The sequence below is a fragment of the Poecilia reticulata genome, linkage group LG21 (assembly GCF_000633615.1).
Source record: "Poecilia reticulata strain Guanapo linkage group LG21, Guppy_female_1.0+MT, whole genome shotgun sequence".
Taxonomy (NCBI): Eukaryota; Metazoa; Chordata; class Actinopteri; order Cyprinodontiformes; family Poeciliidae; genus Poecilia; species Poecilia reticulata.
Genome location: NC_024351.1, coordinates 17,193,888 through 17,264,036, shown reverse-complemented (window position 1 = coordinate 17,264,036; position 70,149 = coordinate 17,193,888). Strand labels below are relative to the sequence as shown.

The 70,149-nt window shown below is 39.8% G+C and overlaps 5 protein-coding genes and 2 long non-coding RNA genes across 12 annotated transcripts in view; 3 read left to right on the top strand and 4 right to left on the bottom strand.

The window, feature by feature from the left end:
• Positions 1-7,265, bottom strand: part of LOC103457866 (solute carrier family 23 member 1-like) — a 7,710-nt gene extending 445 nt beyond the window's left edge. The window contains exons 1-15 of one of the 4 annotated variants that reach the window (XM_017302074.1): positions 7,095-7,265; positions 6,728-6,928; positions 6,552-6,604; positions 5,785-5,849; positions 5,006-5,140; positions 4,099-4,256; positions 3,549-3,708; positions 2,851-3,032; positions 2,555-2,675; positions 2,306-2,462; positions 1,942-2,195; positions 1,691-1,855; positions 1,470-1,578; positions 1,234-1,329; positions 1-131 (exon numbers count right to left, since the gene is read on the bottom strand). The exon at positions 1-131 is cut by the window's left edge and continues 445 nt beyond it. In XM_017302074.1, the coding sequence (XP_017157563.1) occupies positions 1-131; positions 1,234-1,329; positions 1,470-1,578; positions 1,691-1,855; positions 1,942-2,195; positions 2,306-2,462; positions 2,555-2,675; positions 2,851-3,032; positions 3,549-3,708; positions 4,099-4,256; positions 5,006-5,140; positions 5,785-5,832 (1,716 nt within the window). In that variant the 5' untranslated portion in view covers positions 5,833-5,849; positions 6,552-6,604; positions 6,728-6,928; positions 7,095-7,265. The other 3 variants (XM_008398311.2, XM_017302075.1, XM_008398312.1) reach the window with 3 other exon arrangements.
• Positions 24-4,767, top strand: LOC103457865 (uncharacterized). Its single transcript, XR_001776071.1, has 3 exons — positions 24-103; positions 4,453-4,543; positions 4,646-4,767. It is a non-coding gene; the product is annotated as an uncharacterized LOC103457865 (long non-coding RNA).
• Positions 4,976-8,327, top strand: LOC108165745 (uncharacterized). Its single transcript, XR_001776072.1, has 3 exons — positions 4,976-5,060; positions 7,942-8,129; positions 8,218-8,327. It is a non-coding gene; the product is annotated as an uncharacterized LOC108165745 (long non-coding RNA).
• Positions 8,328-16,834: 8,507 nt separating this feature from the next.
• chgb (chromogranin B) lies at positions 16,835-21,370 on the top strand. The gene is made up of 7 exons (XM_008398315.2): positions 16,835-16,997; positions 17,178-17,221; positions 17,318-17,408; positions 18,336-19,662; positions 19,811-19,910; positions 20,065-20,175; positions 21,103-21,370. The coding sequence occupies exons 1-7, from the start codon at positions 16,958-16,960 to the stop codon at positions 21,181-21,183; spliced, it is 1,794 nt and encodes a 597-aa protein (XP_008396537.1). The 5' UTR covers positions 16,835-16,957; the 3' UTR covers positions 21,184-21,370.
• A 133-nt stretch (positions 21,371-21,503) lies between these two features.
• trmt6 (tRNA methyltransferase 6 non-catalytic subunit) lies at positions 21,504-27,799 on the bottom strand. Its single transcript, XM_008398313.2, has 12 exons — positions 27,498-27,799; positions 27,216-27,346; positions 26,611-26,720; positions 25,975-26,066; positions 25,807-25,890; positions 25,592-25,716; positions 25,295-25,465; positions 24,469-24,629; positions 24,293-24,378; positions 23,517-23,619; positions 22,778-22,864; positions 21,504-22,107 (listed from the first exon to the last, which is right to left on the bottom strand). Exons 1-12 carry the CDS (start codon positions 27,602-27,604, stop codon positions 21,946-21,948), a joined length of 1,419 nt encoding a protein of 472 aa, XP_008396535.1. The 5' UTR covers positions 27,605-27,799; the 3' UTR covers positions 21,504-21,945.
• A 629-nt stretch (positions 27,800-28,428) lies between these two features.
• On the bottom strand, positions 28,429-37,762 carry fermt1 (FERM domain containing kindlin 1). Of its 3 annotated transcripts, none has more exons than XM_008398316.2 (16): positions 37,602-37,762; positions 36,088-36,241; positions 34,697-34,794; positions 34,123-34,258; positions 33,852-33,992; positions 32,892-33,075; positions 32,708-32,810; positions 32,454-32,561; positions 31,172-31,303; positions 30,944-30,993; positions 30,498-30,622; positions 29,927-30,033; positions 29,603-29,827; positions 29,386-29,510; positions 29,150-29,291; positions 28,429-29,039 (listed from the first exon to the last, which is right to left on the bottom strand). In XM_008398316.2, the coding sequence occupies exons 2-16, from the start codon at positions 36,236-36,238 to the stop codon at positions 28,866-28,868; spliced, it is 2,001 nt and encodes a 666-aa protein (XP_008396538.1). In that variant the 5' UTR covers positions 36,239-36,241; positions 37,602-37,762; the 3' UTR covers positions 28,429-28,865. The 3 variants fall into 3 exon arrangements, with proteins under 3 accessions (XP_008396538.1, XP_008396539.1, XP_008396540.1); XM_008398317.1 differs by lacking the exon at positions 37,602-37,762 and adding an exon at positions 37,476-37,576; XM_008398318.2 differs by lacking the exon at positions 37,602-37,762 and adding an exon at positions 36,443-36,573.
• Positions 37,763-63,403: 25,641 nt separating this feature from the next.
• Positions 63,404-70,149, bottom strand: part of bmp2b (bone morphogenetic protein 2b) — a 6,915-nt gene continuing 169 nt past the window's right edge. Inside the window, exons 1-3 of the mRNA XM_008398320.2 lie at positions 69,924-70,149; positions 68,789-69,156; positions 63,404-66,028 (exon numbers count right to left, since the gene is read on the bottom strand). The exon at positions 69,924-70,149 is cut by the window's right edge and continues 169 nt beyond it. Coding sequence (XP_008396542.1) covers positions 65,124-66,028; positions 68,789-69,143 — 1,260 coding nt within the window. The 5' untranslated portion in view covers positions 69,144-69,156; positions 69,924-70,149 and the 3' untranslated portion in view covers positions 63,404-65,123. The remainder of the gene's footprint in view (positions 66,029-68,788; positions 69,157-69,923) is intronic.

The window sequence follows — 70,149 nt, the reverse complement described above, 5'->3', positions numbered from 1 at the left end:
CCAGGACTGCTTTTGAAGGCACGCCGTTATCCCAAACGGGAGACTGTAAACCTCTTCTGACGCCAAGTCGTTACTGGAATCTTCCGGATGTCCTGCGTTCCAGGTGAGAATGCCACGTTCACGCTTGGTCCCTGAACGAGGTAAAAAAATATATATGTTGCAGAGTGTCTTACAGTTTTATGTTGATGATTTCGGTTCTGGCACTATACGCCAGATAAGTGTTTACGATGTGTGGTGGGAATGAATTCTGGTCAAGCCATCTTAAACAGAATATTGAAAAAAAAAAAAAAAAAAAAAAATTTATATATATATTCACACTCCCGAACTTCAAATCTCAGTGTATTTTATGTGAATGTGTGTGATACATTAACACAAAGCAGCATGCAGTTGTAAAGATGAAGAAAACTCATTTATGGGTTCAATTTCTTTCTTTTTTTTTTTTTTGCTAAAGAAAATCTGAAATGTGTGGCATGCCCCTAAACACCCCTAAATGAAATCCATCGCAAGTAAGTGCCTTCAGAAGGAACTGCATTAGTAAATATTGAGGAGTTGCACAAATAGAAAATCTATTTGGTGAAAAACAAACACTTCTCTTGTTATCCCCAAAGTAAAACAGGGTGGTAGCAGCAAAATGCTCTGGATGTTGTTTTTTTTTTATGGCAGAGGCTCAAAAGATTATCAGATATGATAATCAGATGGATGAAAGGGAGTGGTTCACCTATCAAATCCTGAGCTAATTAGTTAGATGAAAGCATATTTATGTTAGACTGACCAAGACAAAGGTCAAGATCATACTTGAATGTACTGATGCTCTCCATTCCTTTTTGAGCCGTTTTGGAAGAAACTGTGGTTCCCATGTATAGAAGTGATAGAGTCATATCCCAATAGACTTATTGCAAAAAAATAAAAATAAAAATAAAAATAAGGTGTCTGCTAAATATTTGCCAACAGGGACTGAATGCCACACTTTTCAGATTTTTGGGTTTGTAATAAAAATTGATTTCTTTCTCCTTTTTTCTTTCATTGTTTCACTTCTGTATTGTGCAGGACTTTGTTACATAAAATCCATAAAAATACAACAGACCATAAAAAAGAGGTTTGTAGTAATGTCAGAAATATGTGGGGAAAAAATTATACATTGTGATTGAATGTATCAGTGCCAAGAAAGAAAGAAAGAAACAAAGAAAGAAAGAAGTTATTGTAACTGAGCAACAGCTCTCCACTTCAGCTTACCAGGAATCGTGTTATCTAAGAAGCAGCCGAGGAACCCTCCTACAAACATATGGGTGGTGAACAACACATGCAGAACTTGGTCCACCTCTTTGACACCTGAGTCATACGCACAGAGGACACGACAGTGAAATAACAGCTTGCTTTTTGGGAAAACCTGCTCACCGTTTCCCCGCTGAAACCAGAAACGGCTAACCGCGTCGTAATTCAAGGTTAAAGTAGCAGCGCGTGAACCGTACCTGTCTCTAGGACGCCAGGATTCTTCATGATCCAGTTTGGGATGGCAAGTGCCGAAAAAATTGAGAACCCAAACACGAAGATGTTCCGAGAAGAATTCATGTCTGTAAACTGTCCAAAACAAAGGATTACCAAAAAAAAAAGAAAAAAGAAAAACCGCCATGATTTTAGAAATTTGTCTCTCAACAATAAAAAAAATATATATATAGACTTGTCTATTCACCTGCAAATTGGAAATCCCAGCAGCACATATGACACCGAACATGATCAGAAACATCCCTCCGATGACAGGAGTGGGAATGGTGGTGAAGATGGCCCCAATTTTGCCCACCACTCCCATCAGAATCATGAGAAATCCACTCAGGAGAATCACAGTCCGACTACCCACCTGCCATCAAAGTGTGCAAAAAGGGGATTATTTTAAAGCTACTTTGTAAAAGCATCCGATCAGCGTTTTTCCTTTTTTGCCCTTACCCTGGTGATACCGAGAGCCGCCACGTTCTCGCTGAAAGACGTGGTGCCATTGCCCGTCCCGAAGGCCCCCGCCAGCAAAGAGCCGACCCCTTCAACGCCGATGCCCCTGCTGATGGCGTGCCTCGGAGGAGGAGGCGCCCCCGACAACCTGGCGCAGGCGTGGTAGTCGCCCACAGACTCTGCCATGGAGCAGACTATTCCGGCCAAGATCCCAACCACAGCTGCCAGGTTCACAGTTGGAACCCCCCACCTGCCTGAACGACAAGTCAAACTGCTGATCGCTGAATTGGTCTTTTAAATCAATCGACCAATCAAACTGTGTTTTTTCTTGTTGTTGTTGGTTTTTTTTAGTAAACCTACGCACCGGGGTATGGCAGTGTGAACCAAGAGGCCTTGCTCACCACATTTCCCTTCACATCAGTGCGGGCCAGGTAACCGTAGCGAGTAGAATCAGACGGCAGGACATCAAATATGGTGAGGAGGTAACAGACTAACCACGAGATGGCGATGCCCAGCAGAATCTAATTGACATCTAAAATTAGTATGGATTAGAGCTCTGATGTCGACATTTTAGCCCCAAGCGACATGCGAATCAAAGCGAGCGATGTCATACAGGCATGGTTTGGAAGATGTAAAACTTTGCGGTTTTCCTTTTCTTGGTTTTGCAGCACAAGGGAACAGGGATCGGTATGAGACGGAGGTACTGAGAGAACACGATGATCAGCCCTGTCGTCCTGCGAGTACGACAAAAGGAACAGAATAACATTCAAACTGTAAACCAGTCTCGAGACAAGCAGATGCTGCTCTCTAAGTGGTAAAAAACGCATCTTGTAGAGAGACGTCATGTTCTGTCTTTTTGGAAATCCGAGCTATTGAATTAAAGAGTGTTCTTTCCGAGGAGCTACTTACAAAGCAGAAATGCCCCAGTTGCTGCCAGCTTTTACTCCCGCCGAGTCAAACAGAGCCAGGCCTATCAGAGACACGGTGGGGGCAATGGTTAAGGGCCCCATGAAGCGCATGAGGAACCCGATGAGGCCAGAGAAACCAACGAGAATCTGGAGGACAGAGGCCACCATGATAGAGCCCTGCAGCTGTGGACAGAAACACAAGAACCAGAAGCATGAGCACTAACACTCTTAATAATAACGGCCATGACTTGTTGTAGTTCCCCAGGACGGGAAACACATGCAGTGCCACGAAAAAGTACTCGTCTTTCTTGTTTTTTTTTCATATTTTGTCACAAAAGTGATCCTGTTTCATTTAGACCGTATGTGACAGACCGACACAAAGTAGCACCTCGTTATGAAGGTGGAGGAAAGGAATGATTTTCAGTTTTCCTGTGCAGTTCTGATAAGTGTGGTGTGCACATGCATTCAATCCCCTGCTAGTAAATAAAATTCATCCGCAATGGAGTCGGTTGTATCAGAATACGTTACCGAGAGAACCTGTGACTAGACTTGGAAATCTCCCCTCAGACACGCTCCATCCAATCCGACTTGACTTATTTTGCAAAGAACAATTGGTAATGGGTATTCTAAACGCCTTAGTTGCCAGCTTTGCAGATGCAGTATCTGCGTTAGAGAATGAAACTGTTGGTGTTGGCTCACTGTTCTCATGCGGCCCTGCCACTCTTCGATAAAAGCCGGGGAGGAGGTGTTGACCAAGCTGGCATTCTGCGTCCAAGCCGGGCACTGCCACTCTGGCATAGACAACACGGCCATGGCTGGAGTCACCAAGGCAAACGTGCCTCCCTGCAGGATAGGAAGTCTCCAAGTTTGACGAAGAAAACAAAACACAAATGAAAAGCAATGCAATCTGCAGCAAAAGTCAAGCAGGTCACAACGCTACAAAAGAACAAGGTGTTATTTCAAACTTAAATCTATGGATTTATTTGATTTTTTTAGGAAAATTTGCATTTAGTTTATTAAAAAAGAGGGTCAACACACTGTTGTTCTGGAACATTTCAGTCATTTTAGTGTGCACTTGTTCGAAATGCCAATGTTTAACATGGACGTTTAACTATCTTTAGCATTGACTCATTGTACTTACTTACTGGCTTACGCTATTTGGACAAAAACAGACGCAGTTGAGCTGCTATTTAACTACAAAACGTTCAAACACTTTGGACCTTTTCCCTCCCAAACCAGGAGTTCTCACCTGACACCAAAGGTGACCTGCAGAATGGTGCAGATGCCCGAAACAAAGAATATGGTGTTGATCAGAAGGCCCTGGGTCAGGGTGTCATGCTGCAGACACAGTCCCTCGGAGAGGATGAGGGGGATGGAAATGATCCCACCAAATGCCGTCAGGTAGTGCTGTGGAGGAGATAAAGATTAGCTTCACACACGTTTCCTTTTCCCGTCATGAGTTAATCTCGCCTAGCAACCGTGTAACGAACCTCCCTAGCCTAAATACCTCCTGGTTCATGAGAAATCACTCTGCCACTGTTTTTTGAGCCTCTGTCCGAGTAGCTTGTTGACATTTATGCTTCTTCTTTATTCAAATCTGGAGTTTTCGTGACTTTCCCGGCTTTGTCTGCGCAATTTGTTCCACCAAAGCCAGCAGACATCACCTGATCACATCTAGCCACTTTGGTTACCAGGTATTTCCTAAATTGCTGTTCCTCAAAAATAAAAGTACAGAAATGAATAGCATGCATGAGTGAAGAAGGCCTCTACCTCAATGTTTTTTTGTTTTTTTTTAGTTTAAATCCCTGAGTATGCAGTCTACAAGTACATACCAGAATTGATGAATAGCTGAACTGACCCGGAGCCTATCGCTGACTGAAAACGAGACTATTTTTCAGTAAATACTTCACTCCACAAGAAGGAAGTTAGTAGCTGATTTACCTTAATTCCCGTTAACCGCTTATGTAAACCGCCAACTAGTATTAGGGGTAAATTCCTTTAAATCTCTTTGCGAACTATTACACATCCCCTGTGTTTGTTGTAAAAATAATTAATTTCACTTATTTAACTTATAAATTATCAGATTTTTTATTTTTTTATTTTTTACATACAATGAGATTTGTTGTCTGCGGTGCTGCAGAATGCAGTACACCCACCTGAACAGCCAGGAAAATGCAAAGGTACCAAGGAGGGACATCAGTCACACAGTAGGTTGGTTTATTTCTGTCCTCCTCTGCCACACCGCTGCTCCAGCTCGGCTTCTCCTCCTGATCATGGATTTGCTCCTGCAACTGTAGTGCAACATTCAAAAAAAAAAAAAAAAAAAAAAAACTCAACAAAAAAACAAGCAAGCAAGCAGAATAAATTGTGAAGACTAAGAAATGACAAGGAATCACTTTTAACCAAGTCAAACGATTACTCACCTGTCGACTCTGCACTAAATCTACATTACTGTCAATTTAAAAAATTTTTTTTTACACAAACAAGCGTCAAAGCTTACTTGGAGACTCGTACACAGACACACGTTTACTGATATGTGCCCTAAATTTGTCACGACAGCAAGTTACTTTTCCATGACCTGACAAAAACGTGCAGATCCTAAAAGTGTACTTTGCCATTATTATACGGGACAGAATTCAGAGATGCCTCTTTCAATATGTCTAAAGGAGTGAAGAAGTTGTTTTTAAAGTAAAAAAAATGTTAAAAGTAGACTTTTTGAATCAATAAATCCTTGTAGATTCTGAACATAGAGCACAATATATTTAAGAAGCTTGTGCATCGCTAAAGTTTCCTTGAAGAGGTAAATAGAACATCTATGGAAGCACAAATCTTCATCTTTGTAAAGATATGCTCACAAGCATACATGGGAAAACTACAAATACATACATGTGAACAAAAACCTCTTGGTTTTACATGAAGTAGTGATTGCACTCACATCAAATGCCAGGTTGTCATGTCCTTTGCTTTTCTTCACTGAATCCATCGCAATCGAACCAAAAACTGTTGGAGGAAGTAGTCAATAAAGTGATTCTGTGAAAAGAGAGTCTCTTCTGTTCTCTCCCATTACCCAGGTGTTAATCGGCGTGCCAGGAAAAAAAAAACCCAAAACAAAACACGCTAACCACAGATTCTCAAAATCATTAACAGATCCACCTCAGCTACATGAACTCAGCAGGAAAAACCGGAGCGAGTCTCTTACCTTCCTTATCTCCCACCGACTCGCAGGGAGGGACAGCGTTCCCGTTTTAAACACAGCATGCAACACTTAGAAGGAAGTTTAAAAGTGGAACCATCTTAAAACAAATGTTAAATCTAAGCAATCGATTTCAAACTTCAAAACTGCAGGATTCGTTTTGCTTTTCTGCAAAGAGATAACGTAAAACACAAGAGATAACCTTTGATAGCGTGAGGTTTATAAGCCGGTGAGTCAACCGGGAAAGGGGAGGAATTTTGATCACACCAAGAGCTGTAAAGTTGTTTTTGTTTAACTGGAACTTATACTGGAACGATCCCAGGTTCTGTTTTTTTTATCTTGGAGCTAAACTGTTACTCATTTTTACAATCCTGTTGAATTTACGAGATAGATTCTTCTGTATGTTTTACGACCGCTGATAAGTCGTTGGAGGAAATGACGATCCTTCGGCACAGTTACAACAACACACATTACTTTTAATCAGATTCGTATCTGAGCCAAAACATCACCCTGAAGCCACCGTCCCCATGGTAACACACTGTGGTGGCAGCATCATGCTCTCCTGAAAAAAAAAACAATCAATAAGACAAACAGCTCAATTCCTTTTAGTTGTAATTTGTAAAAGGTGATTTTACAATATTTACACTCTGGCGAGGTGAACATAAATTCCTTTGAATAACCTTACATTGATCAGATTTGCTTCAGTGGATGCAACATAAAAATGTGAAAGCCTTCCAAAAAAGGGAGAAAAAAAGTGTTCTCTGCAACTTCCTGTGGGTACTTCGGTAAACTTCAGGTCACAAAATCCGACGCCTGGATGTTTTCTGAAGCATATTTCAGTACAGTCCACGGGGGGAGTCGTGCACACTCACCTTTTCTCGCTGATCTGGGTTAACAACAGCGGAAGACAGAACACCACGGGCTAAGAGCAGGTCAAAGTGACATGAATTATTCGGGCAGACATGCAGCAACACACGTGACACCTACACTACTGAGTGCCTTGCAGCACTCTCTGCTCACATTAGCCCACCTATAGTTGTGTTTTTACTTACAAAGTTCTTGTTGATCCTGCATGTTGAGAGTCATTAATATTCCAAGTGAAAGTCTTTGCAGCACACTAAGCTCTAATGCCTCTCGCTGCAGTGCAGCACATCATTAACACTGGGCAACATGTCTTTTTTTAGACAATATGGTTGTATCATTTCGCAGCCAAACGGCAGCTTAGTTTGTCACATTTAAGGTTTGTAGCAGTGTTCCAGTAAGAAGTGCTCTTTTTTTTTTAAAAGCAATCACGTTCATTAAAGCAAACTGCAGTGTGCCTCCTAATCTACTGTTTCCTGAACATTAAGAGCGGCAGTGTGTCTCCTGCTTGTGTAACAACAGAAAGTACTTTTCTAATAATGCGATTCTGCAGCATTTGGTGCTGCAGAGGTCTGTTAATCACCCACAGATTGAAGCCAGGTGTGTGGCAGAAGCTGAAACATGCGAGGCTATGGAGGCCTGAGGACCAGAATTGAGAAACTCTGCCTTTAACCTAAGCAAAACCCAGACATACCTTTCCTTAAAATACAGCTAATTTATAACTTTTCTTATGTACTAAAGCCAGAAATGGTCACAGAAAGTCACATAGACAAGTAAACACACAAAGGAGAGAAACAACAGCTTCTCTTTAAAAGTAGAGAAGGCGGGTGTAAACATGTAACTCTGGAAAGTATGCAAACCCTCATTACATATGTACAATTAACAGAAAAAATTAATCAATTTAGGCCGTTCTGTGAATGTACTCGCCCACCATCAAGTATACTGAAGGTTAATGTAATTGTCACAAGAAGAAAAGAAAATCATTCACTTTCAGCTATGAGTCATCAGTTATACACTGACATGTTTTTTGTTTTTTAGCAAAGGTCTGAACAGATACAGATGGAAGTGTTACTGTGTTGCTCCTTTCTGTTGGATCTCTCTGTTGGAAATTGTCAAAACTTGTTAATCCGGCGACTGAATGACGGACAGATTTTACTGGACATATCAAAAGCTGGAACGCACAACGAAACTGGAAACCGGACCGGAACAACATGCTCAAACATGAAGTAAAAGGAGAAAAGAAAAGACGACATACAGCACCAACTTATTTAGTAATGCTCATCATAATGTTTCTTAATTCCATTTGTCCTGCAGGGAATCATCTGATTTCATTATGCAATAAATTTCAGACTGATAATCAAGCATTATAAAGAGAACCCGAAGTAGACGACAACATCGAATAAGGGGATAATCTTCCAGAACCAAAAAATATAAAAATATTCATGAAGTGTTTCAATAAATGCTTTGATTTCAGTAAAAATGATTTAAGATTCTAGTGAGTTTTGTAATGGGAAGGGAGGGGGGGAATCACAACGAGCATAAATTAGAAGCTGAATAAATTGGAGCTGAAGAACATCGAGCCATCCCTGATGAATATTCACATATAAAATAATACAAACTGTGAAAATATTAACTTGAGAAAAATAAGCGAGTTTGTGTAACGATTTCTGTGCCTGCCGCACCAACACTTTTTGAGCACATAGCTTATTCTAGTTATCCTTCAACAAAGCCTGATTTGAAACTGCCCGGTTGTTTGTGTCTCTGTGTTGCCCTAAGGTTTGATTTGTGTCCTTTTCAGAGTGAAATCCTGCTTCTCTCTCGCAGACAAGGGTGCTAGCACCCTGATACATCCAACACGCCTGATAAATTGCTCATTACCAGATACCAAACTTGGCACGCTGAAGAGGTACTTCAATCATCAGACACAACTGTGGCGAAGCAGCCAAGTATCTAAAAGCAGAAAAGTATCTTATCTCGTCTAAAAATGACAAAGAAGCACTGCAAACAATGAGATCCGGCAAGCATAAAACTGGAGAAAACCCTGCAGAAGTCTCACCCGGCATATCAAACACGTCTTCCGTTCTGGGGGTGTTTTCAGATAGACTATAATCAGCTCACCTGCAGAAGTCCTGGGTCTAGAACAAAAGCAAAAATGAAGCAAGTACCTGGGGAAGCATCAACCCACGCACCCCAAGGCAGAACACCTGTGGGTGTCCTGCTGAGGTATTCTGCACCGCCAGCACTTCTACTGCTGGATGACTTCATTTATTATTATTATTATTATTATTATTATTATTATTATTATTATTATTATTATTATTATTATTATTATTATTATTATTATTATTGTGTTTAGTAGTCCACTAAAACGTCCTAACAAAATCCACATGGTCGTGGGCGATACTTTGTCACTGCACTTTGTTTACAGAGAGAGACACGGTATTGATGATGCTATTATACTGTAATTTTGCACCTGGGGTTACGTTTTTGAAGTGAGCAGAGCCCATGCTTGCTTGTTTTTATTGATTTTTTTTCTTCTTCTCAGAAACCAACAGTAATCTGTCCCAAGTCATACATCTCAAATTGTGCTGCTGTGCTGAGCTCTCGTCATAATTACGATTGCAGAATTATGACTGCGGTGGTGCGCTGCACAAATCGCCATGCGTCAGTTTTATTGCGCCGCTTATGAAGATGCAGCCAGGTGTGGGCGCAACTCAGAATGACTTGTGTTTTTTTCAGGCACGGTCAGAGTGGGGGGCTAGGGGTGCTTGAGCATCTGCCCCTTTTGCTCCTTGCCCCCAAGTGCCCTTTTGATCCATTTGAAAAAAAAAATTTTCAAATGGAAAATTTTTCATTGGTCCTAAGCCCTCTTCTGACACATAACATGTACTAAAATTATTTGTTTTTTTGTTGGGGTTTTTAGTACAACATAATAAGCCCTCCGGTCACCTTGTTACCTTTGACCTTTTGCCCGTGATGCATGACGCAGTTGAGGTAAGGCATCTAACTGGAGCTCAACGTAGCGAACGTTCCAGATTACATAACAGTTTTTGGTGAATTGAAAAAAAAACGTTTTTGGTGAATAAAGTGGAGTAAACTTGCTACTTGTCAAATGAGGGAAAACATTGAACATTGTATTGTTTCTGCTTCAGCATGGAGCAGCAGTTATGCAGAGAGGTAATGAAATACAACAGACACTGACAGGCCTCTGCGTTTGCCTTTCTCTGATGAACTACTGAGCGGGAGGAGACAGCCAGGTGAGGAAAACTGTTCTTATCTATCGATTCAGTATTTTTAATCATACAGACATTAGGCTGTTGTTGTTGTGCTATTAGCTAGCTGCTAGCTAACGACTTTGCTAGCAAAGCAAAATAACTAAAAAGCTTCTCCCCTGTATCTTTAATGATATCAGTCATTCTTCAGTATTGCTTATGCAATAGGAGCACATCACCCGTCCAAAACCGATCATCTCCATAATGGATATATGTCTTCTAATTTCCTTTGCTGCATAATGTACATTGCATTTATTCAGGCGTTAGGTAAATGTATCTTAAAGGAGAATAACACTTAAAAGTCCACCAAGGATATTCATTTAGAATTAAAAATAACTCACCCTGAACTATATAACAGATATAATGTATGTAATAAAAGTGTCATTAATGAAGGGGAAAAAAGTCAATCCAGACTTTAAGTAAGTTTAGGGTCTGGTTCACAGAGTATGAAGTTAATTTTTTCCCCCCAATTATTCAATGAAAAAAAAAAAAAAACCTCAGTTAAGTAAAATAAAATTGTAATCAAAACTTTTGGAATTGTAATGATTTTTTTTTTTAAACAAAAAGTTTTGTTTAAAAAACTTTTTTTTAAATTAAATAAATCACGCACCCCCAGGGGTGCGTGGGTTGATTCAACCTACATTCAACCTACCCCTACCTCGGGGTAGGTTGAATGTAGAGCACATTCAACCTACAATGCGGTTGAATGTGCCCTTTTTTTTGAGCACCTGCCCCTTTAGTGGTCTCTGCACAGCCCTGGTATTTTAAAAATATGAACCATCGGCAAAGATATTTATCGCTGCCTTTTGCGATGAATCCCATTGGTCCAAATTATTTGATCCTTCTCTTTCCTCTTCATTCAGGTAAGAATTCAAGTTAGTCACACGTTGATATGAAGGATCAAGCAGGGATGCAAAATCTACAGCTCATATTTTCTTGAAACTTGGAGCTCAGTTTTCCAAAAAGGTTCCAGGAACTTACCAGGTACATTCTTAATGTGTACCTAATGTGTATTTTCCTGAAGATGAGGAAGCAAGCTATGTTATGAGGGGAATTACTACTGGTGGTTTCCAGAAAAGCACCTGGTAAGTTCTAGGAAAATTCTCCTTCTACTTCTCTTTTGCGTTTTGGAAGCCCATCTCTATATTATTCAGGAACAGTCCCAACAATGTTCCATAAAAATACGGTAAGCTCTTTAAACTCAGTCAGTAAGTCCGATAGAAGTTTCGGGAAAGTAACCCTCTGAGTTTCATACATGTACTATAAAGTTTTAAGATAATATAGGTTTTTATCACAGCTGACACAAGGTTGTTTGGGGCCATAAGCAGAATTTGACTCGGTGCCCTTCTTCTTGTTAATAACATACGCACCACTAGCGTTTCAATACAGATCTGTTGAAATCTGGGAGAGCTGGGCAAGTTTCATTGACAAAGTTAAAACTGATAGTGAGTTATTATGTGTTGAGCTCAAACATAAAGAAAAGACACACAATCCAATATTCCTTAGCGTTAGAAGTCAATGCGGACAAACCCAGAGATCCACATTTAAAGTATCTAGAAACAACATCTTTCTATCAGTCCTACTCTGCTTAATTTGCTCCTTCACTGAGTTTCTCTTGCTGCCTCATTGTCCCTTGCTGCTGCTGCCGTCAGACAAAATCACTTAATATGTCGTAAAAAAAAAAAAAAAAAAACATTTGGGAAAAGAGCATACATCTGGAACTGAAAACAAGAGCACAAGACATCGAAGCTTCCTTCTTATAAACTAACCGTATTAACATGGCTATAATATGTTTTCATGCCTTTCAAAACATTAGGAGCGAGATCAATCTTCCAGTATAACAATGGAGCATCTGATTGAAACTCGCTATATTCTCAGGCAGCTTGTGCTTTCGGCTCTGCCCTGTGGGAGTTTATAGCTACAAATCAAAACCAACGCAGGCCGTAAAACGAGGTAAGGCCAGAACAGGGAGAGCAGATGAAGCGATGTCAAGCTGGGGAGGTTTGAGAGCTACAGGTGCCGGGGGCTAGCAGGGAGCTAGCTCTTTGTTTACTAGTGTAACTCTGACAGTTGCTGCAAGCAAGAGACATTTAACATGAACTTTCTTGTTTACAAAAAGTTGTCGACTTTTTCCACACTGTCACATTGCGACTGTAGTCAGCGATGTGTTTACGTAAGATTTAATGTGATGGAACAACACAGAGTAGCTCATTATTCAGGAGTGGACTGAGTCTGATAATTTCTCATGAGCCTATGATTTTGATTTTTTTTAGAAACATTTTTTGTTAAAATTAATATAAAATTAATATTCACAGTGTTTTTGGTGTATTTTCCTACTGAAACCCCCCAATTCTTTGTAAAATAGCTTGACCTCAGTTGGATTATGTGGAGAGTGTCAGTAATATTTGAGCTTGCTACAGATTTTCAGTGGAAGTCAGGTCTGGACTTTGACTGGGCCACCCTACCACAAAAAATGCTTTCTTTAAGCCTTTCCACTAGTACTCGTTGTTTTCCCAACCTCAAGTTTTTAGCAGCCTTTAAATTTATTTATTTACTTTTTCTTTTGTAGGATTGTCTCATATTTGGCTCCACCCATTAATAAATTCCGATCAGCTTCCCAGAATCAGAATGGTAAGGAAGTAAAAGTTGGATTAATAGGGGTTTTTTTCTCTTCACGTAAGCCCACAATTGTATATTAGGGTTGAATAAGCTTCTAATTTATATTAAAAAAATGCATGTATAAATATCTTTTTCATGTTGAAGAATACATTTTAAATGGTCAAGTCTTATACTGAGTCTCAATTTAACACTTTAGTAGAGTTTGACTAAGAAAGCAGGGATCATATGTACAGTGCAAGTTTTCAGAGTAATAAAATATGTCCATCATTTTCAGAAAGATGTTTGAAAACGATATCTCAAGGTCTCTCCTAGAAGGTCCACAGCATTAGTAAAGATGACTAATTTTGCCCTAAAGTGCCTTCACTTCTGTGACCTTCTTGTTCTCGGTTTAATTGACGCTGATGTTAAATGTTCCTCACAGGAGTGATAGCATTAAGTTGGCTGAAGTCAGCGTTCGCACAGCAGCGAGAGAGGAATTAAATTGTTTTGTCTGAGTTTGCCTTCGGGCTCAAAGGTTCAACTGTTGTCAATCGGTGTAAAGCTTCAGAGAGTCACGCTGACCTCAGCTCACTCCCTTAGGGGGACTTCTCTCTTACTTTTAGTGTGGCGTTCAATGACACCTTTGGGTTTGACGTAAACGTCAGGCCCTGGATTTCAGGAATTCCTTTTTTTTTTTTTTTTTACAAGTTTTCCAGAAACAAGATGGAATTTTTTATCGGATGTGCTGCAGTGGTGTTGAGCTTGACTGCGTTCAGCATGGAAATGGTGTCAAGAATGTAACACGCATTAAGGATTTTATATTTTACCATCATATTTTCCATGGCACATGTATGTGTTCAAAGTGAAGAATAAGCTCATATTCTTCACTTGGAATGAAGAATTTTACCTTAGGAAATTTAAAAATTCGCTAAGATTTTAAATTTGAAGACAATATAATGAATGTCCGCTTTCCATTATGTCTAAAAGCTGAATCCACGCTTTACCCATTCACATATGCATTTATTCACAGATATGCAGATAAGTAGGCAACTTGCCCAGGGTCACATTACTGTGTGCCAGAATTGAACCTACAACCTTCCGATCACGAGAAAACTACTCTCCCCACAGTGAAGACAAAAACGTCTCAGCAAAATGTTCGTCAAGTAGTTAAAAAAATGGCCTGGAATAAATAGGAAATACTATGCGTCTTTGACCAGAGAGGCTCGTCTGCTCTCTTTGGACTGTCATCAAAATTTTGCCGGGTTGTTAAAAGCCAAGCACAAAGCCCGTCCTGACCAAAGATCAAAGCTCACTCAAAGCTTTCATGCATCAGTAACATTGCGTTCATTGTCAGCAGCTTGTCTTTTGTTCGTGGATGAAAAATGAGCTGTGAGAAAAGCGACTGTGTTGCAAGTTAAGACAATGCAAACATATTGGGCTGCGCATCCCAAATCCCTTCTGCACCACCTTTACTCTGCTTTATGTCTTTGAGGCTCACTAAAATATTCATCAGGGCTGGAACAGAACAGCACAAAGGAACAGAGGACCACATGCCAAACGCGCACATTTAGAGAAACGCGCAGGACACGGCTGCGTGTGGAAAGTGTCCGATTCATCGGTTCAGTGGTTTTAACACCGAGTAGATGAATCATGCGAGCCGTGACGAGACCTTTTCAAGAGATTTTATCCGCAGCAGAACTTTACTCTGCTCCTGCTCACTGAACACAGCACGTAAAACTGAAGTGGCCCTCCTATAAATTACAGCAAAGACCGAGCCTATCGACAGCTGTAGATGAGCACGGATTGCTTGAATGCACAGTACGCCATCGAGCATTACACTTCCGTGCACGGATCAGTTATTATTTTACCACAGCGGAGGCCGTCTGCAGTAACAAATATCCGTAACCGGTCGTGTTACACATGAGAAGCGCACCCAGGCAGATTTATGGAGCACGGAGCTCCCGTTTTGCTTGCAGCCACTGCAGTTTCTGGGCTCCTGGTTTCCAAGACATGATTGAATTTGTATGTGCACATTCTGGCACAAAGGAAAGGTCAGTGGTCGCCGTGTAAAACATCTCATCGCCACACGCTTATCATCACACTTGAGGCTGAATTATTTTAACTTTTGTGAATGAAGGTGCGCGCAATGGGGGATAACAGGCGGCTGCAGGAGGGAGCAGGCAAACATGAAGTGGCCAAAAGAGACGCTGTCAGACGAAATTTTCGTTTGGGTTCAGTATGTTTGAGCTGCTCATTTCAGTTTGGTCCAGTCCAATCCCAAATTTATGATACAGTTTTACGTAAAAAAGCTGGTAAGAAAAGAAAACTTCTGACTTTAGATTGAAAATATGCCCTCAAACACATTCAATTTCTGGCAAAAAGAAATTGGGGCCTACTCGGCTCCTTAATGTGGCTCTTCGTTCTTCTCACTCTTCGTCATCCACTCTTAATTGAACTAAAAGCGCAGGCCTAATTCCAACTCAGTAGCTTACTAAAATCTCCTAACTGTATCATTTACAAATCAGCTATGGCTTCGTGTGGAAGGGCATTAATTTTGTCCAGGCTACGTTAAATTGCATTATTCATTTCAAACATGAATAAATCAGTATATTCTTGATTTTCTCAATGTTCAGTTCACAATATCCTAAAATGGATGTAGTAACGTTTGTTTTTGTTTTCTCTTTTCTTAGTCTTGACATGAGGTGGCACATCTTCTGCTTTTAAAAAGTTAGATTTTCTCCATCTGGCAATGGATGGAGAAAAATCTGGTGCTCAGATTTGTATGCATGATATTCAGCTGAGTGGACAGTTCAATAATTATTTTTTTTTTCCTAGAGCAATGCTCGCAGATGTAAGCATTATTATGTTTCCATGTAACGTCACACGAATATCAAAATCAAGCCATAGCAACGAAGCATGTTGCTGTGGCTTTATGAAAGAAAAATCATTTTCAATGCTTTCTCATCATCAGAACAAGCATAAAAAATCTAGATGCTGTGCTTCAACCTCCTGAGGTTTGAAGCACAGCATCTAGATTTTTTATGTTAAAATAAAGTCAGAAATCCATCCATTCATTCATTCACGGGGCAACTCAGTGACTCATGAGGTGAATAAAGGTTTAGTGCAATGCAATCTGACACATACGCATTAAAAGCAAATAAAGTTATTTCCTTCTCAGCAGAGTATTCATTTTGGATCTGAATCCTTTCTCTCTGCAAATTCTAACCCTCTCATAACCAGAATTATATGGACGTTTCTGATGTATTTTTGATGTTAAGGCTGTAGAATAATTTCAAAAAGTGCAGGGAGTGAGTGCACACGCTCTTTTTTCCCCCAAGTTAATTTAACTTTCAATGCCTCGTAGTAAGTCAGTTTTACTGTGTGTGTCTGATTACAGTAAGAAAGGGTGAACCGGGTGGCGTGTGCAATGGCACAGATTAAACAGTGGGTGGCAGTGTCATCGATGACCCGCATGTAGGGTTTATTGAAACAAACCAAATCGTGCATATACACGAGAATAGCTTCTTTTTTTTAAGTTCTGGGAAAGTATATTTGAGTGTCGGGGGTTGATTGGAATTATTAATTCCAATAATTAAATTAAAATTAGGAGTAATTGTAAAGCTTATTTCTACCAGTTACTGTTTCAACTATAATTTATTATCCCCTCGCCAAACTTCATTTTCAGCAGTTCCCCTGCTTATGAATCTTCCAACTATTCAGGTTATTCAGGGATTAGGCACCAAATTATATAAGTCTTCGTGATGTTTTTGTTGTTGTTCAACACCCCCCTGTCCCACCAGGCTTCTCATGATGAGCAAAACTCCAACTGCAACATCCCCCTAAATAAAAAATAAATAAATAAATAAAAACAAACATGCAAGCTATCACCTGGATGCATCGTGACACTGACTAGATTAAAGAAATTCACTCCCGAATAAATATCGACCTAGTTGTGAATCGACTTTCGTTCAGGTCACTTTTCCTTTGCGGGTCTAATGAGTCATGACATCATGTCTTCCTCCCACGCTCCCCCAGCCCACTCCCCTTGCTTTATTTGAAGGCTCTCCTCGCTCCACCTCCCCAGTCAGCGCTGCTCTCTCCTGCCGCTGCAGAGGGACGAGAGACGAGAGCCTGATGGTACAACTGGCTCACTTTTTCTCCCGTCGTACCCTCACTACGGCAAAATGAAGCCTGCGCTAATCGTGGTTTTTGCTCTCCTTGCAGGTAAGGGTGAATTATTATTTTTTTATTTCACAATTTTTTTTTTCTATTTTTATTCGTTTTGTTTTGCGTTTTTTGTTTTTGCATCCGTACAGACAGTTGATAAAGAGTTCAGCACCATGGACAGAGATGAGTCTCGCAGCTTCGCATTTGACTAAATCCTACTTTTTCATTTTTATGCAGAAACTGTCGCGCTCCCAGTTGGCAAAGAGGGGCAAAAAGATGTGGTATGCTTGAATTATTTTATTTTTTACATTTTCAACTCATAACATGATCACGTCAGTATCTTGAACAGAATAAGATGATTTCTTTGACTTCTGCAGGTTGCACGATGTCTGGTCGAAGTCTTGACCAAAGCGCTGTCCAAGCCGGACGTTCATTTGGATCAGGAATGCAAAGACATTCTCCAAACAGGTTTGTTGGAAAAACAATATAACTCAGGTGTTTATATACATATGGCTAAATGCAAAAGATGCTTTGTTTTTTTTGCTCTCAATCGGGTTTACACACTATACATGTGTTTATTTTTGTAATTTGTTTGTTAATTTAAGGTAACAATGACTTCTTTATGAGGTGGGGGAAAAAAAGAGTACTTTGCTTTTTTAATCATTTTTTTATAATGAAAAAATAAATAAAAAAGAGGCATAAGTATCCAATACCACTGTTTTGCCAAAATTTCATGTGCAAATCTTTTGGGGGTATTTCTGTAGGGGTTTTGCAAGTGACTCAGTTTTTGTTGTTTTTTTGTAGATTTTTCTAAAAAATAACTCATACTTAGTCGAACTGAATGAAAAGCATGAAAAGCATGTTTTAGGTCTTGCCACAGATTCCTAAATCAGCTGTATGTTTAAGGAGGCTAATTGTGCTGAAATCTCAACTTTTTCTCAGTTTTTTGCAGGTTTCTTAAAAGATTGTCCCTGCATTTAGCTACATTGACCTTTTCCTGAAAACTATGATCAGCTTCCTGGCTACTATGCTACAACAAAGCATCTCCACACCATTATACAGCCACCACCATGTTTCACAGTGGAGATGGACAGATTGTTGTGTCAGTTTTCCTCCATACTGAGCAACCCTCAGTTGGGTTTCATTTAACTAGAGCATCTTTTTTACTGCACCCCTTTGTGCCAAACTGCACAAAGGGACGTCTTAAAGCTTTCTTGTTCATAAAGCTCAGATTTAAGTAACTCCGCTTTCTTTCCACTCTACAGATATTGATCTATTCCCAGATGTTACGCCGTAGATTAAGTTTGCAAGACCCTCTTACATACTCTAAAGACTGAAATCAGCTAATCCAGTCAAAGTTCACAATCATTTTTTTTCTTTGTTTTTCCTTCATAGGTGTCAAATATGCCCCAGTGAACAAAAAGACTACAGAGGGGACTGCAACACAGGAGGAAATCTCTGACGCGGGAGCCCCTACGGCAAAGACGGCGGACGTCAACGACATTGAGGCACTGCTGAAATCTGTGGAGGAAAAGAGGGAAACCCCCGAAGAGGAGCGGAACCAGGAATCATGGAGTCTGATAGAGAAGCGGGATGGGGATCAGGAGGAAGAAATACGAGAGAAGCGGAGCAGCTGGAGGCCAGGGAGATTCCACCAGAGGAAGAGCAAACGAGGAGAGGAAGATTACGACCGCAGTCAGGAGAGTTGGGGAGGCCTTGAAAGGAGGTACAACGACAAAGAAGAAGAGGACGGAGAAAGTGAAGAACGAGAGAAGAGGAACTGGAGGCCCGGAAGGCACTACCAAAGAAAAAGTAAACGGGATGAGGAAGACGGGGAAGAGGCAGAGGAGGAACGCAGTCAAGAGTACTGGGATGCAGACAAGAGGCTGGAGAACGAGGAGGAGGGGGAGAGAGAGAAGCGCATATGGAAACCCACACATCGCTATCATCACAAGATAAAGCTCCACAGGCGCAGCGACGAACCATCCGAGGGTGAGGGATACGAAGACCGCAGCCAGGAATCATGGGATGTTGACAAGAGGAGCTGGAAGGCTGGCAGATTCCACCAGAGGAGACACAAGCGCGATGAGGAGCTATCGGAAGAAGCGAGGGAAGAGCCTGAGGAGGAGCGAAGCCAGGAACATTGGGACATAGACACTGGGAGAGAAAAGAGAGAGTGGAGAGCGGGAAGGTATCACCAAAGGAGGCAGAAGAGAGATGAGGAGCTTTCCGAGGAAGCAAAGGAAGAACCTGATGAAGAGCGAAACCAGGAATATTGGGATTTTGACACCGGAAGAGAAAAGAGGGACTGGAGGCCGGGCAGGCATTCCCAAAGGAGGCACAAACGTGACGAAGAGATTTCGGAAGAAGCCAGAGACGAGCCTGATGAAGAAAGGAGCCAGGAAGCCTGGGACTTTGACACAGAACGAGCTAAGCGGAACTGGAGGCCCGGCAGGCACCACCAGAGGAAACACAAGCGCGCCGAAGAGCTCGGAGAGGATGGCAGGGAAGAGCCGGAGGAAGAGCGCAGTCAGGAATACTGGGATTTTGACAAGAAAGATGACAAAGACGTAGAGATAGAAAAGCGGATCTGGAAGCCCACACACCGGTACCACCACAAGAGGAGACTTCACAAGCGAGGATCGTCAGAGGAAGAGATTGAGCCAATTGGCGACTCGGAAGAGAACGCAGAAGAGGAAAAGGACAGAGATGAAGCCCTGAGGTATTCTTACAAAATTCTTTTGTTCTTTCCCTTATACGCAGCGGATTGTAGATTTTCTATTTTGAGTTGTACGACACAAATGGACCAACATGAACCTGCTGGGATGAACTAACAGAATATTTGTGGCATGTAAACTGATCATTTTTAGGTACTTGGCTGAGAAACGCAATCCCTGGATTGACAGAGGCTATTACCACCCAGCCTGGTATAAGAGAGACTCAGACGAACATGCTGCATCATCCGCTAAGGTGAGCCTCTCGAATGATCATTTTAGTTTAACCTGTTTGCATTAAACTTTAATGAAGCTTTCGAAAGTTTTAGAACATGCCTTTGATGCCCGTAAGTACTGCCATGCCAGAGCTCATTGCTTAGATGTCTAATTGTTCCTTTTCATTGTTTCAGATGGATGAACTGACCCAGCTGCTTAGTTACAAGTTAAACCAGCTGGCTAACCAATCCACTAAAGAGGAGGATAAGAGGAGTTCGCAGCAGAGAGAGCTTACACCCCAGGAGGTTCAGTCATGCTGTTTTTTGACTAATTGTCCAAGTGTACAGCTTTCTTTATGTTTGAATATCTATGCAAAGACAACAACACAAGAACACATTTTGTTGAAGTGCACCATTTCAACTGTATGAAAGTCATTTGAGACCGGGATGCAGCCAAAACATGACGGGTTTATGCATATTTGCAAGGCTTGAGCAGAGCGCATTTATTTTACATGACGTCTCTGCAAACGACACAAACCGTATTTGGTTGACTCTGCCTCGGTCTCACTACGGCACGTCTTCTTGTTTACCCCGTTCGACTTCCCCGCGCCGGTATTTTATGACTGCTGCGGTAATCACACCGAGGAGCGAATGATTGGAGTCTCTGAGAGCAAATCAGCCCAAAGATACTCATAAAAGTGTGGAGGACTTCTGCCTGCAGAGGCTTATCTCATCTCATACATTAGAGCGGGGAAAAACAAATTACTGAGGCAGCGTCAAAGTGATTCATTCGTTCCACGACGCTGCATCTCGCAGGATAAGAAGGGAATATGTAACCCAGGCGAGTTATTAACCTATTAGAGGGGTCCTCCTGACATGGGGAGAGGTTTAAATGTAATGTCAGATTTCTTTAAAATATAACAATACATTTCATAAGTGTGCAAAGTAAATTGCTATTTTGATAGCAAAAAAAACAACAAAAAGCCAGTTTGGACAGTTGTGGGCAATTATATCTTCATAATTGCCAGCTTCCTGCGTCACGTTTAAGCCCAACAAATTAAACTGGGACCCTTCTTCCCAACTCAACCAAACTTTTATTGAAGAGCCGGTGAAGTCAAACTACGCTTAATATTCCATAAACAATGTTTGAATGGCATAAAGTAGTAATTATATAACATTTGTTGGTTCCAGGTCTTACAAATAAATCCTTTATTTCCCTCCACTCCCCAACAGGAGAAACAGCTGGAAAACCTGGCAGCGATGGACATGGAGCTGCAGAAAATCGCAGCCAAGTTGCATGACAAGACCGCATAAACCCGGAGCATTTCACTACAGCCTGTGACCCATGCCAAGTTACTGTGCATCTACCTATTTAATGGGCTTTGTGTGAAAAAAAAAAGAAAAAATAAAACAAAAAAAATTGCAAGAAAGCTCACATTCTACCTGCTTTACTCGATGTATTTGTGATGTTACGTCAAAATTAAAACAGCATGGGAACGGCTTGGATGTTTACATATGCTTTGTGACGATATGAAAATGTCAACGGAGACCAATTATTGAAATGTATTCAACGGCTCTCGTTCTGTTGGCGCTCAATAAAAAGAAAACAAAAAACAAAACGATTTATCCTGGGACCAAATTAAAGTTGAATTTATTTCCAGAATGAATGCGGTTCACAGTCCACAGTTTATTTTCCAGGCATTTTTATTGTGTGTAAATCCAGAAGTAGATAAAATAAACCTACATTAGTAACTTTACTTGTATAGCGAGTTACTAAATAAAATACAACAGCTTTAACAATAGCTGTCAAGGGATATAACACAAACTTGTCACTTAAAAGAAATGAATTCAGCCATCTCTTACATAAAGGAGCACATGGAGCTGAGATGACCTGATTTTTTTTACCTCTCAGCTGATCTGAGGACAAAGACAGGAGAAAGTGTTCTGATGAATACAAACCAGACACCCAGTCTCCTTTTCTGCAGCAGTGTCGCTTCAGTTCGACAGAGTCTGAAGTAAAATCCCTGCAGGTGACACCACCGTGCCTCGGAGAAGATCTGATCCTTCTGCGTGTGTTTACCCCTCGGAGTCTTTCACTTTTTGTCTCTTTGGAGCTGGCTCCTCAGCCGGCGGCGAGCCTGCCGGTTCAGAGTGGTCCGTGGCCACGGTCGTCCCTGAGAGGAGGTAGCCCCCGCCGCCGCTCATCAGGAGCAGAGGATGTGTCCTGTCAGGCAACACCTGGAGACAAAACGAGAGACGAGTCGCGAGGAATCAACTCTGGGAGAAACGAGTCCGCCTGTTGTCTGCTTTGCACCTCAAACTGGCGCAAAGGAAAGTTTCTTACGCTTGGAATGGAGCGCTTACACAAGTGTAAAAAGATTAACGAGGTGGCAGAAAATGAGAAGTAATGATTGAGCTTGATGTTTCATCAGTCAGTTTGCTAATTCTACCACTAAATGCAGAAATTATTAGGACACTTCATGATAGACTTACAAATATGACTAACTGCTCTGCAAACCAATGATGCCAATGTTGGTTTAAACATCAGAAATGCAAAATTATACAATTGGAGACTATTAACAAAAAACATATTTTTCCTACATATTTTTGATGCAGAATTCTACAATTTAGATGTACTCACACATTTCTCAGTACATTTTGAAATGGACATAAAAGTTCACCATGGCTTACAGTGGATACATGGATTATTAGATAGACAAATCTACACAGAATGGATAGATGTTCATTTTTCTAATAAGTTCACAAACTCTCTTCGATAAGTATTCAGATGAGGAAACCACCTAAAATAAATCCTCTGTTTTTTCCTGACCATGTAGGAACCCTGACAAGTAAAACACTGGATTTTACACCAAACAATACAGTAGTTATTCACGGTGGCGGCATTTACCTGGTAATGCCTGAGCCAGGTGTCGGTGAGCATGAGGTTGACAGTCCCACCTTGTTCCTTTAGTTTCGTGTAGCACTCAATAAGTGTCTGAAGACGTCGAGTCAGAAAAGGACAAAAACAAAGGATTTAAATAAGAAAATGCATTAATTGATATGTTCACAGGAAGACAACTGATATTCAGCCAGACTTCTGTAAAAACAGAAGTCTGTATCGTTTCCATCTGCAGCTCTTACTGGAAATTGTTCCCCTATAGTAAATTTTCCTCAAAAGATATAATTAGTCACATCTTGAACTTTAGAAATAGAAACCTCAATGTATTTTAATGTGACAGAGCAACATTAAATAGTGTGCGATTTTAACATAGAAAAAAATAAATAAGTATAAACCTCTGAAAAGTGTAACTAAAACCTCTGAAAAGTGTAACTTCAAGTTTTTTGGGGGGGTATATCTCCACTAGCTTCGCACATCTGAAGATGAAAAACTGATCTCCATCCTCCTCTGCATCCCTACAGCATGACGCTGCCACCACTATGTTCCACACAGATGATGGTGTGTTCAAGATGATGTGCAGTGTTCATTTTTTATTTATTCTTTTACAATTGCAAAGCGATTTTTCGGGACTTTTGTTCAAAAAGTCGAACTTCCATAAAGGCCGGTTTCTAGTCCAACAGATACGAATATCTTTGAAACATAAACATTTATTCTTAAGAAGTAGAAACTGAGACATGAATTCTCTTACCTCTTTGAACTGAGAGAAGACTACGAAAGGCCGGGAAGGGGAGAGGAATTTAATCAAGCCCAAGAGAACAGAACAAGGGTGAAAATGACTCGCTATCACCAACCTGCAAGCAAGGGAAAAAAACAAAACAAAACTGATGATCAAGCATACTTGTCTAACAAAAGAAAGCAAAGTCAACAGCACATTCTGTAATTGGAAATGTGCAACAAGGCAAGATGGTAATTCAGCTCATCAGTGCTTCAAGCAACATAATACCCACAAAACGTCTTACAGCTGCACGAGAAGCTGCCGAAAAGGTTGATTTAGGACAGAGAGGAAAACTGTCTGTGCTCCGTTTATTGTTTACAGCTTCCAGTAAAGCCGGTATGTTATAAAAAAGTCTATGAGCGAACAAGATCAATACTTGTACTTCTGGCAGAGATGTCAGCTTCTTATAGCTCAGCCATCAATCGTAAAAAAGCTATAAGGTCTTTTATTTAACGTGGGAGTTAACTACAAAGCAATCAATTTGTTCACCTTGGAAGAGCCCTGCACGGTAATCACTTTGAGCCCAGAGAAAGGCAAATAATTTTTTTACGACTATTATGGACGGAGTTAATGATTTAATCATTCATAATTTTTCCCTCTGTGAATGTGTCGTAATGGCTTCTGCTTGGTACACTGAGCCAGGCCAGGAGGAGAAAGAGGAGGAGGAGGAGGAGGAGGCTGCTGCTGACAGGAGCAGAGTGCTGCAGAGAAACGAATCTGAACGCAGAGGCGAAGAATCGGAGACCAACCCGTCAGCGTTACTGGCTTCCAGCAGGGCAGCTGCGGCCGCCAGCTTCCGGCGCTTCTCCTCCAGCTTCACTTTTCTTTCCTGAGCCTAAAAGTGGAAATGCATTCTGGTTACAAAAACGCAAAATCGCTTTAATTCGATAGATAATCAGCAGAATACGGCGTGGCGTTAAAATACTTTTGCTTCTTGGCGTTTCTCCCGCTCCAGTTTCTCCTGGTCTTGGCCGGCGTCGTCGCCGGTGTTTGTCCCCATCCTCTCGTCGGCTGGACTGCCTTCCTGCCGTTCCGCCTCAGGCTGGACTTGCTCCTGCTCTGCAGCCGCATTCAAGTCCTTTTCTTCTGCAATGTTCGAAGAGATAAAGCACAGCGACCACATACATAAATGGAGACAATTTGGGGCAACAGAGTGAGGATTCTGAACTGGGTTCTGAGAACAGAGCAATGAAAATAACTCACTTTTACCTACTAAAACCTAAACACATTAGATAGGGAATTTTTTAAAACACAGTGGCTGAGCATCTGCAGTTTGTTTTGACTGTAGCAGGTCCTATAGGTTTTATTGCATATCTGTGCAAAAATGGTAAGCAAACAACAGAAGGTAATTCAATCAGTTTGTGTTCTATTTTATGATTATGCACCATTTTGTATTTGTACACAAACATCCAATAACATACAGTGAAGTTTCAGTGGCCACCATACTGGCTCCAAAGCCAACCCAAATAAATATATACATTAATAACATTAAGAATAGAATAAAAAAGCGTTAACATAAATAAATTATATATACTTCTTTTAGCTAAGCCCCCCCTTGTGAAAGTTCTCTGGAGGAGCCACTGTGAAGTTTGTGGCTGTGATGTGAGAAAAACTTGAAAAGTTATAAACACTTTTTGTAGAGCTGCGCAAGTAAAAAAAAAAAGAATTAAGAAATATAAATCCTGGATGTCATTGGCAGTTCAGCTCTAATTTGTAGTAAATCTGTCAAAAATTATAAAAGAATGCCCAACCAGCAGTGGGGTCTTTGGCACCGGTGTCCAATGTGCCTGCCAGCAAAGCGTTGACGTGGCAGATGGGAAACTCATGCAGCATATCGTGAAAGTGTGCGGGGAAGCCAAAACACTCCACCCCCGCCCGGACCGGCCCACCTCCGGGGTACATCTGAATCACCGAGCCGTAGCCTGGACAGGGAGGGAAGAGAGAGTAATTACATAAAGGGCAAAAGAAAGACTTCGGTCAAAGTCCGCAAAGACGGACAAAATGTTTAAAACGTGGACGGTGCACGCAGCTTGTCAAAGAAAACTTGCCTCCCATTCTCTCCATGATGGCTCCCAGCACAAGTCCAGCACAGGTCTCAAACACTAGCACTTTACTGCCAGCGTGGATGTTTCCCAGAGTCAGCATCTGTGCCAGTGTGTCGTACCGCAGATGGCTGCGTCACACGGAAACGCACATCATCGTTGCGATCAAACCGACATTTAATCCTCTCAAAAATCTGCCGATTTTCAACGTGCAGCCTCACCAGATCTTCCCCGGTTCGCGGCCGTGGTACATCATGGCTAGGATGCGGCAAGTTGGTTTCAGAACCGTCACCGTGTTTTCATACCTGGGAGTGAGTGAGATGAGACCAGGAACATGAACACATCACACCGATTGAGGCCTGCAACCGTTTTCAGTGTTTGTGACTCACTTTTTCTTCTTCTTCTTAATGTACTTATCCTGGGCATATTCAGTCTTGTTAGTGAATGTCGAGCTGTTATCTATGAGCTGCTGAATGATTTCCTGAGGTACACACACACCAAAAAAAAAAAAATGCATTAACTCTCATCATTTCAGTTCATTATTAACCAAATATACGCTGAGAAATCAGTTGGTGATCAATATCGAACGATTTTCTGCATGACCAATTCTAATTGGGGATTGATTACCTGGAAAGGGAAAGACTGACCTTTTTCAGATTAGTAAATGTGCTTGATCTCGACAGAAATGGGTTAGATTGACAACAATATCCCTGGGAGCTGACGTTGATACTGAAGGACCAAGACTTAAAAATTATTGCTGAACGATACGGCTGAAAAACATAAGACGTAAGCGTTTCATTTCTGTTGATATCGATTATTATTGATTTGTTTTTTTCTGGCTCTTCTTCTACATCTTTAGGTGAGCAAGAAAGAAGAATCACTAAAACCACCCTCATAAATGAGTAAATGCGATTACTGTATTTGTGGATCTTTAGAGATGAAGGGCAAAAGAAAAGCTTCGGTCAAAGTCCGCAAAAGACGGCTGAAATGTTTAAATCGTAACTTTGCTCAAGTTACATTTGTACCTCGTTCTTCAGACCTTGCTCTTTCATCGTCTCAATGTCGTCTCGGGTGAGTTTCTGTGATTTCCCATCATCGACGATGTTTCTGTTGTCTGTACCTGCCACCTTCACATCTAGGAGCCACACAGAGAGACTGTGAAACAAAGTTAAAAGAAAGGCGCAACAAGATCTCTGCATTTAAGCATATTTATATTTACGCAACCTGTAAAAGGGCATTAAAAATAGCTGGATTAAAAGACAGATTTTCTCTATTTTAAATGTAATATATGTGTAAATTTGACTTTGTTGAGGAAAATTACAAATTTGGCCAAGTTGTGAATTTTGATGAATGTGTCGCAATAATTCCTTCATACGCCTTTAAAACTAAATGAAGCAACCTGATCCTTGAGCATTTTTTATGTGCTGATCACTTCTATTTTAAACAGATTAATTTTATTCTCCACCAGTCTTATTTGATTTGCACATTTTCTTCATTCCCTAGTTTTGAAATTTCTTCAGAATTTCAGTTTTCAGCTTGGAAAAGACAGGTTAGCGTAAATCTTCCAATTTGGATATTTGGCACGGGGAGAAAAATTAAATCTCACAATGGTTGAAAATGTATGGCACACCTGTGGAGCTTTCAGTTTCCTTGTCTTCCTTTGGTTGCAACGTTCCTCCAGAGGCAATCTCAAATGTGGTGCTGTACAGATGTCCCACTACGTTATCCAGCAAGATCCACTGCTTCTCAAAGATCACCTTTCTGAGTAAACCAGCCAAATCCTGTCAATCGTCAGCATTCACTCCAGCACCAGATAAGCTCAGCTTACCCCTCTCTATAAGAATTTATCACATAATAAACTGAAGCTGTTGCTTCCCTGTTTAAGTTGAGTATATTAACATTTCAGACTTACTTCTTCCGCTGAATTTTCACCGCTTTGTAGACATCCCCTCGTTTTAACACTATGTGGTCTCCCTCTTTGATTCTGTACTCATAATCATCATCTTCGTTTTGAGCCATGACAAACTGTGTAAAGCAGCTCAAAACACAGCTGCTGGAGAAACGCTACCTTCAGCTTAATATTTAGAACCGCTCTAAGTAAGGCGAAGTATAAAAAGGCACTGAATTATCCTGAGCCGTAAACAAAAATGTCTTAAATTGATGTTCACACGTGTTAGCGTTCACTTCCCTAGCCTCTAATGACGTGTCAAAGAAAAGCGGAATGACGTTTCAGAATAAGTGCCATTGATTGGCCGAGTGAACGTCAATCATATTTCTGTCCAATAGGGGCGAGGTGCGAGTCAAACGGAAGAAAAAAAGTGTAGGACTGCAGCTTCCTTTGAGCTAAAACTGAAAAGTAGAAATATAAAATAAGTTGTAAAAATTATTTTTCCAGCTGTAATATTTAAACATGCAAAAGACATTAATTAAATATATGTGTTGATGTCCAATAAAATAAACTAAACTATTTTATTTTGGGGGCATTTATTTATTTGTAAATATATAATTTCAAAGTTTTCATGCATTTATTTCTGACATTAAATTTGCACAATATTTCTCTAATAGACTGCAGTTAGATTTGCATGTGGTTTTATGCTGGGGCAGCTTTAAAGTTGATATGAATAAATATAACAATTTTATATTTATTATATTTTATTACCCAAAACATTTCATCCACGTCCTGCTGTTAGTTATACTATCATACTCTTTCAACTATCAAATAGTAATAATCCTAGCTGACCTAAAACAGAAGTTTATTATGATTTCATGTCAGGCACTGAATGTTATCTTGTTTCAACTCTGTAGTGGGAGAAATAATAAGACAAATTATATCTGCTTCAAAGTACATAGTAGAATACATTTTATATTTCATCATTGTAAACACAGCTCAACAAAACTGATGAATAAAAGGAAATAAACACATTTTGAGGAAGAACAGAACATAATTCAATTTAAGGCTCTGCAATGTTTTCAAATTTTGTCACTTTAATAAGAAATATTTGACGTTAAAAAAGAGCTAGCTTCTCAGGCGTCAGCTCATCCACGTTTTGGAAAGACAATCCAAGCATAATTACATTGACATCATTATTTTCTGTATACATGAAAAAAAAAGTGGTAAAACCCATTAAATGGTTCTGTGAAGGACAATATGTGTCTGTTATGCCAACTGTTTTCTTTTGCAGTAGTTTGTTCAAGGCTTATCGTTAATATTGCAGTGGTAGTTTCATGCTTATACGAACAAGAACTTCAGTACAAAATAGATAATCGTGTATGTCTTGGGTCATTCTTGGCCTCCAGTAAGTTTAAGGAACAATTCTTCATCTAGTGTTTCATTCTGGTCTTTTGATCGTGTGGAGAGGAAGATATAACCACCAATGAACTCATGGACCACCTTGCAGTCGCAGCTCACACAGCAGAAGGCTATTACCACGTTCTGGTCAAATTCTATGGTCACCTGAAATTACATGCAACATATTACGGATTTATTTTAATCCCATGAGACAGTGTTGTGCGGGAGTAAACACTCCAAAACGTTAATATTCTATATGAGGAATGAAGTCTCACTTGTCTTATTTCCCAGTTGACGTTCCATTGCTTTATGTTGGCAAACCTCCATGTGGTGACAGGCATGCCAGAGGACATGTCAATACGAATCATGCGGTTATATGAAATCCCCAGAATTTCCTCCTTCTTGCTACCTTTGAATCTGAAATGCAAGTAAATAGAATATTCAGAAAATATGGTTTAAGTAAAACATGATCCCAGTTGCAGAGTCGTTAAAAAAATGTTTTGCACTCTACTTGACGATGTAGTAGTTGATGCCAAACTCTGGAAGTGACTTCCAGGCCTGGATAAAGCGCATCTTGGCCTCTATCAAGGACAGCTTTGCTATGTTGTGGTGGGCCTCCAGGATCCGTGCTGTCAGCTTGACGCAACCATGCAAAGCAGATTTAGCAATAACATTTAGCATGGCTGCTGGTGAAAATCAGATAAATGTGAGGCGTCTGTCAAGCAAACCTGCTTGGTCTTGAGCTTCTTGGAATAGCGAGGGGAAACAAAACATTCTGCATTCATTTCCATGTCATCGAGGTCTGGAGCCGCCTGACCAGGAGGGGGTGCCAGTCTCTTCATTTGCAAAAAAGACTGGATATTTTTCACTTCTGTCTTGTAGGAACTGTATGCCATTGTTTTGCCTTTAGATGCTAGGACACATGCGGCTTTCCACTTAGCGTACTGTGTTTCCTACACAGGAAAAAAGATAATTCATGAAGAGATACTTGCGTAAGGTATTTATTAAAAATAGATAGAGTAAAACGCTTAGGGAAGCAAGTGGGCTTTTACATTATCGCATCGGATGTACACTTCATTCATCCCATCAGCGACTGGAAGCAGGAGTTTGATGCCAAACTTTTTCTCTGTGACATTGACATCTGGGACCACCTCACATCCTGTTAATTTAAATTGAAGAAATGTAATACAGAGAATAGTAAAAGCACTCTACTCAATAGTTAGGCAATAATAGCTGGTATCAGAGCTAAGTGGGCTCACTACATATGTACGCTGCGTTTACCAGATGTTTAAAAAAGGTTTTTAAAACCTTCCATAGCTTCTCCTATATATCACAATTATGCTTCCCTTTGTGTTGTTCCGTCTCAAAAGATGCTGATAAAACACACAGACATCTGTTGTTGTAATGTCTGATGGTATGAATGTTTTGCAAGAAACTGTCAAAAAAACAGATGTATTGAGCTTAAACCTCCACGTTGAAATAATTTTTTCCAATCTATAATTTTTCTATAATGAAAATGAAAAAAACAACGCTAGGACTTTTCCGGTTTCGGTGATCCTACATGTAAATGCCATTAACTCAAAAATGCTGATAAATTAGTTTCTAATTCTTTTAACCACTGACCTCGGAGTTGCATCTTCTCGATTGGTTCTCCGCTGGAGGCTTCCTTGCTCTTAAAATAGGAGATAGTGGTGTCCTTGAACACAAACCAATACTCTTTGTATGATCGCAGGGTCAATCTTTTGGGCCTGTTTTGACAAGACACAGACACCAGTGGAACCCAAGCAACATGGAACAGCTTATAAGATTGAAGTATTTATTTAATAACTACCAACTGCATCTGCAGAACTTTTACCCAAATGCTCTCAAAACTGCTCAATGTGTTATAACAAACCAAGGCATGCATGTGAATGATATTTGATTTGTCTACATAATAAGTTCGGAATCTTTTGACAACTTTTTAAGCAAATAAATGAGACTAGCTGTACTTCCCCTACAAATGTGTAAACACAAACCAAGCAGAAAATGGCCTCAGTAAGGATGCTTGAAGGAGATTTATTTTTTTTTACCTGAATAGCCGCAGGGTGTCTGCCAGCTCTGGAATGTCTGTAATGTCCTCCTGGAGGCAAGAAAAAACTACATTCAGTCACTGTTTTACATCATCTTGGAACAAATTAGTAAAGTCATGCCTAATAGTAGCAAATTGAAACCAAACATTCTGCTGGAACTAAAGATTAAAATAAGACCAAAATTTTTACTTGGCTTTGGTGGTTTGTGGTTCACAAACATATATTTACCAGAATTCGGTCTGCGTGTCCACCTTCAAGCGTCACCTCCAGGTTAGACAGGGCAGCCTCCACTTCATCGATTTCTGGCTCGCTGGAGTTGTCCAGCGGCTCAGTTGACATGGTCAGTTTGCAAATGTGATACTGAGAAAGACATAATTTTTTTTATTAGAGAAGTGGAAGAGCTCAAAGTCCCGAGGAGTTTCTGTCATGGGACTAATGTAGTAATTAAGACACTGGCATGAGTCAGAGAACTGTTTGTCCATGTCAGCCTTTGTAGTAGTGTGTAGGTCAAGATGCACTCTATTAGATTTACTGTTTTCTTAACCTTTGCCACGGAATAAGAGCCGAAGACGGCTGAGATTCGTTTACAGGTAAGATTAGGTTTAAAACTTTAGGTAATTATCGGGTTCTTCGAGCACTTTTTGTGGGAGAGAAAAAATTATGAATTTACAAGGTTAAGTTACTCCTTTTCATGTCTGCATTCTGATCTGATCTCTCCCTTTGTCTTGTCTTCCCACACAGTGTGATTTAACACATGTCCAAACAGGCCTATTCACATATTTACATACCAAATTCAGTACCCTTCACTTTGCGCTTCAAGGCATAAAAACAATGTACTCCCAATTTGGTTCAATTTTCAGCAGCCCTAAGGAACGATCATGCATACTGATGGACTAGCGTGAAATAGAGTTGTAGTAATTTATTTCCAGTGTTTGTAGAAGAGAAAATTTAAAAGCAACCCCTGCTGTGTAAATTCCATGTTAATAGGTTGTGCAGTGTCATTTTCTGTTTTGTGCATTTGCATCTTAATAACCCAGATTCTGACCTTTTGTAACAAATTTGCCTGAGTTGTACAAGAGTCTCCATGAATCTAAATGTTGTCTTCCATTATTTAGCCGCTGATCAGAGTGTTCTCCCATAAAAACAGTGATTGACAGGTTTTAGTACTTCTGCAAGGCACTGCACACTGTATTTCTTCAGTTACCTTGAGATGATTATTTTGTAAGACAAATGGGTGATTTGTTAGAAAGTAAAAAGACAAGTACCTTTTAAAAGAGAGCATTAACGGTGAAAGGTGTCAAGAAAGAAATTACATCTCAATCAAGAAATATGCAGTAAATTTGGATACCGGATGCACTTTTTCATATTTGTTAAATTATAAAGAGAATGTTTATATTCTTATAACAGTATTTATTTGCAATTTGCAATTGCAAATAAAGATTGCAAAATGGAAACACATCAACATCCTTCAGCTATTTTACTGTAATAACTGTGTAGGCATCAGGTTCACCTGTAAAGAAGCGAACATCAGCATTTCCTCATCGGTGCAGTCTATCTCCTCCAGCATGATGGCCCACCGGGCCTGTTCGTACAGCTGGGTTATCCTGACGGCATCGTACTGAAATACAAACCAACACGCAGACGACGACCTCGCGTTTACACATTTCATTCTTTGTTTCAGGGAATTTCCAACATAAAATGCACGATTTTTCGTTGTTGTTGTTGTTGTTCCCCCCCACCCCCCAATGGAAAACACCATCTTACTTTAGGGTTGAGATCAAAGAAGACATTGTACTTGAAGCGAAGTAACAGCTTGTCATCATCCTGAATGTCCTGCTCCATGAGTGAGCGAGACGAGTCGAGCCACCTGTCGATCACAACAAGTAGTCAGATGATGTGGGGATAAAAAAAATACTAATACATCGAGCAGAAGGGTTTCTGATTATACCCTGCGTTGTTCTCTGCTTTGTCCACAAGCGACAGCGGCTTGTATATCTTGCACAGTTCCTCAGGCGGTAGGTTTGGCTGAGACTCAGCCAAGGGGTTTTCTCCAAACCATAGGCTGGTGGCAGACATGGGCATCCCGTTCTCTGGGTCATAGGTTGCTGTCATCGTCTTATTGTACAGAGGGCCTAATTCATTAAAAAGTCTCAGTGAGATTGTGGAAAATAAAGTAAAATTTAACTTAACTTCCTATTAACTTATATTCAAAGGAGTCTAGATTAGCCGTCTGGTGAATGCTAGCAGAAATAAATACAGACAACAAAATTCTTAAGAAAAAGTAACACTGACAACAAACATTTGACGTTAACAGTTCAAAGCACGACGATGATGTAAAAGGCAACAGCAATCAAATGCCCCAACAGCTTTATATCTCAAGTTTTAAATTCTAACATTACACCAGCTCTGTCGAGCTTCCCTGTTCACGCTGAACAAAAGCATCCTCACGGCATAATGCTGCCACCACCGTGTTTCAAGGTGGGTTCAGTTTGTTTAGGGTGCAGTGTGGGGTTCCCTCCATTTGAAGCATTCTGCATGTTCAGTTTTGGTCTCTTGTAATAAGACTATTCATAAAGTATTGTTCCAAACCAAAACTCAGCTATGGTTTAGTCTTGGTGCATAAATTGTGTAAAGGAAAGGAAAAAAACAAAAACCTCATAAAATTCTGTTGATCAGTAATGCTGAATTTAGACACTGGAGCATCAAATCATTAAGCCTAACATTTAGTCAAGCTTTTACAAATTTATTGGATTTAAATATATATTTATTGCACTGTTTTGAAAGAAAAGATAAGTGTCCTTTAGACATAAATGCTCTCACATCATTTCACGCCACTTTTACATCCAATTGCTATCCTGTTCCACCTGAGCAGAACCTAATGTGCTCCAGCACATAAAATCTGAAGTACCTGTTCCTCCCTGTCCTACGTTAAGTGCGTCCCATATGTCCCAGATGTCCTCCTGAGGAGAGTTCTTGTCTTTCTTCTTTTTCTTCTTGCTCCAATCCTCTGGAGGCTTCAGCAGAGAGAGTTCCTCTGATCGTCTGATGTCTATAATCGAACAAAGAAGGGAAGTTGTGAGCGATCAGGAAGAATATGCAAAGTAGAATGTGTCCAGATTTATTTATTTTTTTTAATTAGGACAGGAAAATCCCATGTTCAGGAACCAAATAAAACTAACTGAGAATTCTGCAGATTTCCTCCACTGCCTTAAACACCATGTTGGAGAAGGAGACTTCCATTCTGATGGTTTTCATATTGGGCAGCTGTAGCAACAGTGGTTTGTGCTGGGGAGTGTAGCGGAGAAAAGCATCAGCCTGTGGACGAAAGTCACACAAAGTTTAGATAAAAAAACAAAAATAAACTTTTCTCAAACATATTTATTGAATTTCATTTTGGAATTATTTGAAATATAATGGGCTTGCCATGGTAAACATTTTATTTTTCATTTATGTGCGCTACTAAACAACCACTGTAGAACAATTGGGACATAAATGTCAACGTGAGACGGTTCTTGCTCCATTAAACGGCTATAAAAGAGCTATCTCTGTTGGAAGGTGGATATGATTTTGCTTAGCAGCCTCCAAGGTCAGCTATAAAAAACAACTCCACACATTTCAAGCCTGCAAGCACACATGGGATTTATCTATTATGCTTTGACTAAAGGGACATTCCCAAGGAGATAGCTCTCTGACTGCTTGCACACACTTCAGGGAAACTGCAGGAACTGTGAATTGCTATTTCATTCGGTTTACCTGGATCCCACATTTGTCCAATGTCCAGTGAGTTTTGAGCAGCCAGCATTTCCTCTGTTCCCACCACAACGCATGATCGGACCAGTCCTGCTGAGTCTCTGTAGGCAAACGCATAATCTCAATTTTATCTTACTGTCATGCAACTTTTATCTGCAGAATAACATGTAGGATCTGAAATCCTTTTATCTCGTGTATAAATGAGGATTCAGTAATTTAGTTTAGTAGTTCAAATTATTTATTAGCTCAGTGAAATCTGGATCAGGGCATAACTTAAACAATCCTTTACAACATAATTGTAAAGGATTGCTTACAATCCTTTTCAAAACCTTTCCATTTTGTCACATTACTAACTTCAATGCACTTTAATTGGATTTTATGTGCTAGACCAACACAAAGTAGTGCACATTTGTCAAGATGGAAAAAAGGGATACGTTGTTTCCTTATTTCCTAAGTCAGTATTTTGCAGAACCACTTTTTGCTCCTGCAGTTCCAAGACTTTTTGGGCATGTCTCTACGACTTTCGCACTTCTGCCTATGGAAGTTGCAGCTTCTAGCAAGTTTCAACCAGGATAACCTACTAAGCTTCGTAGGGTCATCCTTCATAGATCAACTTCCATATATCCGTGGCATAACGTTGCCACAACATTCCGTGGTGTGGATTGAGCGGTGTTAGTTTTCAACCACACATAGCAGTTCACATATGTCAAAAAGTTCCCATCTTGGTCTCGTCTGAAAAGAAAACCTTCTTGCTTGGTGTGTCCTGTACTTGACTTGAGGCAGAATTTAGACGAGACTTCTTGCCCAGCCTGCTAGTTTACATGAATTACCACTCTTTATTTAACCCGCACATTATTTGGAATTGTGCTTTAAAACTGCTAGCAGCAGAAATACTTTGTACCCACTGGTGTGTAGGTGGTGTGGTTTAATGAGTCTACCTGATATCATCTTGTAATTCTGGGCTTAAATCCATCTGTTGATGACGTGATGTTTAGTCATCTGCTTATGTCTCATAATTTTTAAACCACCTCACTAAAAAATGTCCCCTTGTATATTACTCATGAGCTCCACTATGTTTACAGAGGACTGCGAGAAGAAATCAGATAAGGCTCTGAATATACTTTGCCCCCTAAGGCTACGCATGCCGATGCATTGTGATTGAACAACGGTACGGCGTTGTAGAAAAACGCAGTGCAAACAAAGGCGTGGCTTGACAAACACAGCTGTTGCAGCAGCAGCAGATACAAGCCAAATTCAACACAACATGTATGAGAAGCAAATTAAGTTCTAAATGGTGAACACAAGCAGTTTTAAAAAAAATATCTGCAGTTTTTTTTTAGCTATATAAATATGAACATAGCTTGTTCAATTTCTTATTGATCTTAGACACTTACTAATTTTTTCCACCAGCTTTAGCATGAGTCCTCCGATGTGCAAGTCACCTGTCACGCTGAGTTTGAATTTCATGGACTCGTCGCCTTCTTTCTGATCCACCTGAATAGACAGCTGCCATGGTTTTTCTTCAATCGCTGAACCTTTGATCATGGCCTGGTTATAAAGACATAGAAAAGGTGAAGAAAAAATTATGTTTTGGGATTTATTTTTTTATTATTTTATTATTAAAATATGTCTTTCCTTGAGCTATTTTGTATGGAAGCAAATACGAAATTCCTTAGGCAAAAAAAAAAAAAAAAATTGAACAAAATAAAAAACAAACAGTGCTAGTGGATTAAATGAACTTAACATTACCACTGACGCATGCAGTCTGTATCCAGCCTCTTGTGAAACAACTTTGCCTCACTGTACTGCAATGTCTCTGCAATGATACTGCAGCCCCCCATTAACTACTCCAGTATTAGCCAATACATTTTTAATAGCAGTATAACATAGAAGCAGGGTGGTACAACCAAAAAAAAGGAGATGAAGCTACAGAATTCCCTTTCCAAAAGGGCACAGATCTACGGGACAATTGACTGATTTTAAATAAACTAAGAGAACAAACAAAAGACTTGAAGTGTGCAAGTAGGGGGAGAAGGATGGGGTGGGGAGAGGAGAACAGAGGGCCTGGCTGTGGAATGTGACGAGCAGGGACACGAATCTGGTGCAAGAGGGAACGTAGAAAACAACAATCAGCCCACACTGCACCAGGCTTTGTTAATCAGATGTCTGAAACACTGTGACACACACACACACACACAACCCAACCTAGAGCAATGTGATCATCGTTGTTTCAGTCTTGTCCCACACAGCTCACTGGAAGAGAGTGCTGTGTGGAACTGTACTGCAAGGAGGCTACATTTAATGAACACACTCTATTCTCTTTGTGCTGCTGTAGCGTGTGCAGCTGCAGGGCACAGTTTTAAAGTGTGAGCCTGCTGAGGGAAGGCTTGTTGAGATGTGTTAGAGCATGATGAATTGGGACACAGAATATTGCACTACCAACAGGAAAAGAGCCACAAAAAAAAAAAAAAAAAGAGGTTGAAAAGAACATTATGGATTTCATACTTGGTGATGCCTCCAATACCCACTTATCAAATATTTTTGTTTGTATACAAAGCAAATGACACACAAGTAGAACTACACATAACAAGCACAGCGTGTAAAAGGTGTTAAGAACTATTAATCTTCTTTTACAGCCAATCGTTGACGCCAGTAAAACTCCACATGAACAATTTTCATTTTCCAAGAACATAATATGAAGTTCCAGACTAGGCTTAAAAACTAGCAGTAATGCGCTTGTACTTCCTCTACTGTTGGCCTAACTCCGATTCACGACACCTACGGTGGGGTTGTAGCTTCAGGTGTGGAGGAGTCCCGCTCTAATCAAACGCAGCTGCGCATTCCCTGCTCCACATAACGGGGGACCGCGGTTACGTCGAAGTTACTTTGAATATGAAAGAGCTCTTACCTTAGCTTACGTTTTCGGCCGGTGTACTATTCTTAGAATATTTCTTTTCAAGCGAAATGAATCGGGGAATAATGGTCCCTCGGAAGTGGAAAAAAAAAAGAAAAACACGCCCAGTTGAGACAGGTAGGAAAGGGAGAGAAGGTGGAAACGTAAGAGGAAGTGACCAAACAGACACGTTACCGAGATGAGTAACGAGTCACAAAGGTGAGTTTATTTAAAAGCAATGTCATTCGAGTCTAAAAACTTTCTGTAAGTTAAATAAAGTCAGGACATTACTAGGTAAAGGCGAGAATGCGTTAAATCCTAGCTTGAAACGCATCAAAACACATAGGTAATATGTAGAAAGGAAGTGTATTGGCCTAAAGTCCAATTAACTGTTCATACTGTTATTACAAACATAATAATTATGTGTGGGTTTTATAAATAATTCTTACATATAGATATCAATAAACAAGAAAATCGTGACTTCAAAAAGTTGTAGTAAAGTAATAAAGTGAAATCCACATTGAGCAATACATTTGAAACATAAGTTTCAGCTAATATTCACTATTAACCTATGACTTTTACTAAATAATAAAAAAAAAGTTAAATTCAGTTTTTCAGAAAATGTGCACATTAAAACCAGAAGCGTCATCCACCATGGGAGAAACTTATGAACTTACAGGAGAAAGTCAGTGACATCTTTATTAAAGAAGCTATTTGTTTATGTACGCATTTTAATTGAATGTGAAATAGGATAAGGAGTATGTATAGAGGTGGGAGACTGAGTTACTTATTAAATTGGTTCAGTTCACTTGGTCAGAGTTGCAAAGCAACCTTACCTTAGATCTTGATAGAAGAAATGATGCAGAACTGTTTTTGTTTTCACTCAAATAGTCTTCATAAATCTTGAACTTTTTCAGAATTTCTATTTGGTTTGTAAGTACCCAGTTCAGACTTGACTAGTTTTAAGTAATTCAAATTGTGAACTAGAGATTATAAAATATTCCAGATACTTCGAAAAACAGTGAAATAGCAAATTTGTGGACTGTTAAATACAAGACAGACAGTACTTTGCACAACCCAGGACACCCAGTCCTCGTTTACCAGGTATCCAAATCTATAAGAGGCAATTCAGTAGGCATGCAACCAACACATTTATTTTACTTTACTTTTATTTTATTTTGTCATTTGTCATAGTCACCATTTGTGAAGAAGAAGCATATACTAATTTGTATGAACTGAACATGACTAAACAGCAGCATAAATTTGCCGTGTATTTTAAAGTGTGTTTTTATTGAAGTTGAATGGTTTTCTCTTTGGTGTATATGAAACACAAAGCAATTGGAATTCACACCTTTAAAATGGAGGAACTGAAAGGTTGAAAACTCATTGTTTTGAAAGAGAAAAGCCTACAATAGGATGAGTAATGTTTAACTTCAGTCAAGTCAGCCCACCTTCTTAATGCCCACACCTTCTTCAGTGAATAAATCCCATGAATCACTTCGTTAGTCTTTTCCATGTTATATTGCTTGCTTATAAACAATAACACTTAAGTCACATTGATGCTGCGTGTGCATTTGTTTCCCCACAGATAATCAGCCAGTCATATTGTTTTTGTTTTTTATTTTGTAGTAATTTCTTTTTATGCTAACACATGTGACGAGGAGGCCACCTTCTGGTTTAAATTGGGAATACCACAGAGTTTATCCATTTTCTTGTACTCAAGTGAAATTTCTACCCTCCAGGTCTCCTCAGTGAGTTAGAAAATAATCAAAAAGGTCGTTAATTTCAGCAACGAAATTACTGAAATGAATATATGTCTTACACAGATTCATGACATGCAGATTGATTTGTTTCAAGCATTTTGTGTCTGCAAATTTTGTTTAAAAACTCAAGATTCCATGAATATGTTTGGATTACATTCTGTGTGAGCCACCAGCTTCTCCAAAAATGACCTTGTTGGATTATTTACTTTGTGTTATGACTTTCCTCTGCACGGTTTTCAGTATTTTTTTTTCTTCTTTAATTCATAACATAAGCACAACATTCATGTAATAAAATATGTTTGCATTGGTCTTGTGTAATATTCTGTTTCTATCTTTTTTTTTTGAGAAACACAATTTGGGTTGTCATTAGTCGTAATCTATTATTATCAGTATCAATAGAAATAAATGCTTAAAATATATTGTGTGCGTATTGCACTGAGTGTAGCAGAAAATTCAACATTTAAATGATTCAGATATATTTAAATGCACCTACGTCTTTGTACAGCTAACATCATGTAACCAACTCATGTATTATTGGCTTAAGTTCCACAATCTGCTTTTACTTGTACTAACTTATTTTGCTGCATTTACCTCACTGGGTATGCATTGTCAAACAATGTTGCACATTGTTTATTGAATATGATGCATAGTAACGACGAAAAGGAGTTTGAACTGTTATAATATTCCTACTAGTGCAGCTGATTATTATAAAAATTCTGGTGAATAATTAGATGGTATTCTTGTGAAATACAAACTAACTTAGTAAAACTTCTCTTTACACATAAATCTGTCAAACATTTTGCACTTGCCCACTCTTTTAGAGAGACCTGAATTAAAAAATGTGAATTTATTCATTTTTCAACCACATGGTGGCGCCATTAGCTCATACAAAAGTCACTGAAGGGTCCCAAGTATCAACATTTTAGTGGAAGTTTTCTCGTTTTCCAATAAAAACAGGGCAACCCTGCAGCTTCCTTCATATTCACTGTTCTTACTTTGAGATGGATGAACAGTTTTTATTCACAGGTTTGTCTGTATAAAGAATAATCTTGTTTCTTCCTATAAATCCCTTTCCATTAAAATACAAAAAACAATCGGTTATGGAGATCATGTGTATATACACAAACACGTTAACCATCTTGATTGTGAGTTTTGAGATTAGTCAAGCATCTCCATAAACATTTTCAGGACATTTTTTTTTAGATTTTCTATTTCATTTTTTCCCTGTACAGGAAGGACAATCTTCAGTGCCAGTGCTGGGGGAAAAAAACAACAACTCCTAGAACTGGTGAGTATTCAAGGACACCATAGCTTCGTGGTTGCTCGCCAACACACAAACTACACCAGAGACGCATTCAAGTTCAAGGACACTTTCTCTGACAATTTGACCATTTGACCACACCCTACAGAACGGGAGTAGCAAACATGCCTGTGAATGCGTCTGAGCTTTCTGCTCTTTGCTGTGTTTAGTGCTGGCACATACGGTTGTCTTGAGTGCTTGCGTAAGAGAGGAAATTTAAATTCCATGACAAAACAAATAAATAAACCTTGAACCTCATAAACCTTGACACTGATGTAACGGCACATGGAAAATAGAGTAATTTGGGCCCTTAAGATCTGGAGAGCACGTCCACGTCATCATCCCACCAGGGATTCAGCTGGCAACTTGGTACAGGGTTCAAGCACAAGAATAAGGACAATAGTGAACATTATTTCAGTGCCTGGGAGAATGATAAACTGCACTCTTTGGGATGATGGAGAGCGAGGAAAGGAAAACTTTTGGAGTGTGGTTTCAGACACAATAAATTACATCTACTACCTGAAGCTGGTCTGAACCCACTTGGAAGCGGGTGGGAAACAACATCTGTAGAAGCCTTCGCTGGCGCTCTGTATTTATGGAAAGAGAAACCTCCCGGTGACCTGGGAACACGCTTACCCAATTAGCAGCCTTGCCGACGGATCAAATGGAAGTGAAAACATTCACTGCCGTGACGGAGAAGCATCACAATGCTCCATTCATGCTGCAGAGCCTTACGCTTTGGGGGTTAGGTGAATTGGGGGTGTTGGTGGGGGGGGATTTATTCTTTTAGGCCCATACTGGATAGGTGGGATGGATGAAACTGAGAAATGGATATATTAAAAACTCCCCCGCCTTACCTCGCTGTTCTATTTGACACGTGACTGTAGGGCTCTCTATCAAACCTAATGTGGATTTTAGGGGTAAATATTGTCCAAAGGTGTAGTTTTCATAGCGTTACTGAGCACCGCTCACCTTGACCTTTTATACTCGGTTCACGTCAATTCCTGCATCTCCTTGGAAACAGTCCAAAATACCCTCACAGGTTCTGTCCAGGGGGATGAAGGCTGAGGAGGTCAGAAACCATGAGAAGCAGTATTTGAAGTGCGGCTCTTGACAGCACAGGGCTCTGGGGAAACAAAGCTACACTGCCTTATGGGCTGGAAAGCGTTACAGGTCGGATTCAGTTTCGTTCTTTGAAGCTGTAAAAATCATTGCGTGTCTGTTTCCTACTTTTCTTTCATGAAAATTGTTTTATTCTTATGCTGCAGACTCTTATATATGTTCTACACAAAATAAAGAAAATAGTTCCATCAATCAAGTTTATAATAGTGCAAGTATTTGCCTGACTTCATACTTCTCCTCAGACGGACTGTGACGAAGGACTGTCTCTGGAGAAAGGTTATTTTATTCATTATGGAAAGGAGCATGTGTTCACATACGAGGCCAAGAGCCACCATATTCTCAATAGATTTCAAAAGTGAAGCTGAAACATACAAGTTTGTGCATTTATCTTGGTTTTTCCCTCAAATTTAACTTTTTTTTTCCATGTTGGCCTTATCTTTGCTTGGAAACATCAGATAGAAATAAAACTTTTTCATGGTGTCAGGTCAGATAGCCATAAATGCAGGTTGTCAGTGCAGTGTGACCCTCACATTTAAAAGAGAGGCTTTTTTCTGAAGTGTGGTTTGGAACAGGATATCAGGTATTTAAATATTGTGCTTCTTTCTGAAAAGTGGCTACTGTAAAACAGCTTTCATAGCAGAGTATAGCTTTACCTGTCACTGACTGTATTTCATATTGTTTATGTTTTTCTGTCTAAAGCATAAGAAATGTGTGAATGTACAGAGACTTATGGATAGATTGTAATTGTGTACCTCAGACAGATACTAAGACATGAAGGGATGACATTTTCAGCTGATAATTTCAGTGTCCTTTATAGCAAAAGCTCTTTCTGTCCTTCTTTGTTAGTTTCAGCAGGTGTACCTGAAAGTTTGAAGCAGCTGCTGACATTTCCGATCTGAAGACTTGTTGAATAAAGCCATATGCAGCACTGTGATTTTTATTTTTTTTTCTTAGGTTTGTGGAGAACAGTCCATGCTTTGTTTCCTATAAATTGTCTCCTTTTGTTGCAGGTTCTTCTTAATAGGTTCTTGAATGCTCACGAAAGCAGTCAGATGCCTCCCAGCCATGGCCTTTCCTGGAAGAAACAAGTAAGCGTGGAGTAACCGTGACTGAATTCACAGGTGCGATGTAGCAGGAAGCAGGGCGTTGTGCTCCTTTCCTCCCCGCATCAGTCTGCAAACTAGTTGTGAATGGGTGCCATTTTGGTACACAAAATAAGTAGCCTTTGCCTGTATCAGCTGATGCAGGTTGGTGTTGTTTTTGGCCCGACCTTAAAGGCCTGAGGACAGAAAACGGTACTGAGAGTTAGAAAAGGTCACATAAACTCTAGTGAGATTACTTTACCAACACTTTCCATGGCTGAGATCCCGTGAATAGATCCATTGTGGGTTGGGTCTCTGCTAGCGGAAAGTAAACCCTGTCAGGATCCAGTTCATTAGCACCTAGTTTACTGTTTGAAGTTGGTTATTTTTCCGGTATCTAAAGGGAAATCCCAGATATACATCCAGCTGTGTGTGTGTGTGATTGTGTGCGTTTTGCATATTTCCTTGCATGTCTATTAATGTGCAGGAACATAGTGTGTACTTATATAAATGTACAAGGCACATCGTATCCACAGGGGGTTTCCAGAGCAAATGGTTCAAGAGCAAATAAAACTTTTCATGGTGCAATAAATTGTATAGACAACACACAGGAGGTACATTGGTGCCAGTTTTAAGTTGAGAAACAACTCTGAAAATGTGGTAAAAAATATATTCATAGGGGCTCAGAAAATATTTATCACAAAAGCCTAAAAATACAGGCCTTTGCAGTGTGTAGCAAAAGTATTCATCGCCTCGTGAACTTTTCAATTTTGTGATATAATATTTTATGTGGTAGACTAACACAGAGTAATGCAGTATGACAAGTAGCAAGAAAACGGTAATTATGAAGAAGTGCAGTTTAAAGTGTGTCAAAGGGGATAGAGCAAACATGTGGAAGAACGGGCTCGGATCAAATTAGACCAAAACTAAGCATGCAGTGAGAGCAAAACTCTCACTGCACACCACCCTGAAGACACCATCTCACTGTGAAACATAGTGTTAGATTGACCCAAAGTTCAAATGTAAGATCAAGTGAAAAATGTGTAGCAGGCTTTATGTAATTCTCTGACCCTCTCCAGTCAAGCTGCCTGTGTATTCAACAAAAAGCAATGGATACAATTTTGCTAAACTTGCAGAGCTTGCAGATGTATATCCCAGCAGACATGTGGCAGTAACTCCATCAAAATGCAGTTCTACAAAGTATTGACTGAAAGGGCTGAATCCAAACGTACGCCACGATTTGAAAATCGGGTTTCACTTTCCTTTCTTTTCTGCTCATAATTAAGCACTGTTTTGTGCTGGTCTGTGACCAACTAATGAAACATGTGATATGCTTATATTTGCAGCTGTAATTTGGATTAAATTAAATGTGAAAAAGTTCAGGCAGTATGAATACTTTGAAGTTTCCTGTATTTATATTCTTAGTATGTGTAGACGACGCTCTCCTAAAAAAGTCAACGAAGCTCAATTGCACATTTCTAACATGTATAGAATTTTTTTTATTAGCAAACAGTGCTGCAAAAGAGGACTGTGAGCCTCTTGAGTTATTTTGCTGTATTTCTAACTATCATGTGAGAGAGTCCCTATGTGCGTTTTTGCTACTTTTTCCTTTTGTGATCTGTTTGTTTGTTGGAAGGCGTCCCTATGCCTCTGGTTAGACAAAAGTGCCGCGTTGAGCAAAACCTCCACTCTACTTTTATGGTCACTGTGGGCCGTCCTATTTGTACATGCTTAAAGCAAATTAGACCAGCAGCTGTGTATGGCTGTCTTATTCAATTTTGGGTTTTCACAATAAGCATATCCTTTAGAAAGGTGATCAAATCCAGGAATATATCTTACATGTTTTAAAGAGTGACACCTTTAGAGTTTCACAATACACCAGTTTTCTTTTTCTTTTTTTTAACCTTAAAAATACAAATAAACAATATATGTAGCTCTGATGGGTACAGAGAGAAAAAGACTTGACTGTGGATATTTTTCACATGAAGAATAATGGCAAGGTCCAGCAAGACAACCTTAAGGTGACTGCTGTCAATAGCAGAAAACAAGTGGACCTGAGCTAACAAAATTTTACTTTGTTTGAAAGATTCATTGCAAATAGTCATAAAAAAAGGTTTGGATTTTAAATAAGCCAAAATAGCAGAAAACAAATGGGGACAACGTTACAAACTTTAAGTAATGTATTTATTAATTCTAGTGAATTGTAGTAGGAAGCTTTTGCACACTCAGGAAAAAATCAGCCAGTCAAAGCAAATTTCTTTTTTTGTTGTTCTTTATAAAATATTATTTTTCTGCAAAAAGGACCAGGACCTAGTGAGGGCCTGCCTCACTAGACATCTACAGACAAGGTGAAAGTTAACAGAGGTTTCAAACATAACTAAAATAATATCTCCTTTACTCCTTTGTAATACCAACTGTACTTGAACGTTTTTGACAAAATAATATCTAAGAAAAAATTTTTGATTTGCCATCTTGTGTTGTTATTAGCAGATCCCTTAATTTCGTTGAACTGTTAGTTTAGTCTTATTAATCAGTTTGTAATGAATGACCACCGTGTTTAGAACCAGGAGAGACATCTCTCTCTGTGGGAGAGAGAGTGGCTAGTTTTACACAGAACCTAACATGTTTCATCACAGATAAAATTGGACTGAATTATGGACTTTATTGTAGTAGGTTCAGGCTTGCTTTTAATTTAATCTATTTTCCTGTTTCAATCCAATGGCACCCTTTATAGGACTCCGATTCCTCTCTACATGCTTGTATCAGCTTTTACTCTTCCTTTGATGCAAGTTTGACCTCTGAACTGATTCTTCTTTCTTCAGTAACAACTTCCACACTGACGAGTGTTGTACTTACTGTGACATGTTACAAATTACAAGTGATATGCAGGGAATAAAATTGATTGTTTTTTATTTCTGGCTGGCTGATCACCAATCACTTGCTGGTAAAGTGGAATACCGACTGATTCTGATCACTAGCTGATCCTGATTGACCTGATCAATAACATCTTCTAAATGTTGGGAGATTAAATGGTAGGGAGGAAGGATCTAATGAATCACTTGGATGATATTGCATTGTTTAACAAAACTGTTTTTGCAAATTCTAAAATAAGTATTAACCATTCAGATCTCAACAATTTGATCCAAATTTAAAATTGATCATAACATCAGTTCTGCATTTCTAAATGTCACATTTTGAAAGGTAGCTTTAATATTTAAAATAAATATCACGCACCAACGTAATTTCCATGGATCATTCAAGCCTCCTTCATGTCTTGAGACAGTTGGGAAAATTGTAGGTAAATACATTTTCTGACAGTGTGACAGGAATAAGAAATAGACCCAGCTCGGAATTGAGTTCTTAAGCTAATCATGCATGATTATAGGCTTGGGAGCCAAAAAACATGGCATGTGAAAGAGGTTGTTTTCATCTGCATGCTACTGCAGAATGACTGGCTGTCAGTGTTACCTATTCTCCTGAGGGCTCTCACTCTCCTGCCTGTCTTTGACTGGCCTGCAGCAGGTCTTGTGGCCCCTAGGGACTGTCCGAGGAGACCTGGACAACATTGGCAGCAGGCAGATTAGCGGTGTCATTTCGCTGTGGTAAGTCGGACAAAAGCATCTCTTGTTGTCTCAAGCTGTTTGTGGTGCTGCTTTCCCAGTCCTGTGGAAAGGAAAGGACAGCCAATGACCAAAGCCAAACAAACCTGGTCCAGCTCACCTGTGCCGTGAATGCAGAACTGAGTGACCCATATTTGGATGGAAACCATTGCAAATATTTCCCAGCAAAGTCTGTGGAAGAAACATTTAACAGGGCCTCTCAGCAGGGAATTTTAACTAACTGTAAATGACTTTGACTCTATTTAGTTTGTGTCATCTGTTCCTAAGTAGTAAACAGTCACATTACCATCAAACCATCCAGTATGTAGCTTTGTGCATAATAATATGTTGATTTAGGTGTAATGAAACCTTGTTGCGTAGGATTATGTGTGTTCACCTTGTTGCTAATATTTTATAGTGCAACAGAGAAAGTTATAATTCTCATAACTTTGCATGTTGACTGTATGATGGGAAGCAGCATGTGAATATTGCTTTGACTATATAGCGGTGGTGGCGGCAAGACAAACCTCCTTCACCCAAACTACGTCTTAGTTTAGAAGCAAAAGCCGAGCTGCAAAAATTTGGCCTTGCCACAAAAATTGAATTATATTGGCTCAGAATGCCTAGAAGTAAAAAACGGCAACCTTGGGAACGATTATGCAAAGTGAAACGCGGTTAAGCCCAGTGCTACTGGTTTTCCATTCCATCCAACAGGAGAAAAAGTAAAAAAAAAAGGCTGTTATTGCAGAGTTTATCCACCTTAATAAATATATTGAAGCATTTATTCATGCCATGACAGTTGTAGCTGTAGCTCATTTTAGCCATGCTGTATAGCTTCCTTGTGTTACATGCAGCTGTAAGAGTGAACATTGCTTCTGGGGAATTTGTTAACACTGGGGTACTTGATGGTCCATTTCAGCCTCAAATTAAGCCCTACTACAGATATTATTTAATGTTTTCTTTTGTTTTCACTACACTGACAACACTGTCAAAATCTTTTGAAATAAACTGTGCTTTATATTTCTGTGTAGCGGAGTGACAAAAATATTTCTTCAATGTTTTTAATTTTTATTGTTTTGGTTCTATAACTGTATGTAGGGAACAAATCAGAAACTTGTTACATGCAAACAGAGACCCAATAACACATACAATATTTGCTTAAACAAATAGGATTTTCAAACTTGCAAACCACTTATACTGCAGGATTTGCCAGCATAAAGAAATAAATTTTTATATGACAATATACACCATTACTGTCAGTTTATTTCTGAAAATATTAATTAAGAATACTACAAATAACATACTGCACATTAACTTTGCATTTGCTAAAGTATGACAATTGTCTCTTATCTCCTCCGAAGGCCAGTTGACAGAACAGAGAAAGCCCATTGCTCTCACTGACACAAACATAGATACAAATAGCCGACCAGCTAGTTTACCATCATGCAAACCTTTAAGGCTGTTTTGTTTGCTCACAGCTGAGACTCAAAAGAAAGGCAGGACCGGTGCTGAAAAGGCCAGCTTTGACAGTTTTCACACAAAGAGTTCACTGTTGGTTAACAGTGAGCAGCCTGTTTCTGGGAGGTTTGCACTGTTTCTGGGGCCCATTTCATGGAACAGTTAGCAAGGCCAAAGGCAACCCATGAACTGGAGTGATAGTTATGGCCCTCAGGGCCAAACCTGGGACTGGCCCTGTTGCTCGCCCCCTGTTGCCCCCACCCAGTATCGAAGCTTTTACAAAGCTGACTGGGGCACTGGGTGCTGCAGGTGTCCTCTCATAAAGACCCACATCACATGGCCCGTTGGCCTGACTCAGCTGGCATGTTTTAGTTCCTTTCTTCACCACCACAGGTGTCAAGACAATGCTGTGGCAACTTACAGTCAACTTGTTCAGTTGTTGCTTTAGACCCCATTTTCTGCACTTTTATATTTACACACTGTAGTGCCTTGCAAATGTATTCATACCCATTGAAATTTACTACATTTTGTCATGCTACAACCACAAACTACAATGTATTTTATTGGAGTCTTATGTGTTAGATCAACAAAATGTTGAACATAACTGTGAGGGTGTTTTGTTTAGCTTTACCTTTGCGCACATGTGATCTATGTGAATGCATGTATGTGTATATGAGCATGCAAATAGCTAAAAGAGATAGAGGAAAACACAGAATTATTTATTCTCAACAGGGTGAATGATTAAATGTAGTGTAAAGTGCTTTGAAGTCCTCTTGACTTGATAAAACATTATATTAGTACAGGCCATTTACCAACATGAATTGTAATTGGCTTTTTTGAGTCTTGAATGTGAAGCATATAGTGATTCATTTGCTCAAGTTGAAGCGGAACAACCTAACAATTATTGAGCAAATTAACATTAAAACATTACTTGGGCATTAGATTAGCACCCGACTATCCATCACAGTAACGGTGCAAGTCCAGTCTATTCTTCTTTTCTTTTGTGCAAGTGTTTTAGAAGTGGAGAGAAACTGTACAGGCAGTAGATATTAGAAACTATATTATCTGCCTTTGTTTTAGTTAGCAGTAATGGAATGGAGGGCCCAGAAGTATCATTTGTGTGGTAAGCAGGCAAAAGAGGAAGAAAACATAAGAGTAAAGACTAGAAAGAGATTAATATACAGGCTTCTCTCCTTCTAACCACAGAGTGGGCATAAAGAGCCCAGCATCTCATTGATGTCAGCTGTAGCTGTGCCTATCCTTTATTTTTCAGTTTGGTTTGGACAGAGCAGGCGGCCTGGTCTGCAGGAGTTGGGAGGACATGGCCCAGGCTTTCCCACATCACTCACAGGCCCCTGATAGGCGGTCACACAGGCCGATAATGACAGGGTGAGAGATTTAGTATTAAAGTCGCCTCTGCTCCCTCCTCTGCTCCTGTCTGACGTCAGAATGTTAAATACGGGGATGAGAGCATGGCATGGCCTACGGGATAGAGAGTTAGACCTGTCTTAAGTATAGAGTTTTGTGTAAGAGAAGCCTTGGCTTGGGTCCACAGGGCTGTTTCCATGGACTCACACTATACACAACAATGGGGCTTTTGGGATTGCAGTTATAGATTGAAAGAATTGTAATTTGTGACAAACATATATTCAGTGATTGTAAACGGCAATGGAAGTGGGGCAGTGAAATGACAATAATTCAGTCAAAGAGCTCAACCTACTGGGTGGACTACAAATTGGACAATAAAATATTTCTCTCTAGTTTTAGCTTGTTTAGACGTTGTGGCTTGCCTTTAGTATTAAAATAATAAGTATCGCATGTAAAATTAAGATGCTTTCTGGTTTTTTGTCAAGTTATAATTTTGCAGTTTATGACTAATCAATGTAGTAATCCTGGGACAGAAAAAAACTAGGTTGCTGGAGGCTAGTTTTCATAAATGTCATATAATCACTGGTAAAATACCTTATTGTCTACAACATTTTGTAGCTCAACCATACAAGCAATACCTAAAGTAGATTAGCAACATAAAAACAACCGAAAGCTGCACCTGCATCGACAGATCATCACACCATTGTTGCATTTAAAGACAAGGCCTCAGTCAAACACGCCCCCTGACCTTCACTAGCTAACATAAACTAATTAGGGTTGCTCTGAAAGGAATGGTCTGCCATTGGACTAATCAGCTTCCACTGATCTTGACCATGCAATTCTGCTCCAGCCTGTTCTCCCCTCTAAAACCTCATTATCACACATTTTCAAAGGAGCGCCATGGCAAACGGAAGGGGGTTGAAAAGATGAAGAAATTTAGGAGGTGGTTGTCCAGGAAGGGGGCTTCCCCAGTTCCTCTCTCCTCACATTGGACTCAGAAGGGAAATGTCAAGCGTGAAGCTCGGAGAGTGGTCAGAACTGCTCAGTCCAGTAGGCAGCACAGAGGGGGCCTTTGTCCACCATCACTTAGCACCAATTACAGCCCGTCAAAATAGTTCTTCTGCTGCGGGGCGACGTGTTAATGGGCCCGGTTGGGTGTGAGGAGCGACCTTGTCCACACACACCAACCATGGGTCAGGGGTTAATAGGGCCCTTTTGATGTGGCGGATGAGATTTTGGCAACCTTTAGCTGCCCAGGGAATGCTAGCACAAAGACGCAGAATGTGATACAATTAGGCAGACAACTAGCTGCAATGAATGGAGTTTCTCCAAAGTTGTGGGATGGTTACCTCAGTCAGGACAGATTGGCAGCCCTATTCTGGCCAAACAGGTGCTTTGGAAGGTCAATGCCCTTCCCAAATGCACAAGAGGAGCCAGGTGAGGGCACAGACACCAGCCAAAGAACTTTTGCTTGAAGTGAGCAGTAATTAAAATCCTGTTGAACAAATGACTGCCCTTCTGGACACAAAGAAGGTCTTTTTGTACTTGTGAAAAGGTCAGAGACCATTGAGTCTTCCGCTGCATTTCCCATCTCCGTCCTGAGCTGGAGCTGGACTCAAACAAGCGAATGGGCCAGCACGCCTGTAGGTCGCCCTCAGCCAAACTTGGAAATAATTCGTTGTACAATATGTGAAACTTAACTTGGCACAACTGATGTCTGACCTATACTGTGTTTCCTGAGTTTAAGTAATCAGTGATTATCTGATTTAAGATGAAAAAAGGTTCATAACACAGAGCTGCATTACGTGTGTTTAGTCTTGGCATGTGAGCATAAACTGAGACCTATACCTCAAGTGTGGGAATTGTACTAAAATTTTGCATGTTCCTTTAGTTTCTTCACAGTTTTTTGTTAGCAGGGGACCAGAACCTTTGCAAAAATATATGAAAAAGAAACAATCTTAACTACAATGACTAAATTCAACCACATGCAATCGTGTGGGAACCCGTGGATGACATCCATCTGCCTTTTCCAAAATACTTTCTGAACTTACTGATGTACAGTTCATTACCCTTACCCAATCCTCCTGGAAATGGATGTGGTGATCTGGCTCCCAGCTTCATCTACTTAATGTTGAAATAAAGGAGGTGATTGAACTCAGCCTCCAAATTGGATTTGTGTAATCTGCATCGAGTTTGAACATCCTGTGTAAACACAAGCGTGTGCAGATGCCGGAAATGCCACGGCTGGAAATGAAAATGCCCATAGTTGACTTTGGCAGAAAATCAGGGCAGCAGAAACAGGGATGAAGCATAAACACAAGCAGGAGTGTGTCCATTGTTTGCTAGAGGGTCAAAGGCTGCTCTGAATGACTGCAATGAAATTTTATAGATTGATTTAGAGTAATGTGGTGGGAAGATTATAATAGGGGATTAATAATTTTAGTAATAGTGTTGTAATTTGTCTTGTATCAATATCGTATGAAGTACCTCCCAGTTGTTTTTTTATGAAAATACTTTGAACATTTAAAAATTTTTAAATCACATGTTCTTGCATTTACTGGGAACAGAGTCTGCAACATCCGCTCATAACCTTTACACCAAATTCAACTTGGCACAATGATGTGGAAGCAAAATTGAAGAAACACAAACATCATTAAGAGTTCATGTGTTTCTGTTAAACAACCCTTTAGTTATACTCTCATTTCCTTAATGGCTTTGCAGCTGGATTTCACCCCTGAGCTTAGTCACACAGCGTTGGCCCCAAACATTGTTTCTTTTGCTGCTTTTCTCTCAGCGATAAGTAAGAATATGACTTGGGCTCGATAGGATTCATTTGCCTTAAAACGCTGCACCCTTTAGAGCCCGACTCATTAGAGCGTGTGTTTTACGGAAGGGAGGGGACTGGAGGTCTCTAAAGGTTAATTCCAGATGCAGAGCCTCCTTCAAGCGGCATGACAACATGTCTCCTCCGCTAAGATTGGATGCATTTTTGTCCATCAAGCTGACTTGATGACAAGAGGCTCATTACTGAGATGATTGCCTTTCTGTGTCTTTATCTCTCACAAACACCCATACACGTTTCTCTCCTCCTGCACTGCATGTGCACATTTGTCAGTTGCATAAGCAAAATTAATTCCTGATGGAAATGTTGTTTGCGCAAGTAGTTGTGTTTTTGAAAATCAAAAGCTGATTTCTTTAAACTTAATTCAAATACTAATTTAGATCTTGACACTTTTATATTTTATTGCGTCAGATGTCTCAAATATGTGGAGATGTTATTGAGCTGCCCTTGTTTATGTCGTTCTGTTGCTTTATCACGACAAGCTATACATCTTTATGACTTATTCAAAGTGTTCCGCTTGATCTTGAAGACAGCAAATACAGCAAAGGAGAACAATAAAATGAAAGATGAAGGAGACAAAAAAGAAACCACAAAGTGGTGAAGACAAAACAGCTGAGGAAGACAGAAAGCGAAAAAAAAGGAAAAGAACATGAGACGTGCTGAAAAATAAGAATGCAAGGAGGAAAAAAGAAAACAAAGACAAGCGAGAAAGAGTGAGATGTGGGCCATTCATAAGCAGACTTCTCCAAGGGATCTTAGGCCAGCACACCTGCTACTATTCACTTCAGAGGAAATAGACACTCTGTGGAAGAGAGGCTCTTGGCCTCGGGACAAAACCGCTGCAGCGCCAAATTAGAAACAGGAAGGACTGTGGGTAAGGCTCAGATTAAAAACGTACTCCCCACATGGACTCAATATACTGCAGCCCTGATCCGCTCTGGAAACCTAAAACCCAACAGCACTATTTTATGCCCCAGTCAACAGAACGCCCGGTGTTTGCTCAGTGACACGATGAAGACGAAGTCCAATGTCAACCCTTGAATGTTGGTAAACTGTGGTATTCTAAATACTGCCCATTCTAATAAAGGAAGGAAGTTTCTAAGTATACATACAGTAGATTTACTGTAGAAGTAAAGAATCGTGTCTTGTTGCTAAACTAAATAATTGCATTGTTCCATCAAAAAGTATAGTATACACAAAGAGTGTTTTTCTTTGTGCAGGTGATGAAGAATGTTCCAGGTAATGAGAAACCAATGGCAAAAATAAAAACACATTGGTCTGACTTTGACCTTACATTACACTCAACTCTTTCTACTCTATCATTTATCAAACTGACAGCCAGATGACTTGTTGTGTAAGAACACACTAACAGGGAGGACAGAGTGCAGTGTCCCATAGATAGCCGTTAGGATGGCTTATAATGTCAGCTGACAGCAATCAAACCCAAATAGTACAGAAAAGATAGTCAACACAATGTATAACTATTTAAAAAGGGGTGGAAAGAGCAAAAGAGGAAACTATAACACTTCTAAAATTATTTCCTAGAAGTTTTTACATTTTGTCACATTAAAACCACAATTTGTGTGTATTTTATTGCACTTTTATTATGATTTAGTGGCACATAGTTGTGGCACAGAGTTGTTTTTAGATTTTCCATGAATTAAAATCTGAATAAGATTGTGGAGTGCATGTTTATGAACTGCCTCCCCAACCCACTTTCCCTCTAATAAAGACCCGCATCACACTCTTCAGACTTTTATATGTAACAAAAATTAAGAAGGTTTATGTTCTTTTACTTTCACTTTAGAATTAACTTATCATGTTGGGTCTGTTACATAAATCCCAAGAAATACACTGAAGCTGATGGAAGTTACGTGATAGAATGTGAAAAGCTCAGGACATTTACAAAGCATTGCACTAATATAAAAGTCTTTCTATGTCTTTTGACAAACACCTTCTGTCTGAGGGTAAAAAAAAAAAACTTTAAAAAAACTTCCAAGGCAAAGGTTGGGACTAAAACAGTGTTCTCAAATTCCCCAAAACAGTTTTTATATTAAATCATAAAAATATCTTACATTTATTACATTCATTATTATAGAAATGGAAGAGATGTCTACCTTTTTTATTCAAACCGAAAAAGTAGTTTTCTCACTGAGTTTAAAAAAAATAATAATAATGTCAAGTTTTTGGGGTTTTTTTCTTTTTACAGACATAAAGCCTTTTAAATAACACATTGACATATGGGAGTACAAAAAATGGAAGGGAGAATGTAATGACAATTAAATGGCTTTAGGCTGTACTTTTCTCTAAATGTCTGTTTGATTTGTGTTTGTCACCAAAGTCTTGGCCTAAAAAGTATAGGTCATCACCTAAGTTATGAAGGCCCACACTCGCTACGCGCTTTCTGAAAGATGTCTGCACCAAGGCATGCTGATTTACAAGCATAAACACATTCATGCATACGTGCTTATGCACATTTTGCCAGATGGGGAGAGTGCTCACTAGTAAGACTCTTAATAGGAAAACCTGCCATGACATCACCCAGGGGAGTGCAGGTGCAGGGCCGGGACAGGAAGTGAGTCACAGGAAGCTTGGTGAGGCAGACTTTGCCATGCCAATGACAGGCTGTGGGAGTGCGATGTGAAGAGCTGTGAGTTATACTTGGTGGCTTAATTGGCTGAGTCCCCTAGGTTTTGGAACTGCTTTATAGGCATCTGTCGTCTCGGTCCTTCCAGAATAACAGACATGTTTTTCAACAAGGGTGCGTGTGGTGTGCAAAAACAAATGCTATTTACTTTTCAGACATCTGATGTCTCTCCGCATTTTAACTATCATATTAGTTTGGACGTCTCGCATTTGTTTATCATCTGCGTTTTCGTTCAGAGAGTGTTTACTTTAAAAGGTGTTTAGCCTCAGAAGTACGTGTTGTCAGTTTGTCATTTAAGTTTTTACTATAACCTGCAAATCCCCTGCATGGAGATTTGTAACAAACTGACAGATGGATGGATGAATGAAGGAGATGTGCATGTGTCCTTGACAATGGCAGTCCAGTAGTTTACACAAAGCTTATTACACTAATGAGAAAAGTGTGGGGAATGGGCTGGTTCCATACCACCCAGGGAAGTGGAGTCTGTTTACCCTGGTGTACTGCATCTGGAAGTGGCCTCCTGGTAATCTGCTCTAAGAACAAAAGGTTCAGCACCAGCTTGTTCTCATAGACCACCAAGTGAGACCTTGAACTTCATAACAGGTCTCAGACTTTCCTAGCTAGGATCAACTCTTGCTTTGGGAACTGAGGTTTGTTGACAACTCAAGGTGCTTCTTGAAACTTCTAAATATATGAGGCCTTTTATTGTCTCTAATTTTGGTGACAGCTCAGATTTGTTTTTATCTAAAAGTTAGCTGTGGCTAACTTTTAGATAGCCACAATGCTATCTATGTAGAATTGATATATTCAAACTTTAAAATTCCACCTTGGAAACAGCTGTAGGATTTAATGAAGACCTACAGTGTCCCAATGGGTTTCTAGGTAAACAGGCATGTGTGACCTCTTTACACATGCCGGGATTAGTTGGACAGCCTGGAGATTTAGTCAAACATTATAGATTGGCAAACTGTCTTTTCCACCACTTATCAAAATATTCCGTATTTTAATCACCTGCTGTCCACCGATACCAGTGGTCTGCAATTGTGGCACTTTGGATCTTCCAAAATAGCTCTTAAAAAGCTCCCCTAAAAATGATAAAGAACCAACTACTGCTTTTAAATATGGACAAATGCATGTTTTAGCTGTTTGTTTTTTTCTTTTGTGGAATTAATACACTGAACTTCCAAATCATAATACTAAAATCTATTTAGCTCTATTTTTCTTGTCATTAGGGTGGAAAAGACTTTGTTTTACATCATTTCCCACAAATATCAACATCTTATAGAAGCAGATGTATTCTTTTTTCCAAAGTGTTATAGCAGCCATCATTACTTTTTTTTAGCACAAAAGGGGAAGCTCATATACCTGAGAGCACCAGCCCATTTGTAAATTGGGCTGGTGCACAGCATTATGTTTTGTTGCAGGAGAGATGGGAAAAACATAATGGGAAAGTATTAAAGCAGGATGTAAAGACTTCAGCCAGAAAGTCAAAAGTTTGGGTGTAAATTGGTCTTTCAAATGGGTAATGACAATAGTAACACTGTCAAATTAGTTGGAGATTATTTTCAAAGTGACTTTAAGGCCTAAAAAAACAAAACTTAATTGACTTAACATGTCCAGATGTGACAATAATCAGGATTATCCCTCAAGGCCTTCTGTTAAGGGTACAAGTGAAAAAACAGGCTGTTATCCAAGCTGCTTTATTAATACCAAGTGTTGATGAAGTCTTCACCTGCTGAGATTTTTTGCCTTCTCTATGTACCTGAGAAGCAGGTAGATTTGCGCAAAACTTCAAAACGTTTAAAACAAGCAGGCTTTTCCCAGCCAAAACCAAAACGAACAGAGACTGATTGCAAAAGAGTTCAGAGAGAACCACTAGAAGTAAAGACACAAACAAACTGGAGAACTTTCTTTTTCATAAGCCATGTTCTGTCTGAGGCCTTTTTACACATTGGTTATGCCTTAAAAAAGATGTTTTCACTAAGTCTGCACTGTTTCTCTTTGGTTATACAAACACAGCACAAACTGGGTCAGCACTGTGCCAGTGTGTGCCTAAACACAACAAGATGGCAGTGGGGAATCAGTGGCGTGACAACAGCATCACTGGGTATAATGGTGTACTGCACTTGTTGAAAGAGACTTAATGTTCTATAGCCATAAAAAGTCCAGAGACCTTTGAAATTAAACACCAGTCCTTTACTGATGAGTAGTAAAATAAATATTCCCCATTCCCAATAGCATTATGTTTTGACTGTAAGAATGACAAAAGAATTGAATTAAATCCGCAAAATTATACAAATTTTATCCAACCGCTGCAATTTTCACATGAATTTTCACAAATGGGTTTAGGTTATAGCCAACACTGTTGGAGCTCAAGACTTTACTTGTCTTGGGTTTATGACAACTCTCTCATTATTTAATTGAGTTGCACTGAACCTCTCATAAAATTCCACAAGACAGATATTGTAGAGGGTTATTAGAGAGGGAAGCACTGCTGCATCTTGTGAAAGGTACAGGGTAATTGTGTTCATACTTGTGTCTTTCCCTGTGCCAACACAGCTGTCTCAAATGGTGGAATTACTTCCTAAGTATATTATACCGTTCATTATACCGTTCTGCAGAGGCCTGGTAATGAACCATCATTTGTTTCACGTGTGGACCACCTGACTCAGAAAAAGATCTAAAGCATACAGAGTTCTTACCCCTGGGGACTGTTCTTCTATCTTGTGATTGAACCATGTTTGTGTTATTTCTTCATTTAGCTTGTCTAAAGTGTCTTTCAGCAGCACAGTTTTGCTTAAAACTGCAGAATGTAACTTCTATTAAAAAAAGTTTTCTACATATTTGTTAAAGCTGTCACTACATCATGATAGTATGATATGAGAGAGAAAATGTGCTAAAAGATTGATCTCCTCCACCTCCTCCCGTTACTACTACTGCCATTTGAAGAAATGCACTGCCCCCAGTCAAAAACAACCAATCAGAGCCAGAAGTATGCTCTTAGCACTGTCAATCATGTATGCACTGCTCAATGTGCTAACAACTTATCATTCCAGAAAAACTGTTTATCTGCCGTCATCGGAGTCTCTGCTAACTAGCCTGAGCATTCATGACAGGCTGACGGGAAGACTCTGTAGCATAGCAGAGGGAGTGAGCAAGCAGTCAATCACAAGCATGATTGACACCACTAACACCCTAATCCTGGCTCTAATTGGTTGTTTCTAGTTAGTACTAGCAGCATTGGGAGAAAGCAGTGGAGTTTGTCACCCCCCCTCTCCCCCCACAAATCATCAGTCTTATACTATATTGTCACAACATAGTGACAGTTTTACAAAAAATGTAAAAAGAGAGATATTTTTCTTAAGTTTCATACTGATACTCTAATGTATAAAATGCTCCAGCAACACCTGCCTAACTTGTCTCATACTGTATCGTACACAATTTAATTTTCAGCTAAGCTAAGCTACTATATGTATTTTTTAGGCAAACAATTTTGTAGCATGAGTGACTTAACGCCCCATGTAGAGTGTAATATAATTTACCATATAATTTAAAAGTGCTAATCAAATACCTTAGAAACCAAATAATAATGTTACAATAACGGCATATAATGTTAGAATGTAATAATGACATGCTTCTCCTCTTGCCTTGCACATATATTTTATTTAATAATTTATTATTATTTAATTATTTATTTTGTACCATTATATCAAAGCAATTTCCTAGCCAGTGAACTCACTTACTGGGGATTTACTCTGTACCAGCCACTGCTGGTACAGAGTAAAATACAAGTGAACCTATTTCAGAGCTCTGTTCAACTGGTTCTGGTGCCTCTAGGATGAAAATCAAACCGGTCCTAATTGTATTAACGCACTCAAGGTTCTGCACACCATGGTGATCTGCAGAATAGAAGGTTCATGGACTTTAGCTGTGGAGAGATTGTTCTTTATTAAAAAATATTATCCATCTAAGACCTTTTTTCTACCAAATCTCATGGTAGAAAATGTTTTACATTAAAAATAAATCCCATTGATGCAGTTTTATTTCTGTTTGCATTTTTATTATTTCAACAGATCAGTGTAGCAACACTTTCCAGGCATATCGCTGTGCTCTTCATTAGTTGTAGCTATAACAGCATCAGCTGTAATTTATTGTCTTTAAAAAAATTTATCGTCCATGTTTGATGTACAATGCAAGATATGACAATGTTTGAGTTCACCATAATATCCTAAGTTGAATAGATACAAATCTGAGGCAAGTGAGTAAATATGTGTTTCAAAAACGTCTCCCACATCTCCCAGTTTGGTAGCATAGCACAAAGTTTTCATAAACACTAAAAAAATCAACAAAATGATGTCAGAACAGCAAAAGTAAGTTAGCAAAAAGGAGCCTATCTTAAGTAGCACACATACTGCGTGTGGACCAGAGTTTATGTTTCACAAAATGGAATGCATTGCTTCATGTTTAGACTCTGGTAAACCAAATATGATAACATATGTGGCAAGGTAAGAAACTGTGTGACATGAGTTTACTACTTTCAACACTAAAGTCACATACTTCTTTAGAACATGCTTTCATGTTGACGAGGTAATTCAGTCACAATATTCATGTGTGGTGGAGCATATGTGCAACTAAATGTAGCATGAGAGTTGTGCTCTGAGACTGCAGGTAAAGACCTCAGCAGTACAGCATTTTGATAAGTTGTGTTTTTGTTGACTAGGGCTTTATGTATCCGCTTTTTAAGATAAGTCTCTGTTTTGTCTTAGTGTTGCACTTATTAGATATAGTGTGCATTTTCAATCTTTAGCTACCGTTCTTCCATCTGACAAGACAGCTATGTTTGTAGCTCTTTTCATTGCCAACTTTAAATGCAAACACTATTTTGATGTTGTAACTGTGGCGATGCATGAGATTTACAGTGTCTGAGATTGACATTTATTTAACAGGCATGCCGGGGGATGTCATGCTGCTCCCTTTGATTGATCTATTCACTTCCTCTTATAAAGATGGAGGCTGCTCGTGTAACCGCAATAACTCTTTCAAGCTTGGTGCGTAGGAGACGCCCTACGGCAAGGTTCCAGGATCTGTCGGGTTTACCCTTTACTCCAAACCTAACTGTAACCACGAGAGGCAAAAATGCGACACTGATCTAAGGTCAGTGTCTAGAGGCAAATCCAACCTCAAGCTTGTTTGTCCACATGTGGGCCATATGGAAGTCTTTCCATGTCATCTGTGGAAAAGTGTGAGTCCTCAAAGTCCAAAGTACACATCTTGAACTTCATTCCTGCTTGATTATAGAGTTAAAGTAATTTAAAAAATTGTACATATTTTTTGTATATCTAAATTAATTACTGTTGACTTTCATTCTAATAAACCGTTATTATTTTACTGAGTACAGAGTACTAAAACTCAAGATGATAGGATATGCTTGACACAATGAGAAAAAATAATATTCTAATTTTCTTGATCATCCCTTTTGATCATTTTCTTGATCAAAAGGGATCTGGCATTATAACTGCTAGTATCATAAATTATTTGCTAATTTACTTGCTTCCGCCAAATGATTATATAACTTTATATAAGAAAAGAGAATGATTACTGTATGTTGCTCTCAAATTCAGAAATAAGAGTACCAGAGCATAGTTTGCATCCAGGTTTATTACTAACAATCATACAGTGGTAACGTATATATAATAGGAAGTTGCTTAAATTTATTAAATAAAAATTCTTAATTTTTGCAAAGGTCTTATAGATATGTTTTAGCTCTCACATGCTTGTAGAAACATGGATTTAGAAAAAAATTAAGGACAACAATTATATAAACTCAAAGGCACTATCAACCATACAGTCATTCTGGAAAAGTAATTTCCATCTTTGCTCTGCTCCAGAAACTGTGGACGCCTGCTTGTTTGATGTGTTCAGAGCTGCTACACAGATGCTACAGCCTTAGCTATGCCGGACGTCATCTTACGGGCTGTTCTCGGAATACAGAAACACCATGTACACCAACTCTAAAATTAGTGTTCTGCACATAAAGAAGAAAAGATCCAAAGTTGGAACGAAGACTCTAAAGTGGCAGCTTTCTCTTTATATTTCTCCTAATTTTCATCTTCCACTTTGGCACACAGCCCACTGAAATCTCAGGAGCCCTCTGTTTCATCAAAGATGCACAGCACAGCCACATATTTTCCAATTCTGGGCCAGCCAGAAATCTGGAAATCTGATTTTATAACCCTTAAGATTCAGGTTGTTTGTGACTGCAGACAGTTTTGGTGAGGTTTGCTGCGCAACAAACAAAATGAATGAGTCTTGCCATGCTAGTGGGTCCCAGCTCCTAGTGTTATGTACATCAGTTGTGTGGTTACTCTGTTGTGTGTAAACAAAGACAGTGAAGGACACCTTTAACTGATTTGCCAGATGTTCGCGGAGAGGGAAGGGGGGGAAAAAAAATCTGTTTTCTAAAAGTGCCTTTGTCCACGTCTGTGCAGCAGGTGAAAAGAAACTTGCTACATACACAGACTAAACTAACAGCTGTGTTTTTTAGCTCAATCTTGAATCATCATCTCTGGTGAAATGGTGCTAAAATAAAGATTGTTTCTAAGTAGGATAAAACGAATGGATTGTAAAAAACAAACACATTCTCAGCTCCATCCAGTGGCTGACCACACTCGAAGCCACTAGACCATGATGACGTGATGAGCCTGGAAGTCAGTCAGAATGGGCGGAGATAATTGGTCCTTATTACTTTGACCTCTGATCCCTTCTTCTTAGTGAAAAGTTTAGAAGTGGTCCCCTAGGAGCTTTCTGATACTAACAGGGCTCCCAAACGAGAAACCCCAGTAGGTGGTGAAACAGTGGTCGCGTTTTAGTACAACTGAAACTCAGTTCAGCTGGGATGGGGTGCAGAAGTAGGGTTTTGGGAGTGCTGCCCATGTGTCGCCCACTCTGGGAGCAGTATTTCCACCCAACCCAATGAAAGCTTTATGGACTTGAACTATAAAGCCACTAAATCTAACACTTTTTTTAACTCCAAAAAATCCCCACATCCCACTCTTGCCATTACTGCTGGAATTTGTGGCAGGAACTGTTGTGGAGCTTAGATTTTCTGTGTTGATTTTTTGCTAAGTGTGCCAACAAAGTGACTTCCTCCTAAAGTCTATTAAAATAGGGCAGCTACTGGGGGATGTATGTGTAGCTCATGTGTAGTGTTGTGGTATGGTGGGATCTACAAAGAAAAAATTGACACCAGATGGGACCAAGAGGGGGTGGAGGAGGAGGACAGAACAAAAACAAGTGCAGAAAATTGAAGTTGAAAAGAGTTTGAGCTTGAATGTTAAGATAATAAATTAGTTACATGCTTTGATAAAGTGCCTTGGAAAATTATTCACACCTATTGAACTCTTTCACATTTTGTCCCACTACAACCAAAAATAATAATGGATTTTATTAGGACTACATGGAGTAGATAACAAAGTAAGTGGAAAGTGGAATGAGAAGGATGCATGGTTTTCACCATTTTTAATAAATAAAAATCTGATGGCATTCATTTGTCTTTAGACTCCTTTAATCAGATACTCCTAAAAACCAGTGCAGCCAACTTCTTCCAAAAATCACCTGATTATTTAATCCATTCCATTTGTGCGTAATTTGATGTTTGTACAAATACAGCTGCTCTGTGATCGTCACTGAAGTTAATTAAGGAACATTAGTGAAGTCGGTATCATAAAGCTCACGAAGGCGTCGCGTTTAGAGGAGGGTTGGGTTGTCAAACAATATTCTAAAGCTTTAAACATATCTGGGAGCAATGTTCAGAGCATCATCCAAAAAACGTAGAGAATTGTACATCAACAAACCTAACAACACTTGGCTATTTACCTAAAATGACGAGCTGTGCAAGGAGAGGATTAATCAGAGAAGCAGTCTATATGCCCATGTTAACTGTGGATGAGCTACTGAGATCCACAGCCTGGGAATAATCTGCTGATTAACTAATGTTTGCCCTAATAGTTAATGGGTGATAACAGAAGTATGCCAAGAAGAAATACGTATGTAGATGCTGCACCAAATGTAAGCGATACAACATATATACTTAAGAAACTGCTTTAGATTAAAATGTTACTTTTTGCAGCAGAAAACTGTGCATAACCCTGAACACAAAATCCCCACAGTAAAACATAATGGTAGTGTCCTGCTATTAGCATGCTTTTCTTTAGCAGGGACAGGGAAACTGCTTACAACTGATGGGTGACCGTCTCTCCGTCTTCTAATGACCCTAAACATTCAGTCAGATACAGTGGAGATGTTTTGACGAGAGCACATTCATGTGTTAAAATGGTCCAATCAAAGTTCAGATCTAAATCCAGGTGAGAGTGTATGTTAACAGGCTTGCTCCATCCAATCTGACTGAACTTGAGATATTTAGTAGTGAAGTTTGGGTAAATACTACAGGCTATACATATTTAATATTCATTGGGGCATACCCCCAAAGGTTTGCGGCTTTAATTGCCGCAACTGTGGTTCTACAAAGTAATGGCTCAAAGTTTCTAAATATAAACACACAGCACACTTTTCAGATCTTTATTTGTAAAACATTAGAAAGCCATCTATCATTTTCCTTCTACTTCACAGTAATGCACTACTTTGTCTGTCACATCAAATAAATTACATTAAGGCGTATGATTTTTTTAAGTGACAGAATGTGGAGTAGTTCAGTCGGCATGATTACTCGGAGGAATCGTGAACTCATGTAGACTGCAACTTTTTTTTTGCTTCTTTGAGTTTCTGCATCTTTTATATAAAGCACCAGGGCTTCTTAATGTTTTCATGTATGTTCCCAACATAAGTAACAAGCATATCTTTGTTTAATGCACATTTGTTTTTGAAGAGAAAAAGCCCACCAGGAAATCCTTGAATAGATGATTGAAAAAACAACCACGTTGGTTTTCCATGCAAGCATATGCATGTGTCTGAGATTGAAAACCAACATTCCATGGTCCCAACGTGCACTCACATTAAAACATTCTATTTAAAGTATTTTGAGCTGCACTGTGATCCCTCAAAACCCTTTCTAATGCAAACACAGCAGCCAGCGCACTCATTCTTACTCCGCAAAACTCTTTTGGGTTTCTCTTTTGTCTCTTATTATCTGATGTGATGTTATGGCAGCACAAGATATCTCCTCTGTGTCATTTGGAGCAGTTCTGAACCGTTCTCTTTCATTCAGATTGTATATTTGTTCTTTCATGTAGCTCAAATGCCCATTATAAGTTTTCAGATACTTCATATAAAACACGAGTCTGTTGCTGTTACTGTGCCTTATGTGCTTCAGTTGTGTTGTTGTGGAAGCAATAGATTTTCTTGAAAGCTTAAACTAATAAAAACCTCATGATTTAAACATGTCAAAGGAAAGAGAGACAGACATCGTGGTGGCAATTTGTCTGAGCATGTGCCGCATATAGACAGGTGCAGGTGTATGTTTATCCAAATCAATTAAAATGCTGGTAAAATTTGTTCTTGTTGCTGTCCCTGTCTCAACAAAGTGTGCAGTCTTTCAATGTCAAATTGTACTGTAAATAAATCCTGTCAGAGCTTCCACAGAAGCACTGCAGTTACACTTTTTTCCTCTGATAATATTGGTTTGGAGAAGAATAAACACTAGAGCTAGCTCTCGGAAGATTGTTCCCAGGAATCTTTGAAGTGACATGTAATGTATAAAAACATGCTTGGCTGTTTTCATAATCCTCCCATGGGAGTCTATTACATTTGTGGGCATGTAAATTGTCGTGTGATTCTGCACTATACTGCAGCGGGTTATGCTAGTGATCCTTGCTTTTAGTTTCTAATTACATTTAACTAAATATGTCATTGCTTTCGTAGTGTTAGTGTTAGTGTAGTGTTAGGATTTAAAATCCATCTTTTCGTCTTTGCCTTACGGTCCCTTGCTCGTACACAGCTGCTACTGATCTTACAAAACTGGACTAATTGCATGTTTTTTATGATAAATACACATTATTTATTTACAAATAAAGTGGTTATAATAGAAATAAATACAAAATAAACATCTGAGCATTATACTTCATGTGGTATTGCACCCATTTCAAAATGTACAACAGAAATGCTTTTTCAGAACCAGTAAAGGAATATTCCTTTGATTAAAACATTTATTTTTCCCAACTTTATGTAGACATAAATATATTCATATATACTTTCACTTCTTCCTCAATATCTCTATTACTTTGTTTCTTTCATATAAATAAATGTCTTCATTGGGAAACTGGGTGTCCATAGTAGAGCTTAAACACTTAGTGTCTCTCTCTCTCTTGCTCACTCACGCTTTGTGTCCACACAACCTGTTTCTCATCTACAACCACAGCCCTCCACCACCATATCCTGGTAGTTTTTCAGAATCACCTTCTCGTATTCGTCCAAGTAAAGCAACGAAATGGGGCTGAGTTCGGTGGGCACACAACAGGCTCTGGGGATGTTTGAGTTTACTGAGTTGACAAGTGTCTGCACAATGGCATGATTAGTTGCATTAAGGTGGTCTGGTAATGGAAAGGGGCATTCCCCGTGGCAGTAGTAGGCATGGTAGCCTGGGGGTGCCACTATCCACTCGTTCCATTGCACGTCGCTGAAGTCTACGTACAAGGTATGCCTTTTGCAGCTTGCCTTTGGCTGATGCTTCCTACGTTGTTTCCGGACTGCTGCCTGCCTTTTCTCCCGTGTATGGAGTACCGAGTCCCCACGGCCGTCGTGACCATATGTTACCAGCAGGGGCCGAGCCTGAGGCCATGAGTCCTGGTCCTGGTGCAGGGACCGGCTCACCCTGACGTGCCCGTTTCTTCTCCGGGTATGCTCTGCATCCTTCTGCGTCGGCTCTGGATGAAGCACCTCCACCATGAAGCCATGATTCCGGCCATTCCCTGAAGTCCATTCAGATACAGCAGGACTCACATCAAAACTCTCCCAGCGGCTCAAAGAGTCCTGAACCAGCCTGGTGTCTAGCAGACGGACCAGAGGTTCTGTGCTGTTGGAGCCTATTGGAACTCCGAAGATCTCGTAGATGTTGATACGATGGAGGCCTCCAGCAAGAGCACCACTAGTAGAGCTGCTGTTCTTAGGAGGTGCAGCTCCAATGACCTGATCCCTGTAAATGCGGAGCTCTGCGGAGGTTATGAGCTCCTCTTTAGGGATAGACGTGAGGTTGAAGTAGAATTGCTGGGTTGTTTTGCTTTTCAGGCTGGCCAGTGCCTCCAAAGATTCTATGGGAAACAACATAGAAAACCATAGTGTAAGATTATGCAAGCAAAAGTTAAATTAACAAGTAAATTGGCATGAAAATAATTATTTTCCTCACATTCTAGATATACACTGATGAAGATCTCACTGTTAGATCAGTAGATTCAAGCTACGCCAAGCAATTAAACGGTGTGGACGTGGGCCACTGTTAAGCAATTAGAATCAGTCTATCAGGTATGACTCAGGCAAATGACAATTATGTAAAACAATCATTAAAGTCAAGCTTTTGAGATCGTCAAGCTAAATGTCAAAGGATGAAAGCAGTGTGCTAACATTTTCTGATAAGATCAGAAAGAACAGTTTGCCAGCCGTCATATGGCTCATTTGCATAGACAATTGGTCACTGTAGAAAACTTCCTCCTGCGTACGCAATGAGTTACGATCAAAGATGATTACTGACGGTCAAGAATTAGTCTATGTAAAAATGAGTCTCAAAAATGCAAAAGAAGCTGAAGCTGCCAGTATCCTTATGACCTTTTTATGTGATTGTTGCTCTGGGGAGGAATTTACAAACAAATTGTCCATAAACGTGCAAATTCTTTGTTCTATCGTTTATATATCTGCTCTTAACAGTCCTGAGGCAAATGAAAGTAACACTTATACTTAAGTTAACCGGCATTCCCCTCAATGGGATACGGTAAATGACAGAAGTGTTAGTAAAAGCTGCAATTTTCTTTCAGGCAGCCCTGCTTTGAACTCTTACTTTATAAAGATCATAGAAAATGTATAGCCCATCATTTTAATCTGTTTGGTGTGGCAAAGTAAACACAAACCTTAAAACTATTAGCTTTTCAAAGGAGGCATTTAGGAAATTCCACCATCTCATCCTAAACCTCCCTCCAAAGGCACAAAGAGCTCAATTAGGCTCATCACTTCTCATTTGATGTGGGAAAACCCCCTGTGTCTCGTTCCCTCTCTTCGGGTTTTCGATCCGGCTCTTCCTTTCCTTCATCAGCACCCAAATCCCATTTTCCCTCTGTTCTCTTAGCCCCCAAATCCTCTTTTCTTGCCGTCTATTCCTTTGTCACTGTGTTCTCTGGTTCTGCTACAATATTTTCAGTCTCTCTGAGACTGCTTTGTGAACATGCTTAGACTTGTCAAAAGCGTGTGAACCACAGATATGAGTGCATCGGCATTCCTAATTTCTTTTTGTGCTGTGTGCCAAAATACGAGATAAAAGCTAACGTCAGGTCATTCATTTAAGATCTGTTGCTGGCAATCGTTTCTCTTGTAATCGTGAAAATGTTGTTTGGCATGGAAATCGGTAAAATTTTGAAAACCGATTGCAGCAAGTCTCATTATCCAAGAGAAATGGATATCGAATGGTGAATGCGATGATCGGCTCATGTTGTTTGCTTTGATGCGTTGCATTAACATTTGTACATGCATGCTTATTATATGGCACAACAAACACGACAGTGTCACTGACATGACACGAGGAGAGTAGGAACCATGTCACCCTGAAAGTTAAGGCAAAAAAAAAAAAAAAATCTAGGGGCTGCATGTGTAAAAACAGTCTAAACGCATTTGTAATGGCCAGTGGTGTCAAGGTGTGTTGGCTGAGAGCAGATGTTTCCAGAAGTCGGCTGGGAGCAGTCACTCAGGCCAGGATTGTTTGTAGTGTGTCAGTTTAGCCACTTGGTGTCATTGCACTAGGGCTTTGGAGAGCACCCAAGCAACCACTCAACCACCCCTCTGACTCACCCCTGATGGAAACTTCTGCAGTCAAACACAGGACTCTGTATGAGGACTCTGTGTAGGGCCCCAATGGACTTAGTAACGTGTATGCTGCACAAAGAACTACTTGGATCATAGGAAGTGGAATAGTCCTACAAAGCTACTCCAGGCTTTAGTTGACGTACACAAAACTATGTAATATCAAAAACATATTTTTGTTAAAATTTCATCAAGAGATGGTTAAATAAAAACAACTTTAAGAGTGTTTTAAGAATGTAACAAAATTATTGCTTTATTCCTTTTTTTTTTTTTTATCTTAGCAGCCCTTTTATTATGGAGTTAAACTGAAAAATTCACTCCAGAAATCACCACGTGTCCCTTAGACTGAGAGAGCAGTTATGGTGATACAGGAAGGTGCGTAATTGCGCACATCACGGAGAGAGAGAGAGGGAGACGGAGAGAGCCGATTTGGAAGGAAAAAGGAGGCAACCCCCCTCCTTTCCACCGTTACAAACAAATAATTTCAGTCTTGTTAAAAATGACTCAGTCTGACACGATGACTTTGTCCCGGTTCGTGCTGCTTTAATGCGGGTTGTTTTTGAAGTTACAGGGTGATGTCTATCACCTGCGCAAAAAGTACACCGCCCTTTATCCCGTTCCTGTGGTGCGTGTCTGGAAAAACTGTTTTCACAGCCCACGCAAACACCATCAATTATTAAGAAACAAATTACCCCAGGGATACCGCTGCCCCTTGATGTTTGTGAAGCCTGTGACAGCTGCTAAAGGCGTGTTTGCTTTGCCGTTGCATCACTGCATGTAAGAGAGCTGGTTAAATTGTGCGTGAGGTGCTTGTTTATAAATCGAGTCACTTTAACAGTTTTTTTTCTTCTTCTTAAGAATTACAAATAACTTGAATGCATGTCGTGCGTAAATGACTAAACCTTCATAAAACAGCGAAGACTCTGAAGCTCAGCTTGACGCACTGAGTCATGTTTAAATATGGGTTTGGGCTGTCTGACAGGTGAAGGTATGTCAGTAATACGTACCTTCATGGTGAAAGCTTCTAATCGTGTTGGCCTTGCTGGCGGCCCTCTCTGCGTGCTTCCCCATGCTCTTGGGTCGTTTAGTGCTGTGGTCTCCGTTCGCAGAGTGCATGTGGTAAAGGTCCACCATGTATTGTGGCACCACGGCGTGCTTGCTGGGGGTGGGTCTGCGCCCCAACCCGAACATGTTGAGAAGCCGAAGCTCGAACTCGTTGAGGAAGCTCTCCGACCGCTCCGGGCTCTGCTTCCCAGATTCGTTGTACTTCCTCCGGCCGACCTCGGGGATGAGTCCCGCAGCACCTTCCAGCAACACCTGAGCGAGCAGCAGTACCATGAGAGAGCGGACCACGGCGACCATGATCAGTCAGTCCCTGTGGAAAGAGTTGGTTTCTGTCAGCACACTGGCACGGAAGTATTGACATGCTGGGGCTTCCCAAACACTTTGTGATCTCCATACAGTTTGAATAGGAGACACCTTTTCCCACTTTGATGTAGAACAGAGACAAGCCCCACCGGCTGCACTGCGCCGCGGGAGTTTGGGCTTAACACGAACTCATTCATAAAAATATCAAGGCGAAAAATTAATGACAGGCGTGGACAAACCAAATTCAAAGCTCTTTAGATGGGGGAGGCTGCAGACATACGGTCTCCAGATAGGAGAGATAAGAAACCATGTTCGATGATGTGATTTGAATAGAAAAGGAAAAACGTGCAGAGCGAAAGATCACAAGGAGTATTAGGGACAAGAGATTACAATATCCACAGCAACAGCAGCATTACAGTCAGACGGCATTGTTTGCAGAGGCTTTGACGGTCATGTAATCATAATGGATAGAGTTACTTCAAGAGGCTTGCAGGTGTTAGATCTGACGTGCGTACCAAAGCCAGATGTATCCTGGTAAAGCTCGTGAAAAACTTCTAAAACTGAATACTATCCGAGCGGCACAATTTTTACATTAACATGTTTTTGTCATCTGTCCCTTTACTGTTTATTGTTCAATAAAAACGCCCTGTAACTTTTCTAGGAAAAAGGGAGCAAAGTACAAATTGTAAAGAGAAATTTTCTTCATGGAATTATTTAAAAACTTCTCAAAACTGTTATTTTAGTAGTTTGACGAATTCACCGGTTCCTCCTTACCTGACGAGAAAGCGCTGTGTCCGGTCGTCGTTCCACCTTTGAGCTCCGATAAATTCCACATTAATTCGTGTTTAATCCACGCTGTTTATCCTTGGGGGACCAAAGACAGCCCATGCCGTTCACCGATTGCCACATATTCTCACCAGCTGTGAGTTGAGTTAGGTCTTGTTCAGTTATATACGTAGAGGGGGGGTGGAAACAGTCTATGTTAAGTCTATGTGGAAAC

Coding starts and splice junctions, on each gene's coding strand:
- chgb (XM_008398315.2), top strand. CDS start 16,958: ATGAAGCCTGCGCTAATCGTGGTTTTTGCTCTCCTTGCAG. Junction 16,998..17,177: donor GGTTTTTGCTCTCCTTGCAG/GTAAGGGTGAAT, acceptor ATTTTTATGCAG/AAACTGTCGCGCTCCCAGTT. Junction 19,663..19,810: donor GACAGAGATGAAGCCCTGAG/GTATTCTTACAA, acceptor GATCATTTTTAG/GTACTTGGCTGAGAAACGCA.
- trmt6 (XM_008398313.2), bottom strand. CDS start 27,604: ATGGCTCAAAACGAAGATGATGATTATGAGTACAGAATCAAAGAGGGA. Junction 26,067..26,610: donor AGCAAGGTCTGAAGAACGAG/GTACAAATGTAA, acceptor TGTGTACCTCAG/GAAATCATTCAGCAGCTCAT. Junction 22,865..23,516: donor TCTTCTCTCAGTTCAAAGAG/GTAAGAGAATTC, acceptor CGACGTCTTCAG/ACACTTATTGAGTGCTACAC.
- fermt1 (XM_008398316.2), bottom strand. CDS start 36,238: ATGATCAAAGGTTCAGCGATTGAAGAAAAACCATGGCAGCTGTCTATT. Junction 33,993..34,122: donor GGAAATCTGCAGAATTCTCA/GTTAGTTTTATT, acceptor GTTCGATTATAG/ACATCAGACGATCAGAGGAA. Junction 29,511..29,602: donor AGAAGCTCAAGACCAAGCAG/GTTTGCTTGACA, acceptor GGTTGCGTCAAG/CTGACAGCACGGATCCTGGA.